Consider the following 72,089-nt stretch of genomic DNA (forward strand, 5'->3'; position numbering starts at 1 on the left):
ATTACAAGTGGTGGCCATGTTGGCCCAGTTACCAATGATAGTACGATAAGAAAGATATGTTACGTTGGTACTCGGTTGAGTAAAGTACCGAGTTGTGACGACCCGACCCGTCGTCTCATGAGTTACTGTCTCGTTCGTCCCATTTTCTGCTTCCTCATGTTTCATTATCAGTATTGGGTCCATTAGAATTTATTTGGAGCGATTTTGATAAGAAATGAGACATTTAGTCTCTTTTAAGAAGGTTTAAGTTGGAAAAGTCAACCGGACGTTGACTTATGAGTTAGAGGGCTCGGATGTGAATTTCGATGGTTCGGTTAGTTCCGGGAGGTGATTTGTGACTTAGGAGCAGGACCGGAAGTAATTTTGGAGGTTCAGTGTTGAATTAGGCTTGAATTGGCGAAGTTAGTATTTTGGCGAATTCCGGTTGATAGGTGAGATTTTGATCCGGGTGTCGGAATGAAATTCCGAGAGTTGTTGTAGCCTCATTGTGTCATTTGGGATATGTGTGCAAAATTTCAGGTCATTCGGACATCGTTTGGTCGGGTTTTTGATCGAATGTGTGTTTTAGAAGTTTTAAAAGAACTTAGGTTTGAATTCGATATAATTTGATGATTTTGGCGTTAGTTGAGGTGTTTTGACGATTGGAGCAAGTTTGGATAATGTTTTAAGACATGTTGGTGCTTTTAGTTGAGGTCTCGGGGGCCTCGGGTGTATTTCGGAAGGTTAACGGATCGATTTAGGCACGAAAAAAATAAAGCTGCTGCATTTTTTTACAGCACTGTGAACAGTAGCTATGAACAGTACCCATGAACAGTGCCTCGTAACAATATCCGTGAATAGTACCCCGTAACAGTACCCATAACGGTATCAGTGAACAGTACACGAGTGAACAGTAACACGGGGTGAACAATAATTCCGAAAAATTCTAGGCAGAATGTTTACATTTCATTCGCGAAAAACACCCCATTTCTCCACCATTTTTAGTCATTTTGAGAGCTTTTGGACGGGGATTGAAGGGAGTTTCAACTAAGATCGATTGGAGGTAAGTTTTATGAGTTAAATACATGATTTTATTGAAGAATCATCCTAGAAATCCATGAAAACATAGCCAAATTATAAGAAATTAGGGCTTGAAATTGAAATTCTAAATTTGGGATTTGAGGGGTCAAATGGACTCCGATTCTTGTGAATTTGGTATGTATAGACTCGTGGCGAGATAAGGAACATTTTGATGTAAAAATTTCTGGATTTCAAGACGTGGGCCCGGGGCTCGGGTTTTGCAAATTTCGTGATTTTTGATATTTTTCGAGTCTTTTTGATTGGGTTATAGTCCCTTAGCCTATTGTGATGTATTCGTTGTGGTTTTGGCCAGATTCGACGCGCGAGGAGGTCGATACGAAAGGAAAGGGCATCGCGGAGTAGTATTTGGCCGGCTAGAGGTGAGTAATAGATGTAAATGTTGTTCTGAGGGTTTGAAACCCCGGAATTTCACATCGTAACGCTATATTGAGGTGACTTGCACTCCATGACGAGTGCGGGGTCAGTTACTATTGGGGATCGTGACTTGGTCCATCCCGCGTGATATTTATACTATACTGGTGATTGATACACATACTTTATTGATATTTACTGGGCTGGATGCCATGTTTGGGACCTTGTGCCGACTTGTAGAATCCTTCGGGGATTGATATTACTGCTTTAGCATGATTTGCATATCATTTGGTTTCAGTCCAAGGTTTTAAATACTGTTTTGCAAACTCAGCCATATTTCTAAGTTTTGAAAACTCAAATGATATTTTAAATGTTATTTCGGACTGAGAACTACTGTTTTTATAAACGCCCATAGGGCTTATGATGTTTTCTGGACTGATTATGGGTGGCTCGGGCTGCGCGCCGCAGCAGTGACTTAAAACAGTGGTAACAATGGCACTGTGTGATGTGACTTGAAACATTATGGGTGGCTCGGGCTGCGCGCCGCAGCAGGAACTTGAAACAATGGTAACAATGGCACTATATGATGTAAATGGGTCAGGTAACAATGACTGACCAGGATTTGATTGATGCCACGAGATGACTTGATATTGCGCTTGGGCTGTAGGAGCCCCTCCAGAGTCTGTACATACCCCCAGTGAGCGCCGTCGACGATAAATAAATATGGATGGCTCGGGCTGCACGCCGCAGTGGGTACCAGAGGGTACCGTCATATGCATTGCATTGCACTCATGCATTTATTCTTTATCTGCATTATCTACCATAATAATTATGTGCTCTTATTTCATTGATTGGTTGCTTTATACTGTTCTGAGCCTGAGGGGCTGATACTGTTCTGAGATACTGAGCCCGAGGGGCAGATTTCTACTTATTATTTTGATACTGAGCCCGAGGGGCAGATTTCTAATTATTATTTTGATACTGAGCCCGAGGGGCAAAATTCTACTTGTTATTTTGATACTGAGCTCGAGGGGCAGATTTCTAGTTATTATTTTGATACTGAGCCCGAGGGGCAGATTTCTACTTATTGTTTTGATATTGAGCCCGAGGGGCAGATTTCTACTTGTCATTTTACTGCTAAATTACCTGTTTTACTGGTTTAAAAGAAATTTCACATGATATTTCACTGAATTGTTATTTTAAATGATTTCACTACTTCTGTATAGAATGTTGTGTGTCTTAACGTGTTTTCTTACCTTCAGTCATTATTTATATTTATTACTCACTGAGTTGGAGTACTCACTTTACTCCGTGCACCTCGTGTGCAGTTGCAGGTATTTATTCACCCGGTAGCTGGTATTGGCTGCGTGAAGGTAGCGTTGTAGAGGTTTTAGCGAGGTGACTGTCAGCGTTCGCAGCACCACTGTCTCTCTATATTATTCATTATTCTTGTTCAGTGTATTTCTAGACCGTAATGTGGAAATTTCATTCTTATAGATGCTCGTGACTTGTGACACCCCGGTTAGGGCTGAGTTGGGTTAGATTTCCGTATTTTATCTATACTTTCCGCTATTGGATATTATTAAACCATGTTTATACTATAATTGTGTTAATTAATTGTCTTAAAAGGATGAATTGGGTTGAATGGCTGGCCTTGTCTTCATGAGAGGCGCCATCACGACCAGGTTCGGGAATTGGGTCGTGACACGAGTTCCCGTCGCGGCCCATCGATTTGGGTCGTGACAAGACCTCTCTTCACCCACATCCACTGTTTTCCCGCTATAACAAGTATTTAGGGATTTCACCAAGAGATGGACCATTTCTTGATCCACATAAAGACAAGTAATAAGAAAATCAAAATAGAACAGTGGTAAAGGAAATTCATATCATGATTCATGAAGACCATTATTCGTAATACAAATAATAAGCATAAGGTAGTACTAGCACACATAGGCAGATCTATGTGTAATATTGAGGGATAACCGGACCCCGTAAACTTCGGCAGAAATCTTGTATATGTATATCTGTGAATCTTGAAAATGGTTAATTTAAATCACTTGGCACCCTAAACACTAAAAGCAATTAAGGGGCACTGGTTGAGTAGAATATTGTGCCCCCGTTGCGTTATGATCCTGATCCTGGGTCCGCCTTAGAGCACATTTGCTGGTCTCTAAGCTTTCATTTGGATATTGGCCATTCTATCATCTCTTTTTCCCTTCATATTTAAGAATTAGATTTGAAGCCAAATGAAAATGCAATAGTGTGTGATGCCACTATCATATGCTCATTCGGCAACAACTTCGGCAGACAAGAACAGAGTTTGATCATGAATTAATGCTCCTGGAAGGAAACTGGAGTAAACGCATGGAAGCCATGACACAGTCTAAGTGCTTGGGACAATAAATTCCCATTGCTCATCCACCTCATCGTTTTTAGAAGGGTGGAGATGAGCATACTATATATACACTAGTTTAAGATATTGATTGCACATTTATAGCGCCATTATTCCATTCAAAATGGTAGCCTGAACAAGTTTAGTTCAGTAGAGAAATATCATGAAATGCATTGGTTTGCCTTACTTTTACCTGTCAGGCCAAGGGCATTTCTCTGACAGTAACCTTTGGTTTCAAAAGCACTTGTATACAAGCATTTGATACTACAAAGACAACAAACAAAGTTTTTTCAGCATCAAAGGAGTATCTGCGTTACGTTGAAGGGCATGTAAGAATGACAGTACTGAAGGATTTCGAGCATCAATAAGCTAACTAATTTCAATGAGAGCAGAAAGATCAAACCTGTGACTATTTGAAGTTCCATTAGCACTTACTATTGTCTTCTACCGTCTTCATCGGTAGCTTTCCATGCAAAATTCTGAACCTACCACAAGCATTTTAAAACATGATAATCACACACTCCGTTCCGTTATGGGTTTGTGATGGTAATACAGCATAGCCTTGACAAAAAATTAAATAACCAAAATGTGCAATAAGGAAGACGTTAAGACAATCTCTCATAGTAGCCCACCACTTCCCTGAAGTAGTTTAGGATAGAAATTACGATCAAAGATATGTAGATTAACTGCAGCACTCCAACCAAATTGGCGTACCGCCATAAATTATAGGTACCAGAGGGGACCATGGCCAAAGAACTAACATAATCTACGATATGCTTTGGGTTCGTTCCTTTTCTGACGCTCATACAAGCTGCATGCTCTTTTTAGTTTTTAACAATACACATCTCAAAAAGAACATATATTTATACACATAAGCACGTGTCTGTTCATCCAAGCTCGAAAAGCAACCACAGAAAGTGCAGGGAGTTCTAGGTTTATTTCGAAGGTTACTGTGCTGTAATTTTCATTCCACCAGAAGCCAATGCTATATTTAGGTGAAGTGAACACCCAGAAATCCGCGAAAATAAAGCAAAAACAAAATTCTTTTTTCTTCTCTCGGAAATAAAGCTGCCAGGACTTGCCCCGTCAGATCAGATCTAGTATAGAAAGATAAAGTTTAGACATCAAGAATGATGAGACCTTGTCCCACTATCTGATTTTGCTTTGGCTACAGTTACAATGTTAAATAGAAGGGTATCATTATTATGGCTTTACGAGGTGATTAAAACATCAAAGTCGCTCAGAGTCCATTCTGCCACTTCATCTTTGTTGCTAACAAAAATTTCAGTCCCCACATCCAGAGATGTCCATATTCTTCTAGCAGGAGGTGTACCTGGATCCTGCAGCCAAAAAGAGCAAGGACTGAATCATAAAGGTTGGTCTGGCCACTTGTTATTTAATCTTGAGCATTAAATGCCTCGTGCATTTCTGTCTGATTTAAACATGGTTTTTGCACCGTATTTTGAGTAAAGTACCTGATAGAAGTAAAGTCTGCTGGAAAGGGCACCAACGTCAAGCTCCCATGTTCTTCCATCCCCAACCCAGCCGTCTCCTTGTTTGGTTGGATAGCCGTAGTCTGCCCATATTGGATGAGGCAGCAACTGAACTAGCTCCTGTGCTTGGGGATTACTGTAAGGATCACATGTACTATATGGCTTTTCCAAGTGCTCGGCGTTCCCAGGAGCACAATAATAGTGATAAGCTGAGTAAGGGAAGTGAGAGGTGTCATTCCTGTAGATTTTAGTATTGTTCGGTGTGATGTGAAAAGGTGGGCAGTTGCCAATATTTGTGGGGCTGCACCAAGCTGGAGTTTCTGGATTAATGATCATCTCGCTGTATCTGGTAATATCAGTGAGCACATCTCCATCACATGGAGCACCATTGTTCTTCCAGCAGCTGCCAATATCTATCAAGTAAAACTGGCTCTTCGGTCCTCCCCCTCGCTTCACATCCAAGGTCAATTTGACCTTAAAATTAGGTGACTCCGGGAGCTGAAATAACAATAATTGTGCTGTTATCAGGAATAGCATTGAAAAAACATGAAATTCTTCAAACATTAGAAGAAAATAAAATATCTTTTTTCTTCTTCGTATTTCATTTGTAACACTTGGTTTAGAAAGATTCTTAATAATCTTGCCACCGGATTTCCTCGATAGCCATATGTATATCAATAGTATTCTCAATTCTCTGCTAATACTACCAGATAGACCATTTATATAACGAATTCGTGTCAGGCCCAACACTCCCCATGCTCTCTACAGCCTACTCATCTCTTTATGGTAAACCCACCCCCTTAATCCTAATAAAGTATTAGCTTAGGGTCTCCAAGTTCCATCGTACTAACTTCAAAACTGACAGCAAAAAATGCAACCCCAGTAATGGCATTAATTTTTAAATGTACCCGTCAGAGGCCTGGTGACAAACCAGGGAGGTTCACAATTAAATCACCTGCAGTTGTGCTCGGAATTTTAGTGGTAGAATAAGACATACGACTAATTGATCATGGTGTCAACAGCCATTCAGGGCAGGCCTATTTGCTCTAATGTGGACAGCATGTGGCTGGGTGACTTCTACTAATTCGGCTTTCAATTAATTTCCTCTTGAAATGGATTTTTTCTCTTTTGATTTCTTATTTCCTCTTTCACGTAGGCAGCCAGAATTGACATTAAGTTGATGATGAATCAAGTTTGCCCCTAATTGTAAGTAGATTTTTAATGTCAGGCATCAAACGTTCCCTGATGCATCAAAAAAAAAAAAGAATCTTCCTGCAGAGCTTCATGCTCTATTGTTTAACAATAATGCTAGTAAAGGCAAACATAACTTGGAACCAATAGATATTTATAAGGCCTTTTTTTTTATCAATTTTCACAATCAAAGTGGTGAAGTTATCAAAGCAAGCAACCACAAATCAGTTTTTCGATTAATTTGAATGGAGGGTATAAAAACATATTCTAAGGACAAGAACAGTGAGCTTACAGTTTTTAACATTCCTCTGGTATCGTAGTGGTAGCCTCCAGAGAACCCTTTGGTCGCGTCCGCCCTAAGATACAACATCAGCCATGGATACAATTTGGAGGTTCTGAGTTTGTGCTGAAATACCCAACCCCCTGTGCCAACTTTCTTTTCCCAGAGCACCTCAAAGAAGGAACTACTGCCACCCGTTGAAGAACCCAAATCATAGGTACCATTAAAACCTCCCCGCATAATATCATCGGCTAATAATGAAGTGGGCTGGTGATACAAGATAGGTTGATTCATACATCCTTTCCCAAAACAAGGAAATCTTCCAGGATTAAAAGGGGGCACTTTTTTCCCATTTTCTGGGCAAAGACCAGATTTTGTGTCATAATTTCCGTTCTTCAACATTATCATCCAAAATTGCCATGGCCTCGGCGTGTCATCAACTTCACACAATGAACCAAGATAGAGTTCCTTTTCAACAGCATATAAGTCCGGATTATTCTTAGCCTTAGGACTCAGGCCAGGGAATGTCTTGCCAACTCCTAGCTTATTATCCGACTCGGTTACCTTGTGAGTCAGAGAACTGTCTACACATCACACAATCATTGCAAAACATAACAAAAATAGATCAGATTATAGGGTCAGGGTCTACAAAAATACAACCTTAGTAGCTTAGATAATCAAATCCAATACTCCCTATATCCCAATTTATGTCACTTCCTTCTTTAGCATGTCCTATATTTAGAAATAATATAACTTTAAACTTCACATTTTATGCTCTTTTTTTACTTTAATCCTTGCAAAAAATGGGTTAAATTAAATTACCAGAAAGATGAAAGCAATCAGCAGCTCTAGGGCTACCCATTCCAGGAGCTTCTTCACCAACTTCATTACAAAAGTTCCAAGCTTCTAAAGCTATCCTTAAGCCATCTGTTATCATTCCTGGATCTCCAACAGCTGAGGAATGACCACTCTCTACTCCTTTACAAATTACAAGCACTAGCCAAATCGTCGTTAATAGCAACGGTGAGAAATTCGCCATGGCGGCAGCCTGTACTTGCATTGCATGTACAAGGCAAGGGCAGTAGCTGGACTATTTAAGGCTACTGTTTTTGTAACCAAGTCCAAGTATCTATCTCTACTCCCCCACTGTTTCGGTATTTTTGCTTTATTGAAAAAGAGAGAGAGAGAGAGAGAGAGAGAGAGAGAGAGAGAGAGAGAGAGAGAGCGCGGGATCCAAATAAAGGAAAAGAAACGCGTTTTAAGGGCTTTTTGCGTTTGGCAGCTGAAAGTGATAGTGACCGGAATGCCAGTAGAGCCGGTAATTACTTTCGCGCTTGTTTGGCTCTACTTTCCAAATTTACTTATTGTATTTTAAAAAGCTTTTTCGTAAATAAGAAAATTGTATTTTCGTTAAGTGATATGATATAGTATTTTAAAAAAGTACTTCTGGATAGTGGCAATTTATATTTCTCCAAAATCTTTTAAAAAGGATTTCATTAGTTTTATAAAAGCATTTTACATTAGCTACCAAGAAAAAAGCAATTTACATTTGGCATTTTTTCTAAAAGTGCTTTGGGAATTAGTATCATTTAGATAAATAAATGATTTGGAATATTTGTTAATCAATGATTTTAATTGAATTTTCTAATTTTATTTAATTTAAATGTACAAAAATAAAATTATAAAATAGAGAGGGAGCATGTGTTATGAGATTTTGATCCTAAACGAGTTGTCGACAATGCATCATGATATGTGTTTTTTTCTCACATAATTTGGACTGTTCGGAAATAAATAAATATATATATATTTAATGATATTATTGTTATTCTGAAAAGATTTAAAACAACTTTTCTTAGCAAAAGTTATTTTCTTCGGATTCTTCCCAAAAAAAAAAACAACTCAAAGGCACTCATTTTGTACCCAGAAGCTTGGCCAATAAAAAATTTAACTCTCCAAAATCAACACAACACGTACAAACACTCCTAGATTCCTAAAAATCTTTATGTGCTAGTTATGTCAATATTATAATAGAATTCATGTGCGCAATAAATAAATAATATATGTATTATTTTACGATAAATAGTAATGGTGAAAAATAATACATAAAAATTATGAAAGGATTGTTTAATCTAAATACAGTTTATTTATATATATTTCATGTTTTATCTTCCATAAAATTAATACTTACATAACTTCTCGCCTAAATTATGCGAATTTTAAAATTAATAATGCTGATTGAACGTTACATGCCAACCTAACGACCTTTTATTCTTTAGCTTGTTTATATTATATGCTCCATCTTACTCCAAGAGGGGTTGCTCTGATGGTAAGCAACCTCCACTTCCAACCAAGAGGTTGTGAGTTCGACTCTTCCCAAGAGCAAGGTGGGAAGTTCTTGGAGGGAAGGATGTCGGGTTTCTATTTGAAAACAGCCTATCTACCTCAGGGTAGGGGTAAGATCTGCGTACACACTACCCTCCTCAGACCCCACTAAGTGGGATTATATTGGGTTGTTATTGTTATTGTTGTTGCTCCATCTTACTCCACCTTGACTCGTTTTGCCTCCTCTCAATATCTTAAATTTCTTATTATTGAAATTAAAAGTTTCTTTTAAAATTTTATGCAATTATAATTATGAGAAGTAAATATTTTTTCCATACAACAAATTATTAATATTAAAATAATGATTATAAAGTTTTTGTAATGTTGATCGAACTAATTAAGGATTATAAGTAATTGTCTGGTTGATATAATCATTTGCAGTTCCTATCAAAGCGGATTATTTTTGGAAAGAACACATATTAGGAAGATGGGAATGGGGCAATCCAAAGGTGGCATAATAAGTATATAGGGTAATAACTTACTCTCGACAGGGACATTTTGAAGCAATTATAGAACCTGGAAGATGATTTTGAGTGGTCAACAAAGATCGTTTCCAATGCTTTATTTAGTTAGAGCCAATTTATCGTGAAAAGTAGAAAGAAATAAAACATATTTTGTGGACGTCCTAAAGCACTCACAATATCATTATAAATATACAAATCAAAACTGTAAAAGTCTAGAAATATATATATAGAAAGAGATCTGATGTGGTTGCACCACAACGTTTAATTAAGAAGACGGTCTACATTTTGATGTACAAGAAGGTTCTAGAGATTGATCTCCATTTGAGAGAAATCTGAATTATATTATGATATAATCTGAAGAGTACAATGAGCTAATCCTGTATATATACACTTTACAATTAGTACTTAATCTATAGTTATTTGATCAACTACACTGACCAATCCTGTAATTAGTTAAGGCTTCAGTCAACTTTAAATTCCACGGTCTTGAAGCTTACTTCAATCCATGAAGGGATTTATGTAGCCTACAGACTTTCTTCCCCTGGCTGGGAAATCCATGTGGCAAAGACATGTACACTTCTCCCGTGATTATACATCCATTTGATGGAAATTCCAATTTTGTGTTGCTACTAAGGCAAGAACTACTCTGATTGTTACCATTTTAACTACAGGAGAGAAGGTCTCTTGGTAGTCAACTACTTCAATCTGATTATAACCTTTTGCAACCAAACGAGTTTTGCATCTCTCAACTTCCCCGTTGGCTCTGTATTTTATTTTGAATACCCATTTGCAGCCAGTAGGAACTTTTCATGTTGGAAAGTCTACTAAGGACCATGTTCCATTTTCTTTGACGACAGTCAACTCTTGGGCCATGGCTTCTACCCATTTAGTGTCTGTTGTTGCTTCTTCATAGCTCATAGGCTCCTTCAAGCTGGTGATCTTAGAAAGGTAAGATTTGTACTTGGTTAAGACACCATTATGGCTTTAGTAGTCTTGCATTGGATACTTGCAAGAAGGTTTGGAAGTCGAGCTTGTAAATGGTCCATTACACACATAGTCCTGCATCTAGACAGATTCTTTCACATTCCTGCTTGATTTTCTGGGTTGATCTTCTGGATAGGAAGGGTGAACTACTTCTGAGGGTATTTCTCTTTGTTATTGTGGTTGTTGTGTATCTTCAAGCACTTGTAAGGATAAAGAAGATGGTGTTTCTGCGGCAGGTGTTGTCTTATGAGGGAATACATCTACAGATGGAGGACTTGTAACTTCAGATGGAGGATTTTCATCTTCAGATGATGGACATGGTGTTGGTATATCATTACTGGTATTAGGTTCAATCACTCCATTAGAAAAACCTGCAACTTTCCTTCCTTCAAAAGCTGAGGAAATATGTTCTCCATGAACTTCACATCCCTGCTCACAAACTTCACATCCCTGCTCACAAAAAAGGTGTTAGTTAAGAGATTATATAGCCTATAGCCTTTCTGAGATGAAGAATATACCATGAGAACATCTCCACTAGCCCTTGCTGCAAATTTATCTCATTCTACTAGAAATTTAGCAAAACATAGACATCTTATGGTCCTCATATGCTGTAAAGATGGTGCTCTCCCATATATCATCTCAAATGAGGACTTTACTGATAGCACTGATAAAGGGAGTCTATTGATAATATAGACTGTTGCATGTACACATTCTCCCCAGAACTTGAAAGGTAAATGACCTTGCAATCTAATTGCCCTAGCCACCTCTAGTATATGTCTATGTTTCCTCTCCACCACCCCATTCTGTTGTGGAGTGTGGACATAAGAACTTTGGTGAATCATTCCATATAATTGAAATAAGTTGTTGCATTCAAAATTGAAAAATTCAGTTCCATTGTCACTTCTCAGAATTCTGACTGTTCCACCAAATTGAATTTTTATTAAGGCAAAAAACTATTTTAAGCATACAATCACATCACTCTTGAGCCTTAACAAATAAACTCATATCATCCTACTGTAATCATCTGCTATAGTAAGAAAAGATTTGTATCCATTATGACTTGTCACTCTATATGGACCCCATACATCTATATGAATCATCTCAAAAGATTTACTTGATCTACTTGTACTCTTTGGGAAGGGTAATCTTCCTTGTTAATCTAGAGGATAGATTGTGCAATCCCTTCTTCTATCATTATTGATCTTGAACTTTATGTTTGGAATTTGTTTCACCGCTTTATCTGGAGCATGCTCAAGTCTCCCATGCCATATTCTTAGATCCTCTTCCTTTTTAGAATCATCATGTGCTTGCACAGCTGCAAGCTTGATCTTATCCTTCTGATGCTAGAGATTGTACAAGCCATAAAGTTCCTTACCAATCCCCTTCACTTTCCCATTATGAAGGTCTTTCATGATCCAAAACACAGGATAGAAAGACAGAAAGCATTGTAAGTCCCTTGTAAGCTTAGAGACAGACAATAAGTTGTATTTAAAATCTGGAATATAGAGCACATTTCTAATGACACCACATTCATCAATTTTACTTTCTCCAGTACAAGCAATATCTAATGAAGTATCATCAGGTAAATGAACTTTAGATGCAGACTTTAGACTATCAGTGTTTATCTTGTCAAGTAATTCTCTGGTGTGAACCATATGATTGGTTGCACTAGAGTCTACTATCCACTTTTTATTATTTATTTTGTCATGTGTTGTAGTGTCCTTAGTTATACCTGCAAAATGTTTTGAATTATCGCCTGCTTCTTTGCTAATCATTTTTAAAATTTGATCATACTATTCCTGAGTGAACATAATTGGCTGAGGCAGTGTAGGATTCCCAACTGGAGAGTTTAGTATCTGTTGTCCCTCCTGAGATACCGCATTTGTTGCTACTTTGCCCATCAACTATTGTGCTTCATGTGTTGTGGTGTTGACCATTGGGTTGAGGGAAATTGTTGGTTTTCTTCCTCATTTTAAAGTCAGTTGGATAGACATGTATCTTGTAACATGTTTCTCTTGTGTGGCCTTTGTAGTTGCAGAAATCACAAAATAGATTGTTCCTTCTAGGTTTATAATTGTTGCCTGTGGTCATACCCCCTTTATTAGTAAACAATATTGTACTGTCTCCCGTGTCTAATGCTTGTGCAAACTTTCCCAGGATTCTTTGGATTTCTTCGGAGATTACCATGGAATATGCCTTGTTGAAAGAAGGCACTGGGCTCATCATTAGAATTTGGCTTCTAGGCTGCGCATATGTCTCATTTAGGCCCATCAGGAACTGCAACAACCTTTGATATTCAAAATGCTCCGAATAACTTTTAAATTCTGGACAATCACACCCAGGACAGGGCATCAAGGCATCATATTCTTCCCATAGATCTGTTAACTTCGAAAAATAGGCGGACACAGTAGAAATTCCTTGCGACAGAGTTGCAATTTCTTTATGCAGAAAGAAAATACGAAATCCATCCACTTTATCATATTATTCCTTCAAATCTGTCCAAACTTTATGTGCACTTGATTTGTACACAATTCCACTGAGCAATTCATTTCTCACAACATTCATAATCCAAGACAAAACTATTGCATTACATTTCTCCCAAAGTCCATGCAATGACGGATCAAACTTATCCTTAGTACATCGTCCATCAACACAAACCCTAGTTTACTCTTACCTATCAATCCTATTTCCATAGACCTACTCCTTAATGCATAGTTCTCAGATCCAATCAGCTGAATTGAAATCAAGGAAATACCTGGAGTATCCCTTGGCTGTAAGAACAGAGGGTGATGATGATCGATAGTTGTTGTAGTTGTTCCTGTGCTGGTTCCAGATGGAACTTCTTCTCCAATTGCCATAATTGTCAATTCAAGTGATTTAAGTTCTGAATTTCACAATTAATAGAATCTCCAGTCGCAAATTTCGAAAATTGGTAAACCCTAGCTTAATCAATCGCGAAAATCACAATCAATCTACAACAAAAAACTTTGTCAGAGGAAACGAGGAATGATAATTGCAGCGAACAGGAATCTATCATCCCTGCTTTGATACCATAATGAAGATTTGAGAGAGTTTCAGTGAGGATGAAGATGATGAAATGAACAAGAAGGTTCTAGAGATTGTTCTCCATTTGAGAGAAATCTGAATTGTATTATGATAAAATCTGAAGAGTACAGTGAGCTAATCCTGTATATATACACTCTACAATTAGTGCCTAATATACAATTATTTCATCAACTACACTGACCAATCCTATAATTAGTTATAACTAACTAATTATCTTCTTAACCGACTAACACATTGATGGCATTTTGCTTGTAATGTATGTGGACTTGTATGTCCTAAAGATTTATCCGTTATTAATTAGAAGTTGAAGATTCATAATCGAAAGAAACAGCTACTTTAACTGCATGTTTAAATATAAAAGAATTTCTCCCTTAATTATGGTAAATTAAAAACTACTTATGTTTTGTTATCAATAATTAATAAGCATTTAGGGCAAATAAGTCCAGAAATTAGTTAATTAATTCCACTGATTTCGGTAACTGACCTGTTTCCTCTAGCTACCAAATAAGTTAGCTTCAACAACTTATGGAACTTTGCTCTATGGACAAACTATTCTACTCGTGTATCTTGCATTCCCATTTTGTCGTCTGACCAAAGTGGATGCTTTAAATTAGTTACTGCAAACCGACAGAGCTGAAGAAACTTTAGAGATATCATCGTCCATGAGTCAGATATCATCGTCGCTCATCAGACAAGACAATCTTAGATATTTTTAGCGCAAGAATCATGAACGATAAAGCCGCCAAAATCATCACCGTCCCTAATGGCAGAAACAAGATTTTTATCAAGGAAATTCAGAAAATAAAAATTTAAATAAGCAAAAAAGTTATCAGCCTGATTCTACTTAAAGAGAGGAGGGGCATAAGTTCTACAAAATGTGTATGTTAAGTTAAGCATGACGATTGGTTCCTTACTTCAAACATGACTAGATTGAAGGCATTCTGCCACCGCCTGACCGTCCTAGGGGCGGAGCCGGAGCTAGCATAGAGAATATTGTTCGATGATATCAGTAAGTTTGATTCAAATTTTTTATACGTATATATTGTGAATCCATAAAAGTTAAATTTTAAATTCACTTTTGGTTGTCGTTATCGCCACAGAAGTCATCGTCGGTGACTCACGTAGCCCTCGGTCCCAATCTCATTGCCATTTCTACATATGGCTAATTGCCGTGCTGACGCGTTACTTCCACTACGATTGTAGTTTTCTCTACCGCAGGGAGCTCCGTCGAGTTTCTTTTATTTAATTTTATCATTTACAATTCGATCCCGACTATTTTCTTGATGCCAAATGATAACAGATCTGACGACTTTAAACTAAAATTTCCCTGAGTTAAGAAATTTTTAAATTGGTTAAAATTTAAGTATCATTTATTGATAATTGAAATATTTGAAATTTCTATTTAATTATTTTTTATTTAATATTTATGCATAGTTGTAATCAGACTACAAAATTTTAATTCACATTTGGTCAGAAAGTTGGCACAGTATTGCTCTGTAGTATTGTCTAACTACAGTTGATGGAACCAAAATACAAGGTGCTCTCAGAACAGACAATATATTGTTGAAGGCTGGGTCGTGTACAACAAGAGAAGTGTGTATTGGGCAGACTCTTTTGTCGTGGCTGATGTTTCAATGCCACCTCATTAATCTCCTGTTAAACCAACTTCAACGAATCCTGCCTACTCCACTGATCTGATTATTGAATTTTTAAGTTTGAATTTAGGATTACTTAGTCATTTCGGTGAGATTTGTTTAAAAGAAAATTTTCAAACTCAAATTTAAAAAAAAAAAAAATTAACACGGAAAAGTTATTAAAACATGTCAATTGTCGGCAGCTTTGCGATTCAAAAAATAAAATCAAAGACAATAAAAACGACAATAAAAGAAAGAAAGACCGAGACAGTAAAGAATTGATGCATTTCGACAAGTTTGACCAATTTTTTTTCGTCACTCTTAGTTACAACATTACTTCAGAAAGAAGCAGTGCAGGATTAGCTGAAGAGCAAGCATTGGGTTGGGCACGAGACATTTATGACAATTTTACTCCAAGTTTGTTAAAAGATAAGAGTATTCACATTATATTGAGAGAGAAAAATTATATTGAATAATCTGATTAATTGAATGCGGCACTGATATATAAAATGCTAGTCCAACTAGGACCAACAACAACAACAACAACAACAACCCAGTGTAATCCCACAAGTGGGGTCTGGGGAGGGTAATATGTACGCAGACCTTACCTCTACCCCGAGGGGCAGAGAGGCTGTTTCCAGGAGACCCTCGGCTCAAAGAGGCAACAAGAGACACTATATTAGTACTATCAATAGACTCATAATAAAACAACATAAAGTACCATAAAATCCATAACATAACATAAATACCATAAAAACAAAGTAACAGCAATATAAGAGATATAGGAAATACGAGAAAGATGTAAGGTATTAATACACAGGAGATAAAGCCCATCATCAGTAGTTGATCAATAGCATCCTAAGACTACTTCCTAACTGGCTAGTCTCACTCTAGTGCGTTGTAACAAAGACATCACAATTTCCCTAACCTACCACCTTAATGCTCGATCTCCACAATTCCCTGTTTAGGGTCATGTCCTCAGTAACCCTAAGTCGCGTCATATCCTGCCTGATCACCTCTCCCCAATACTTCTTAGGTCTCCCCCTACCTCTCCTCGTACCCACCACCGCCAGTCGTTCACACCTTCTCACCGGTGCATCAGTGTTCCTCCTCTGAATGTGCCCGAACCATCTGAGTCTTGCTTCCCGCATCTTGTCCTCCATGGGGGCCACACCCACCTTCTCTCGAATATCTTCATTTCTAATCTTATCCTTCCTTGTATGCCCGCACATCCACCTCAACATCCTCATCTCTGCAACTTTCATCCTCTGGATGTGTGAGATCTTCACCGGCCAACACTCGGTCCCATACAACATAGCAGGCCTAACCACTGCCCTATAAAATTTACCTTTCAGTAACAGTGGCACTTTCTTGTCACACAGGACTCCCGTCGCTAACCTCCATTTCATCCACCCCACCCCTATACGGTGTGTGACATCCTCGTCGATCTCCCCGGACCCCTGAATAAACGACCCCAGGTACTTGAAACTACCCCTCTTAGGGATGACTTGAGAATCAAGACTCACTTCCACTCCCGCTTCCGTCGGCTCTGCCCCAAATTTGCACTCAAGGTATTCCGTCTTCGTCCTGCTCAACCTGAAACCTTTGGACTCAAGGGTGTGTCTCCAAACCTCTAACCTCTCGCTGACGCCGCGTCGTGTCTCGTCGATTAGGACTATGTCATCAGCAAATAGCATGCACCATGGCACCTCCCCCTGAATATGATGTGTTACAGCATCCATCACCAGGGCAAATAGGAAAGGGCTGAACGCAGACCCTTGATGCAATCCCGTAATAATCGGAAAATAATCTGAATCTCCTCCTGCTATCCTAATCCGAGTCTTAGCTCCATCATACATGTCCTTAATCGCCCTAATGTAGGCAATCGGGACCCCTTTATCCTCTAAGCATCTCCATAAGACCTCCCTAGGAACCTTGTCGTACGCTTTCTCTAGATCGATAAACACCATGTGGAGATCCTTCTTCTTATCCCTGTATTGTTCCATCGTCCTCCTAATAAGGTGGATAGCTTCTGTGGTAGATCGCCCCGGCATGAACCCGAACTGGTTGTCTGAAATAGACACCGTCCTTCGCACTCTCATTTCTACCACTCTCTCCCAGACTTTCATGGTATGACTTAGTAATTTAATACCCCTATAGTTGTTACAGATCTGGATATCGCCTTTGTTCTTATACAACGGGACCATAGTACTCCACCTCCACTCTTCGGGCATCCTATTAGTCTTGGATATCACATTAAGCAACTTAGTAAGCCATTCCACGCCTGCTCTACCCACACACCTCCAAAGCTCAACCGGAATTTCATCTGGTCCGGTAGCTCTGCCCCTTCTCATCTTACGCATTGCCTCCATGACCTCATCGACCTCAATGTCCCGATAATCACTTAGTTCATGGGGGCTGTCGGCGTTCCTCAATTCACCTAGTACAATATCCTGATCCCCTTCCTCATTTAGAAGCTTATGAAAGTAGGTCTGCCATCTCCTCTTTATCTGGTCATCCCCCAACAAAACTTTGCCGTCCTCATCTTTTATGCACCTCACTTGGTCCAAATCCCGAGCCGTCCTCTCTCTCACCTTAGCGAGTCGGAGTAACTTCTTCTCCCCGCCTTTGTTCCCTAGTTCCTCATACAAACGAGCAAAAGCTGCCGTTTTTGCCTCCGTCACTGCCATCTTTGCCTCCTTCCTAGCTACCTTATATCTCGCAATGTTCGCTCTCTTCTCCTCCTCTCCAGTGCTCCCCACTAACCGCAGGTAAGCCACCTTCTTCGCTTCCACTTTACCTTGTACAACTGCATTCCACCACCAGTCTCCTTTGTGGCCACAAGTGCGACCTGAAGATACCCCTAACACCTCTCTTGCCGCCTTCCTTATATAGTCCGCCGTCGTCGACCACATAGTGTTTGCGTCCCCACTACTTCTCCAAGCTCCCATTGCCGACAACCTTCCTTCCAACTCCTGGGCTTTAACCTTAGTCAAGGCGCCCCACCTAATCCTCGGGCGGCCTCGTACTGACCTCTGTTTCCTTCTTATCATAATACTAACGTCCATCACCAAGAGCCTATGTTGCGTTGCAAGGGTCTCACCTGGGATAACTTTGCAATCCTCGCACAACCTTCTGTCGCATCTCCTAAGGAGGAGATAGTCAATTTGAGTCTTCGCCACCGAACTTTGGTAAGTAACCAAATGCTCCTCTCGCTTCGGAAAACTCGAGTTTGCAATAACTAGATCGAATGCCTTGGCAAAATCCAGCAGTGAGATGCCCCCTCCGTTTCGTTCCCCGAAACCAAAGCCGCCATGCACCTCAGTATAACCACCTGCAGACGACCCAATATGACCATTGAAATCCCCTCCTATGAATAACCTCTCGGAAGGCGGAATACTACGAACAATGTCATCTAACCCTTCCCAAAAACGCCTTTTAATCTCCTCATCACAACCTACTTGCGGTGCGTACGCGCTAATGATGTTTAAAGTACACTCACCCACCACCAATTTAATAGTCATTAGTCTATCATTCACACGCCTGACCTCTACCACCGACTCCCTAAGATGGCTATCTACTAGGATACCCACTCCATTCTTACCCCTCACGACTCCGGAGTACCACAACTTATACCCATTCGCGTTTCTCGCCCTCGATCCGACCCACCTAGTCTCCTGGACACACGCTATATTAATCTTCCTCTTCTGAAGGATCTTCGCCAACTCTATAGACTTACTCGTTAGCGAACCTATGTTCCATGACCCGATTCTCAACCTATAGGCTCCCTTGCCCACTCTACCTCCCCTGCCTCCCGACCCACCCCCTGACCCCGAGCCCACTCTTTGCCCCTCCCTCTGCCCCACCTGAGGACATGCCTTTAATCTATCATCCCAGACTGCCGCCACTACACCTACGACAGATCTACAAAAGACTCGCTAGTGCACCACGGACAACGAATCAAACTAGAAGGAAAGAAGTGACTACCTGTACACCTATTGAATGATTCAACTATTGTGAACTAAAGTAACATCAATTTAGCTAACACCAAAAGGAAAACAGTAGAACGGGAGGTACCAATTCCCGAGAACTAAACCTGTGTTGATTTGCAGCCCTCGATATACTTGCAAGCTCACGCAATGCTTCCCACCGCCCTTTGCTGATGCTCGTCCAGGTTGCTCTCCTTTGCTAGTGCTCGTGCGCCCAACTTGTCTCCAACCACTTTGAGAATTTCCCTGAAAACACAGAAAATACCACGACCCAAAGACCAACAAGGGCTATCACCGCTACCACTGGTGTAGCACCGAAAGTAACTAGCAGCCGAAATTAACTGAAGAAAAACAACAAGCAAGCTTCTGAAATAGGCGAGGAGATTCGGCTATTTCAGAAGTTCTCATATAAAAAATCGGATAGGAGTGGAATTGACCAAATGCTCAGTTCTGAAACTTATGCAATATTAAAAGAAGACGGTTTATGCAAACTTATGGTTTGAACTTAATTAACAAACAAAAATTCCAAAAAACCCAAAATCAGTAATGAACGAGTACCCAAGTAATAAAACCTTCAAAATGAGCAAGAAAACTCGATCCTACTAAACATCCCAGAAAGCTACACGATCTCGATGTGGAAAAACAACTTACAAACCCCTAATTTTTGGAATTAAAAAGCAATTGCGTCATCAGATTCTACTCAAATTATGAATATATAAAGCACAAAAAGCAGAATAAAATGGAAATGGGTGTTACCCGGGGGGGTTAATACCTGGTAGCGGTTCGTGGGTAGAGAAGAAAATTCGGGGGGTCTAAGAAATGGGTGTATCAATATGATACATACAAACAAGTAAATTCTGAATTAAAAATATAATAAATGTAGAATATATTGGATTGATATGTCAAGGACGAATTCAGATCTATATGAAGGAATATACAATGTATAAAATTACCAAGGAAAAATAAATTATAATCGAGTATTTAGCATATTTAGATGTCAGAATTTGAAGTTTATAGTTTCGGGATTCTAACTTTTTTAAATTTATTGAGTTCTAAATAATAATTTATACATATTCAATGAATATAAGATTTAGATCAAAACTATTGGATTCGACGAATCTGTAATAGAAGGGCTGGCTCCGCCCCTGGTAACCAGTACCGGCCACTATGTGGAGTATTAATCAATATAAATACGCGTCATCCAGGCAAAATTAAACCAATTAACTAGGTCATCTAGCACAATATGCTCTAACATTATTCCGTCAATATTAGTTTAATTTCATGGAAAATATAGTTTTACATGGTTAAACAACATCAATTACCATTTCAAAAAGAAGAAGAAGTAGTAGTAATAAACAAAAGAAAAAAACTAATTGTGTGGGGTTAAAACGGGGATAAAGTTATCGCCGATTTTCTAGTAAAGAAACGAGAGGACGGTGCGACTCGATATGGCTGTGGGTAATGCCGAGGGCTTCCACAAACCAGAACCCGAGGAGGACGAATGGTGCGCCCGGAACCGGACACGGTCAAGCATTTAGCTCGAGCAAAATGAAGAACCGGGGCTAAGGGAAAGACGGTTAGACAGAACAAATAAGGGGCCGAAATATCGGTCCACAACCGGATTTTAGGTACAACCATAGCGAACAATGAGCTAGGAAATTTGCCTTTGGGGGAATCGGACGGTGAGGAGGAGCAACCTCATGAGCCACAAGCTAATCGAAGAGGCCGAGTACCTCATGACAATATGCCCGTTCCACCCCCACCTCCACCAAGAGCGGCTCCACACCGGATATTTCCCAACAAAGGTTATGCTAATGTAATAGTCCCTCCCCGTATTAGGGCGGACAACTTCCAAATAACCATATGATGCTCACTTTGCTTGAGCAACGAAGTTTCTTTACCGGTGCTCCAACTCAAAATGCTTACAAATATTTGAAGGGCTTTGTAGATACATATTGGGGGAGCAAGCAAACTAATGTTTCCGATGATGCATTGAGATTAAGTCTTTTTCCCTTCTCTCTACGGGGAAAGCTTTAGATTGGTTGGAATGATTGCCAAACCATTTAATTCACACTTGGGATGAGTTGGCAAAATAATTCATTGCTATATTTTTCTCTCCCGGGCACATGGCTACACTTCGAGATGAGATCTTGGCATTCAAGCAAGAGCCGAATGAACTACTACACGAGATATAGGAACGCTATAGAACAATTGTCAAGGAATGTCCCAACAACGATATGACAAAAACATGATTCAACAAACCTTCTATCATGGGATTAACACAACCAACCAATGTATAGTGAATCAACTAACTGGTGGGATCTTTATGACTACGCCTTATATAGAGGTGTGTGAGATTTTGGATGAGATGGCGAAAATGTCGTCGGCTTGGCAATCCCAAGCCAATGTTCCACAAGGTGACCCGAATATGATCCTCCTTCACAAAGAATTGCATGACCATGGGAAAACCATTGCCGAATTGACCACTACCATGGCTCAACTAGCAAAAGCTAAACTAAACCAAGTGTAAGCTCCTAAGCAAGTCACTGCTATGGAGGGAGTAAACATGATGGTGAACAAGAGGAGGACTAAGGGTCCACAAGTGCAAACTCGAGTGGAGAACTATATGCAAGAAGATGGTGGTTTTGAGCAAGATGAGTCTTACAATGAACAAGAGGAGAAAGTGCAATATGTAAACAATTTTAAAGGGCAAAGAAATAACTTCCAAGGCCCAAGCCAGCAACAATGGCGACCACAAAACAATCATGGCAATTGGAATTCTAACGATCAAGAAAATTGGAGTGGAAACATGTCACGACCCTAAATTCGGACCCGATCGTGATGAAGTCTATCGTAAAACTAGGCCAGCCGACACAACTCCTGAGTTAACCATTTAATCAATAATAATCCGTTTTTAAGCTTTTAATTAATCAATATCTCAAAATGTAAGTCTAAATGAACAGTGCGGAAATAATATACAGTACACCTCTAATACACAATCATCCCACGAGAGGTACTCCTATAATTATTCTGTGCCACCAAGCAAACTCGAATATCAGCAGTCAATCCAACAAGAGAGTGCCGCAATACTAATGAAGTATCATCAACTCAATCGCATTGCCTTTTTTCTAAAACGTATACCATCATCAAGCCACACCAATTAGTAATATCATATCCCTAATCATCTGAAGTTGCCCGTGCTGCCTAAGAATTTTATGACCTTCCTTTCAGAACTGAACCGTGACCTTACACATGCAAATCTCAATCATACACAACATACCGCATATACCATACCATCCTAGGATAAATATAAGGACTTCATAAGCCACTGAATACTCTCTTAAATATTCCCAAAAGTACTATATTCAAAATACTTACCTTGACGAAACTTCCTATGAATCCAAAGTCATTACCTTCGCATTCCTGCTACTGATATATAGAATTCCCTAATTGATATAGAAATACCACTATTCTTGACACCCTCCAATGCAAACCTTAGTTTCTAACCAACTACACTACCTGAAAATCTCCAATTATTACATGTAAAATCTTGAACCCATTAGAACCATTTCCGAGAGCCCTCCACTCTACTCAAACCACAATTAGGTCGATCAAATGGACCGGACGATCTGTGCTCCATTAGCACTCCGACACTGACGAATGTAACCTTACCTTAATGCAACCAAGCAACTTCTTGTTCTATGCACCATACACCCTTTACTCATAACAACTCAAGTCATTATGTGATTCTTATATACCCATAAAGCATAACATAACCTTTATTGAAATTTCCTTTATTCGAGTCATCCTCGGTCTCAACCTCTGTAAGCCATAACTGATTCACCAGTACGCCTCAAACTGGAACCAACATAGCACATAACCGTGCAATAAACTAATCAATAGCAGACTCCCCCAATTGGCTCCAAGTCGTAGATAAAAACACACAATAACTCATAATGCATATACTATATTACTGACATAATACCATAGTGAGATTAAACTCAATCATTCATAAACTCGTGAAACACAGACCATCTAGTACTTTAAATCTTCTGCAATCCTCGCCTTTACCCTCATAACAGTCAAGCCCACTCTCTTAGGTGACCCAAATTCAAGTTGCAGCACATATATTTCCCTGGTAAGAGAGATCTAACAATAAACGACATAAAGGATCACGCAAACTTCAGAACAATCCGTAGGAGATAGCCCAGATATTTTCTTCATCGCGAACGCGACAACACCCCCCATCACGTAGCTATCCCGTTATCACTTCCCTTAATAGGGACACAACAGAACATAAAGATCCAAAAACACACGCTCACGCAATAAACAGCTCAGGGCTCGAGCTATAGGCAAAAAATCTGGCCTCAAGTCTTCCAGACTAGTCCGACCTCAACACACAGAGATCACATCTCGCCCCTCGATCAGGGAATCACAAGCCATTGATGCAGATTTGGTACTGAGCACTCATGCACGCATACGAACACCTAGAAGGGATTCAAAGCCTGGGCCAGAAGGTATAAAAGAATTCCTTCGCGATTTTTGAGTTGTTCTTCACCATTTAAAGTCAGTTTTGGAGCTTTTTGGGAGATTTTGAAGAGGGAATTCAAGGGAGCTTCGTTGAGGTAAGATTGTTGAACCAAAAACTCATATCTATGGTGTTATTTTATGGATTAGGCTTGTAATTAATGGAAATTAAGGGTTAAAAATTGGGGATTAGGGCTTGGTATTGGAGACCTTGACTTGAGGATTTGAGGGGCCATTTGTGGTCGGATTTTGGGAATTTTGATATGTATGAACTCGTGGGGAGATAAAGAATCTATTGATGTAAATTTTATCGAATTTCGAGACGTGGGCCCGGGGGCCGGGTTTAGGTTAATTTCGGGATTTATGTTGTAAATTAATTATTTTCGCATGGGCTTCGTTCCCTTAGCATATTTTGACTTCGTGATTCTGATTTTGGATAGATTCGACGCGAGTTGAGGCAGATTCGAGGGGCAAAGACATCGCGGGCTAGATTTTGGACCGGATTGAGGTGAGTAATGATTGTAAATGTTGTCCTGAGGGTATGAAACCCCGGATTACACATCGTTGTGCTATGTTGAGGTGACGCACATGCTAGATGACGAACGTGGGGTCGTTCACCGTTGGGCATTGTGACTTAGTCCGTCCCGAATGACTGTTTTACTGCGTATCTAATTGAAAACTATTTGTTATCATCATGTTTTGGGCTGAATGCCATATTTGGGTCTCGTGCCAACTGTTTTGGACCCTTAGAGAATTTTTACTACCATTCCTCACCGTTTTGACTTTATACTTGTACTCAATCATGCTATATTCTACTATTTTCATAATTCAGCTATCATTACCTATTTTTGATATTCTAAATGATATTTTGGGTTGTGCATCATGTTTTACTATTGCCCGAGTGGCTTATGAGATTCTGACTGAGTAAGGATGATAACGACAAACTATGCCTTATACAAAGACACACACGGATGTAGCAAACATAATCCGAGTAATTCTGCCCAGAGTCGAACCACAGAGAATTAACCTATCAATTACTTTTGACTGATTTACTAAATTCACAGAATCAATTTTCCCCAAACTTTGTAATGCACAATTGATGATATTTCTAACAACTAAAGCCCGAAAATAATTAACAGCTGAAAATTAACTATGCTTGATGTGTAAACAGTTGGAATAAGGTCTAAGGTAATGGTTTCTCCCGTTGGTGATTTCCTTGATTGTACGTTTCTTATAGCGATGCCTTAGTTGTCTCTATCAATAAAGAACTCTCTGGCTATCATAAATCTCTCTCAAGCAATTATGATAATATACTAGACGCACTCTCTCAAGCTGCGCTAGCTAGATTCACATTACCGTTCTTTTAGATTGCACCCGAGATATCGTTATCTCTAATCCAATCTCTAAACCCTCGGTTATGACTCTCGTCTATACTCCGGGAGTGATGTTGTTCAAATAACTACCTAAATATGCACTCTCTCTCAAGAAGATACATAATAAATAGGAATGGATAATTGAGGGCCCTTTCAACTAACCACAATCAAAACGTAGATGAACAAATAGAGATTAACAACCAATTCAAACTATATTAATATAACAACCAAGTCATCCCTAACGGGTTTCACCAAAACCTTAGATTAAAGTATTTAGCTACTCATGACAACGTAAGAATAAACTACGAAAATATTCATAATGGAAAAATTGCAAGAAATTTAGAAGAGAATAAGAACTATGATGTTTTGGGTGATCTCTCACACTTGTTCTTCTTGCCAAAATAATCTCAAAATAAGCTCTCCCTTCTTGGGCGAGTTTCCTACATCTTATAAGGGTTTTACAAAAGTTTTTCCGAATTGACACTTTGGCCCCTTAAATTCTGGGCTGTGAACATGTCGTCGCGGCCGCGGCGTCGACCGCGGTGCTGACCGCGGAGAACACTGCCTCCAACCGCGGTGGCAACCGCGATGCGTGTGCTGGGCCTTTTTGTCTCCGCGTTCCTTCTCTTTTTGCTCTTTTGTGTTTGGGTACTTCTTGAGTGGGTGCTTTCTTCACGTTATTGCCTCTAAACACTTCTTGTTGCTTCCTCACATCTTATATTCCCTGCGAAACCAAATAGCATTAATTAAAGCATTTTATTGGCAACTTACATTATAAAATAACAACAAAGCATGGGCAATTATGGTGTAAATAACAACTATATAGCCTATTATTAATACCCCACACTTAAATTATTGCTAGTCCTCGAGCAATTCACCACACTCCATAAAAATTCATTTCATATGCTTTTCGCTCAACGACTCACGCCATGAACATTTCACAAGAGTTACACCTAGTAGTGAACAACTTTTACCTCAAGAATCAAGTTTTTCGTACCCTGTAACATTTGCACTTACTCAAACCACTCTACACAATAGTCAAGATGCACCTTTCCTTTGTGAATCACATGCACTCACATCACACAAGAGAGTAGTTCCATATATATAATGATAGTGATAACAATTAGGAACTCAAATAGACAGAATTCGCTCACTCTCCAAAAAGAACATTCACATGCCACAAAGATGCACCATAGGCTTGACCCTAGTGTAGTACTCGACTAATTGAGCCCCACTCAGTCTAAGATCAATAGGACTTTATTTGGTTGTAATGTAGCTAAGGGACGGGTAGGATACATTTGGATATAGTGACTAACCTCCCAAAGCACTTTTAATACAATTACGTTGAATTTAAAAATGATCATTTTGTAAGACAACACTCCCCCACATTTATTTAAACATCCCCATGCATTAGGTGCAATTTGTACAAGCTACCACTTATTAATCACTACAAAATATATATGAACTTTTTTTTTCGTGGTGCTTTTCTTTTTACGCTTCACATTCTACACCTTTTCTCTATTTCCATGGTTCCACTTCAAAAACCAAACCACCACCCCACACTTTTGTTTTCACATAATCTCAATACCAATCTAGTGCTTAATGAGAGGGAGGAAAATTGGTTCAAACAGCAGGCTATTCAAACAAATGGTTAAGGTTCACATTGTGGTTGCCAAAAAAACAGGCTTATAGGCTCAACGGGGTTAACTAAGATGTAATGCATTCAGGTGGGTTCATTTTATATGTCTGGCTCAACAAAGAAATGCCTATATCACTTCTAAAACCGAATGAAGCTACTATTTCGCTTTGCAAACACACATGGCAAGTTCTAGGCATCAAATGTACAGCATGGAATACAATGATACTCACACCCACATGGCACATGACTCACTCCGGATTAGTTTATCAAAACATTCTCTTTTGAGTGTTCAAGTTAGGTACAAACATACAATTTTTAAGGCACTTAAACAAGATTCAACCCTTGAAGCTAAGCACTACACTCTAGCGTCTATCGTGTTCGGGTGTAAGAACGCTAAGGGTTTTTCTTCTTCAATTTTAAGCTCGTCACCCATTAATCCTAACCTAAAACAAAACAAAAATCTACCTATACCCGGTTCAAGCTAAACCCTTGGAAAAGAACCGTAGCCCAAAGAAAAACCAAGGGGGAGTTACTACCTAAGAAATAAAAAATCTTTTTGGTGTTTTCTGTAGACTAGCTTCCCTCAAGAAAATTTATCTAAAGAATCTGTCATTAGGAAGAGTCTTTATATTTCAATTTTTTTTTCTCGACTTAGTCCCTCAAGAACCCCGCCGAAAGAGATCCATCGTCGGGACAAGTCGCTTCTATTTTAACTTCCTAAAAAAACTGTTACTCTATTTCTAAAGCAACTAACACAAAACAAAAATAAACAGATAATATTCATAAGTACAACATACAACGAAGTTTCCCCCACCCCACAATTAAAATTAAGACATGTCCCCATGGCTTGATAATATAAAGAGTAGTGTGGTAAAGAAACTTCCCTGAAGGGTCACTCTTGATCTGAAACTGTGTCTGGGTTAACGTTGCAGGCGCGACCCAGCGCTCTCAACCAACCCATGAATTTCTTTTTCGACTTCACCTGTCGGTCAGCCACAGCATCCATGCGGAACCCCAAGTCAGTGACAGAGGTCCGCAGTCCAGTCATTTCCCGCTCCAAAGCATCCATCCGAGTGCTCCAGTGTGGCTGTGACGATCCTACCTCGTCCCCTATAGGAGGGGCTGTGATCTCAACAGCTTCAGCAGTATCAGAATTATCCTCAGACTCAGACTCATCAGACGAGTCATCATTGCGTCGTACTGGCTCTCGTCCCTCTTGCCCAATTTTTCTCGCCCGGAAAGGGGTTTTTATAGGTAATTTGCCATCAATTCGGGAGTTTTCAGGAACATTAGCAAGGCGGCATATCCGGGTGACAAGCGAAGGAAAGTAGTGACCTTTACTTAGTTCGGGCGATCGGATGAACATTTCTTCAGAGAGGACTCGGGCGACATCAAACCCTTGGTGAGTCATGAAGCAGTAGATCATAGCGGCCCGTGGCCCATTTACATCGGTGGTATTGCTGGATGGTAGCAACTGAGTGGTGATGACAGTGAGCCAACATTTGGCCTCCCAAGTAAGAGACTTGGAATGCAGAGTCGTCGGTTGTGCTACCCATTTGGGCTGTCTGCCAGGTATATAGATGACCTCTAGAATTCTGTCCCAGTCAACCATCGGGCGACTAGCCATGATGTAATGATCATCACCCGTGAATGCGGGGAGGTGATACACTCTGCGGATGACCTCTATAGCAGCATTAACTAGGGTGTTGCGCACAATCACAACCTTGTCCTCGTGTTCTGGCAGGTTTGCATAGAATTCCCTCACTAGCTAAATATTTGCTTCCTCGGGAGTCTCAAAGAAGATGTCCAGCTGACACCTCCATAGCTCATCAAACATATTGGGGCATTCCCTCACCAAAGCCTTCATGTCGATATGGACCTCATGGGGTAACTTCCTAGCAAGTTTCTGATTGTACCTTGCCCCTGCTTCTACAGAGACGAACCGAGTGCTATCAAACCGTGGTGCACTGGTTTGGCCCCTAGCTCGTGAGGAGCCTCCTAGGCCACTAGCAAAGGACCCAGTGTTTCGTCTCTTATGGGCTGAACTCATAATACCTGTCAAAACAGAGAAACACGTATTAGGATGAGCCTAAAATGTGTGACTATGGGTGGTTACTCAGACTTCACCACAACCATGTCACAACATCTCCTTATATCATCATTGAGGCAATTTCTCAAACACATTGTGGGCAAGGCATTATCTTCATATTCATGGCCCCAAGGGAATCAAGAAAACTTTCCCAATTCAACTATCTACTACACCCACACATTCCACACTCTTTGTTAACCATCACCCACCAACAACACCATTCCAAACATTCAAAACACAGCCCCTTCACCAGACATATGCTAAAAATGAAATTATACTAAAAAGAAGAAGAAGAACTAAACAAAACAAAATCCTATTACTAATACTACATTAGAACAACATGAACTAGCATAATGCAACAAAAACAATAGAAGAAAAGGAGAAGGGGGTAGGAAACATACCTTGGGGGGAAGAAGATGAGGGGTGTTGTGAAGGAGGAAGAAGAAGAAGAGAGTATGGATGGGAGGGTTTGGAGGGGAGGGTTAGAGAGAGAGAGAGAAGTGGGGATTTTAGGAAGGGGGATTGTTTATTTTGATATAGGGAAGGGTTTTAAAATTAAAAAGAAGAGTGGGAAAAAAAATTAAAAAAAAAAATAAAAAAAAATTACAATTCAGCAGACGTCGCTGCGGTCTAAGACAGAGTCTCCCGCGGTCGTTGCCGCGGTCCAAGCCGCGTCCATGGTGAAAAACTGAATTGTCCAGTGATTTTTGCGGTCCGCGGTCCTGGCCGCGGTCGCGACTGACAAAAAATTTTGTTTTTGTTTTTGTTTCTTTTACACGAAGTTACATACTACACTTACAACACATTCGTGGGTTGCCTCCCACGCGGGCACAATCCTTGGGGTTTATGTTTGTGTCTGTAGGCAAAGTTCCCTGAGGACGGTTGTTCAAAGCCATGGACAGCTGACCCAGCTGCATTTCAATATTCTTTATGGCTGAATCATGCACTGCCAATTTTTCCTGCACTTTATTATTTGTCCCAATGAGTTGCTGAAGCATACCCTTAATTTCCACCATGTTGTTATCTTGCTGCTGAGGGGGTGGTTGGTATGTCAATTGTTGCTGATTTTGCTGTGGATAGCCCTGTGGTTTCTGATATGGTACTGGCACCAATTGGTTTTGAGGGTGCATACCCCCAGGCTGCTGCATATTAGGCCTGTACTGCTGATTTTGCTGCGGTCTCCACTGCTGTGCTCCTTGCCTCTGACCGCTATAGTTGTTGAAATAATTCATATCTTCCCTTGCCCCTTGATTTTCACCTTCTCCGCTCCATGAACACACATAAGACTGATTAATACAAGGTGTACACAGTCCCCCATTTGTTGTATCAACAATGTGCACCTGTTTTGTACCCATCTCATCAATCATTTTTGTCAATATGCTCATCTGGGTCATGAGTGTGGCCATGTTCTCTGCATGCGAATTATTTGGGTCAAGAGGAACTGAATGTACTATGGGTGCCAGTGTTGTACCTCTAGTCATCCACCCCGAATTTTGTGACATCTTATCGAGAAGGATTTTGCACTCAGTGAATGTTTTACTTAAAAATGCACCTCCAGCTGACGCATCCACTTTTGCTTTCAAATTGTCAGCTAGCCCCATGTAGAATCTCTGGCCAAGCATCTGGTCTGGAATGCCATGGTGAGGACACTTCACTAACATCTCTTTAAACCTTTCCCAAGTTTCTTGCAAGGACTCAGAGGGATGCTATCTATACTGCAATATGTCATCAATCTGTTTTGCAGTCTTGTTAGGCGGATAGAACTTGTTCAGGAACTGCTTGACTAATTCCTCCCAGGTGGTGATAGAGTTGATAGGGAGCGAATTTAGCCAAGTCTGAGCTTCCCCGGTTACCAAGAATGGAAACAGTAGCATCTTGATAGCTTCCGGAGTTGCATTTGGCTGCCTTTGGGTCATACAAATTGACAGAAAATTCTTCAAGTGTTGTTGCGGGTCTTTAATGTGTGATCCGGAGAATAGTCCTTTATTCTGCAGCAGATGCAGCATGTTGTTGGTGATCTGGAATGTCTCCGCTTGAATTGCGGGCACAACTATGGCAGTGGCCAGATTATCAGTTGTGGGTTGTACCCAATCATAAATTGCAGCTTCGGGCACAAGAGGTGCCACCCTTCTGACATTTAAGTCAGCTGGCTCATTCCTGACGTTTCCGTTGACGTTATCTACGTCACCCATGTCAAATTCGAGTTGGTATGATTGTTGAGATTCTTGAAGTCTTTTGTTGGCACAGTTCAATGCCCTGAATGTTTTCTCTGGGTTTGAGAGTCCTTCTAGCAGTTCTCCAGTCCTCAAAGAACTTCTAGGCATACACCTATTTTTCACAAGAGTTGAAACGTTAGAATTTCAATGAAAAGATTGGGTATAGAGAAAACTGACTACACTTAGAATTTTTGTACTTCTCTCAATTGTAATTGATAACACCGTTAATTCCCCGGCAACGGCGCAAAAATTTGATAACGCCAAACTATGACTTATACAAAGACACACACGGACGTAGCAAACATAATCCGAGTAATTCTGCCCAGAGTCGAACCACAGAGAATTAACCTATCAATTACTTTTGACTGATTTACTAAATTCACAGAATCAATTTTCCCCAAACTTTGTAATTCACAATTGATGATATTTCTAACAACTAAAGTCCAAAAATAATTAACAGCTGAAAATTAACTATGCTTGATGTGTAAACAGTTAGAATAAGATCTAAGGTAATGGTTTCTCCTATTGGTGATTTCCTTGGTTGTATGTTTCTTATAGCGATGCCTTAGTTGTCTCTATCAATCAATAACTCTCTGGCTATCATAAATCTCTCTCAAGCAATTATGATAATATACTAGACGCACTCTCTCAAGCTGCGCTAGCTAGATTCACATTACCGTTCTTTTAGATTGCAACCGAGATATCGTTATCTCTAATCCAATCTCTAAACCCTCGGTTATGACTCTCGTCTATACTCCGGGAGTGATGTTGTTCAAATAACTACCTAAATATGCACTCTCTCTCAAGAAGATGCATAATAAATAGGAACGGATAATTGAGGGCCCTTTCAACTAACCACAATCAAAACGTAGATGAACAAATAGAGATTAACAACCAATTCAAACTATATTAATATAACAACCAAGTCATCCCCAACGGGTTTCACCAAAACCTTAGATTAAAGTATTTAGCTACTCATGACAACGTAAGAATAAACTACGAAAATATTCATAATGGAAAAATTGCAAGAAATTTAGAAGAGAATAAGAACTATGATATTTTGGGTGATCTCTCACACTTGTTCTTCTTGCCAAAATAATCTCAAAATAAGCTCTCCCTTCTTGGGCGAGTTTCCTACATCTTATAAAGGTTTTACAAAAGTTTTCCCGAATTGACACTTTGGCACCTTAAATTCTGGGCTGTGAACATGCCGTCGCGGCCGCGGCATCGACCGCGGCGCTGACCGCGGAGAACACTGCCTCGAACCGCGGCGCGAACCACGGTGGCAACCGCGGTGCGTGTGCTAGGACTTTTTGTCTCCGCGTTCCTTCTCTTTTTGCTCTTTTGTATTTGGGTACTTCTTGATTGGGTGCTTTCTTCATGTTATTGCCTCTAAACACTTCATGTTGCTTCCTCACATCTTATATTCTCTGCGAAACCAAATAGCATTAATTAAAGCATTTTATTGGCAACTTACATTATAAAACAACAACAAAACATGGGCAATTATGGTGTAAATAACAACTATATAGCCTATTATCAAAGGCCGATGGCCTGTATTGTGAGGATAATTTGGGTTAGGCTGCACGCCGCAGCAGTGATACACTAATTTATGATTATGAAGCCGAGGGCCTGAGATTGTACGCCATAATGTGGCTTGATACGAGGCCGAGAGCCTATTGATTATGCTACGAGATGGCTTGATATTGCGCTTGGGCCGTAAGGGGTCCCTCCCGGAGTCTTTACACCCCCAGTGAGTGCGGGTACCCATTATGATATGAGATATAGCCCGAGGGGCTGGTGTTGTTCCAAATTATTGCCCGAGGGGTTGATTCTGTTGACATTGTGCCCGAGGGGCGGATTTTATGTGTTTATCTCTTTTAGCTGCCTTTCATTTACTTGTTTAACTATTAAAAAAGTGTTTTAAAGTATCTTATACTGAACTAAGATGTTTTATGAGATTTCACTGTTTGATTGCACTTTATTGGTTTTACTCTGCCTCTTTATAGCATGTTGTTGTGTTTTTACGTGATTTCTTATCGCTCAGTCTTCATTTATTGTTATTACTCACTGAGTTGGAGTACTCACTTTACTCTCTGCACCCTGTGTGCAAATTCAGGAGCTTCAGGTCCCGCCAGTGAGGATTGATTGCTCCCAGCAGGCTATTTGGAGTCTACTAGGTAGCTGTTCGGTGTTCGCAACCCAGTGTTTCTCCCTCCTATCTTACTTTTTGTTTCTAGTTTTGTAATAGACTGTATAAACTCTTTCAAACTCTTAGACATATGTTAAACGCCCATGATTGGTGACACCCCGATGTCAGGCTGTGTTGGTCCGCAAATTGTATTATTCACTTTTATTTTGGGATTATTATCATGTTAATGACTTAAATTATGTTATTATAATTGTTAAAATGAATTAGGAGTTGTGTCGGCTGGCCTTGTCTTCACGAGAGGCGCTATCACGATCGGGTCCGAATTTAGGGTCGAGACAAAACAACAATCAAGGGAATTAGCATAACAACAAACAATCAAGGAAATTGGGGAGGTAACAATCAAGGTGGATGGAGCAACAATCAAAGCAATCAGGGTTCCGATTTTCAAAGGCCCCGATGTACCAACAATTGAGCAACCCACCTCCTTATCCTTCCCATGGTTCAAGTTCTTCAAATAATAAAATGGGACGTATTGAAAGTAAGTTCAAGCAAATGATGGAAAAGAATACTGATTCGGATACCCAACTTGCCTAACACAACACATCAATCTGCACCTAGAAGTTCAAATAAGGCAAATCTCTCAAGCTTTAAATTCTCGTCCTAAGAGAGAACTACCAAGTGATACGGTGGTAAAACCGAAGGGTGATAATAATACGGGACATGCCATGGCGGTTATCACAATAAGTGGAAGAGCCGGGAATGCATCCACCTCAAGTAGAAGGCAACTTGTTGATGATGATCAAGTGATGCAAGGAGAAGAGATCTCGAATAATATGGTGCAACCTAATGACGAAGTTCAGATTGATATTGATGATAGTGCGAAAGAGACTCAAGAGGAGGTGAACCCGTCTAGGGAGCACATTATTGACATGCCGGAGTCGGTAGTGCAAAAGGTTAAGGCACCATTGACTAAGCCTCCACCTCCATACTCTCAAATACTTGCCAAGCAAAATGGTGAGAATCAATTCAAGAAGTTCATTCAAATGATGAAGAGTCTTTCAATCAATGGGCCATTAGTTAAAGCTTTGAAATAAATATTCGGTTATGCAAAGTTTATGAAGGATCTTGTGACAAAGAAGCGGTCAATGAAGTTTGAGACCATCAAAGTCACTCATGAAGTGAGTGCAATTTTGGGGCTACTGCCGGTAGGGTCGCTTCGATATCAGCGGTCGGGGTAGAAGTTGAAGGAGCAATATTTTGGGGCACATACTTCGAGGTTTTTGCCATCTGTATCTGGGAATATGAAGGTTTGAATATGGATATGAAGATTTGAAGGTCTGACTTGAAAATTCAAAGACGAAATAGGAAGATTTGAAGATTGGAGATGAAGAAATGAAGATATGAAGAACAATATATGATGATTTTAAGGAATTATGAGTAAGCAAAAAGTTCGGAGGCAAATTAATAAGATTTGAAATCCGAAAGTAAAATAGTGAAAAAAAGAAATCGGAGCTTTTATAGGAGGAAAATAATTAATGTGTGACGTTTCACATTCGATGCCCACCGAGGATGGTCAACCAGCGGCTGACACATGTCTGTAGTCAGAATGACGCGACTGATGGGATATTTCGCTGACTCGTCAACCCGATTGTAGCGTACGGAGGAAGGAACCGAGGTCAGTTAATCACTTCTCGTCATTTCTATAAATCTTCTCTCCGGAAAGTGAGGGGACTATCCGTGTACAAGTAAGTTCGGGTATACAGTTACCACAGATTTTTCGGTAAAAAAAAATGAGAGGACGTTGCGACCCGATATGGCTTCGGGTAATGCCGTGGGCTTCCACAGACCAGAACCCAGGGCAGATGAATGGTGTCCGAAATCGGTCTTGAGCAAGCATTGCGCTCGAGCAAAGTGAAGAACCGGGGCTAAGGGAAAAACGGTTAGACAGACCAAACAAGGGGCCAGGCCGAAATATTCGCCTATACCCGGATAATACGACCCAAATCTCGCTTGATATCAGCTGCGTAGTTTACTGGAAGAAAAAGATCTTTACCTTACTTAGACTTGTACTAGGATTGAAACTCCCCTACTATATAAAGGGGGGAACTTTTATATTTTAAAACCACTATTGGTACGCATATCAAAGGAATAAAGTTAATTTTTGTTCTCTAGCTATTGTTTAAAGTGTTCTTCAGCTGCTTGTTTATTGAGTTGCAACTGAGCCTGTTCCGGGGGCTTGATCGGAACTGATTTCCAAACGTCCATTGCAAAGCTAGACTTAATCATTCATTGCATTTGGTTTGATCGCTTTGTTTTTCTTTAATTCAATTATTTATTGTTCTTAGTTCATTCGTGTTAAATTAAATTATATATCCTTTAAACCGCGTATAAATTCAATTATTACTCATTTTAAGGGTAAACACTATTCTTTAGGTGTTGTGTATGGTAGGACCTAAATTCGAGTGAAATATGAATATTCAAGAAATTAAAATAGATGGCATATTTGGCGTGCCTGTGTAGTATAATTCATAAAGCTAAGTTACATGTATATAATATAGTACTGTCACCTAACTAGGAAAGAAACCAATACATATAAATAAATGGAGAAAAACCTTAATCTATTACTGCCTTACTCCCCAATGTGAAGCCAAAGTTTCAGTTTCACAGACTTATAAGCCAAGCAAACAGCAACAAGTTTAATCGCAACCAAGCAAGCCCGTTGTTACTTGTTGCTACCACTATAAATCTGTAAATACGCAGTTATGTTAGAATCAATCAAAACATAGAACATAGTACATGAGTTGCTATTGAATTGAGGTGAGACTACCTCCATTTTTCTGATAGGTTTTTTTTATTCGTAGGAACGTATATCCTTTCTTGCTTTGTTTTCTGAACCGTTGTTTGTTTTGGAAAAAACAGGATTTGACTCAGGATCGCCCATCTTTGTTAATCCTAGCATTTATCTGAATTTGAAGAGATCACTTAGTAACATTCCATATATACGATGATCATGGGCTTTTTGGTGACGAGAAGGGGAGGAGGAGGAAATCTAGTAACACCTTCAGGACAAACTCCAAATGATGTGCTTGATCTCTCAGTTATAGACAGTTTAGCAGTACTTCGATGCAATGCACGTACGCTGCACGTGTTTAAAGGAGGAGATGCTACTCTCATTCGGGATGCATTTTCAAAAGCTTTGGTTCCTTACTATCCTCTAGCCGGCCGTCTCAAAATGTCACCGCACAGTAATAACCAGCTTCTTCAAATTGATTGTTCAGCACAAGGCATTTGGTTTGAGGAGGCTTCTGCTGATTGTACTCTTTATGATGTCAACTACTTGGATGAAGCTGCAGCTTTGGAAGATAGTACCTTTGATAAACTTCTACCTCAGCTTCATTCTTCTTCTCCTCATCCTATTGGTCATGATACTTTCATGGACCCATTGGTGCTTGTGCAGGTAAACTACTACCTATATATTTAGTCTCATATATATATCTCAAATTGTTGTTGTTTAATTTTATCTATTGTACCTTGTTTTATTTGTAAGATGACAATTCTCACATTTTAAAAAAGTTTACCTATAGACATCCTTTGAGTGATCTGATCGTATAAAATATTAAGTATTATGTAACTAAACAATAAGTATTCGGTGTAGTAAAAGGAGGTATACCTAAACTTATCCCAAAGAGTATATATCCAAAAGCAGGTTATGAAAATCATTTATTAGGTTTAGGTATACCTCCTCTCCATTTTTTTAGTCCCCAAAAATGTATATCCAAAAGCAGGGAAAAGTCAAATATATACAAGTTTAGGTAATATATACCCTGAACTAATCCAATCCAATTAGTTATTTATGTTTCATTAGGGGACACTCCTTAGAAAACATAGGTGTGGTGGATTCACTATGGAACTAATTACTTTCTTAGGGAAATTAAACAGAGGAATTAGTAGTAATAAAGAACTAGCTAACAACAACAACAACAAACCTCGTATAATTCTACAAGTGGGGTTCTGGGGAGGGTATGTGTACGTAGACCTTACCCCTATCTTGAAGGTAGAAAAGTTGTTTCCGATAGACCCCGGCTCAAGGAAAGATGAAAAGATGAAAAGAAAGCAGTAGTAACAAGGAGTAACTCCTCGAGAAATCTTCAACTTCAATATATATTCAAAAACTAGCTAGATAACGATATTGCAATTATCATCACATGCAGGTAACCGAATTTAAGTGTGGTGGATTCGTTATGGGACTAACTTTCTGCCACATTATATGTGATGGATTGGGAGCTGCACAATTTCTAAAAGCAGTAGGGGAATTCGCTAGGGGTGTCGAGAAACTGAGCGCTACACCAGTGTGGTGCAGGGAATATCTTCTCCCAACTCCATCAGCTCAAAAAGGATTAATTGCATCAGATCATGAGACCAAAGACAACTCTTCAATGTCGCCACCCTTCATTATTCCTGTTCCAGATCAAAGGCTGGAGCATGCCAGTTTCGATATTCCAATAGATGAGATCAATCAGCTCAAACACAAAGTAATGCAAGATCAATTAATGGACCGTCAAAATGCATTTTGTTCCTCTTTTGAAATTATAGCTGCTACTCTGTGGAAACAGCGAACCCGAGCAATTTTAGATCTAACAAACGACGAGAAGAATTCCTCCTCCTCGTCGAATTCAAGCTTTATTACTACAGATAATGCAGGTCAGGGGTGGAGCTATGGTCGGCTGTTTATATAGATCAAATATTACTTTATACATGCTCTTTCATCACAATTTATATGATATAGAGTCAAACTTTGGACATAAAATCATTATTTTTTTTGAAATAAAATTTACATATTTGAATTAAGATTCAAAATGTTTAAAAGGCATATGAAAAAATTAAAAACTCTCGAAATCCGAATTGCATGAGACAAAGGAATATATAGGTCAAATATTACTTTTTATTCATATACAATATTAAATCCTGAATACTCTTAGCAAAATTACTGGAGTCGCCACTAATGATGCAGGTGATGACGAAGTGAAGCTGGTGTTTTTCGCTAATTGTCGGCAACTGGTGCCGCTACCGGATGGATTCTACGGGAACTGTTTCTTCCCAGTGACAGTAAAGGCATCGAACAAAATTGTGGCACAAGCATCTCTTGCTGAGGTGGTGAAGCTGATCAAAGATGCCAAGGCTAAACTACCAGCAGAATTCTCACAATGGCTTAATAACAAGACCTACAAATCTGTGAATGAGGATCAAAATGATCCATTTGCCCCGGGCCCTGGAGTAGGTTACGACACACTGTTTATTTCAGAATGGGGAAGACTGGGATTTAACGAGGTTGACTATGGATGGGGAAAACCTGTACATGTGATACCAGTACAAGGATCTGCTGTTATACCTGTGGGAATTGTTAGCAAACAACCTCTGCCCCAAAATGGCATTCGGCTTATGACCTGGTGCGTCCACGCCCAACATCTCCCTTCCTTTCTTAACATGATGAACAAAGGAAATTGATGATCCTCTAATTAATTTATGTCTCCTGCTATCAAAAGCGTATTAATTAATTTGTATGCTTGTGAGAAATAATATGTGATTATGTTAACTAATTTGTATTTGTGTGCCTTATGATTCGTTTTCCGCTTACAACTGTATCAAAATTATGACTCAATTTTTTGTCAACAAGTATTATCAGTGCCTTGGATATATACAATCACACTATGTTTGTTGGAGAAACGTAACTCAACAGAGGGAGTTCTAGTTAATCAAATTATATTAGATCGAATGAAAGTATTTTCACAAAAAATAAACGGAGTTTAAAGTCTATCCCCAAGAAAAATAGGACAGAGCAACTACGTGGCCGGTGTCCAGCTATTTAATTGGCCATTTCCTACAGCAGCACAGCCTTAACAACCCAAAATTTTGGATAATTACAATGGTACATTTGTTATGTTCTAAGAAGAGTACAAAATCCTAACCTAACTCATTGGCTTCATCCCTACTCCAAAAAAGCAAAAACCTAACCGAGTATGACAACACTATTTAAAACCATACTACTAAACTCATGTTCTCTTTTCTGCATGCTTCTTACTTCTTTTTTGCATTTTAATTATTTCCATTCTTCTTGTACATTTTTTTCAAGAATTCCTCCTTAATAACAAGCTTCGTACCAACATAATCATTCGATTCCCTTAAGAGAGACGAAAGATTGTCTTCTTGCATCTCTTTTACGTTATTGCTAGCTGTTAATTTCAAGCATAGGCTTGACCTGCCAGTTATACCTATTTCTGTTACAACCAGAAAAGGCGCATGATCTTGTAATTACTTCTGAATAAATTTAGAAATACTTCGTGATTCATATACAAATCTACTTTTGATTCTCCATCAACCAATCATGTCAAACTATTAAGACAGAGAGCCAAATCCCCAGCTGTCCTGCAAGGGATTCAATTAGAAAACTGAAGAAAAGGAAAAGAAAAGACAACATTAAGCCATAGGGCTATCAAGGAGAGAATGTTAATGAAACCAATCAACTTGATGGAACGGAAAAGCAAGAACATATCATCCATAGATGATGAGAAACTGGAAATTTGATTAAACTAACGCAAATTATAATTAACATATCAAGATGACACAATCAATCATCATCACTTTCATCACTATAGGAAACCAAACCACCTATTGTAACTGGTTCACGGTTTTCATTATCGGCAATAGGTCCTTTCACAAATCTCTGGGATTCTTCTGTCTCATATTTGGATACATTATGAATATCTGATGAAGGCTGTTTGTTATCATCATTAGACACTTTGATAGCTGTTAAAGAATCACCTGAAGTTTCTGGATCCATCTTTGCTTTCTTTGCTTGTGGCTTGACTTTGATAATCGTTCCCAATGGATTAGGTGGACGACTCTTCCTCCTAATTAATGTCGGTTCCTGCATCAACCAACAATCCAATGAAAACCAAAAGATACCGCGACCAGGGCCAGACACATATACCAAAATAGGGATTTATAAGTTTTATCCTCCATTTTCATTAAGGAAACTAGTAACACGTGACTTGCGTCTTGCCAAATATTGTTTCTTAACGATACTGATATACACCACACAGAATTCAATGCCAATTATCATCCCAAATTGGTCATGTAACAGTAGTCCCCTTTCCCTTGTAGAATGGCACAGTTAGAGAGAGTAGAATGACACAGAAGTCCATTTGTTTATCGTATTAAACAGGAACTTATGTCCAAAAGGAGAATGTGAAATATAGAAATATGCAGCAAAACCAACCATTCATCTAAAATTGATAGAAAAAGGCAACTTTAGGAATTTAGGTAAAGCCTCATTAGAAAAGCAAAAATTCCTGTTTGCAAAAGTTGACAGCTTAACGAAGCTTGCTTTAGCACTAAACAAAAACATTTAATCGAGAAAGAGCTGTAAGCACATAATATGTAAACTGAGAACTAGATGCAGGATTAGATACAAGAGAATGTGAAGGAAGAGATGAACAGAAACATGCAACAAGAGTAAAGAGAATGAGACAGGAGCCCCGAGAAGGTGAATCAAATGTAAATCAACTTTACGCTATCAATAAATGATCTGTTTAGTCCATATATCAGAAAGGTGATGTACAACAAAAGAAGAAAAAAAAGGAAAGGGAAGGAAAAACGGGTTTGATCTCCAATTCATGCCTACCAAGTGCTAACACTGACTCAGTTGGATCATGAAAAGGCTGGAACAAGAGATATTCACTGTGCTCCCTTCCTTTGGTTTCGGTGGTCAATGGCAACTCTTCGTAATACAAGAAATTCTACTAAGACACAGGTGCGGCTCTAAGGTAAGGCAAGTGAAGCCATTGTCTTAGGCCACCAAATATTAAGGCCCCAAAAATAAGCATTGTATTAATATTATGCTATATATAATTTTATGTAATTATTATTAATAATACTTTCAAATTTTAGTATTTTTTTTATTTGATTGAGGTTGATGGGTGAGTGAGTAAATAACGATAAATTCTCTCTCGTTAAATTAAATACTCATAGTGTATTTAGCTTCTTATCAATTCTAGTTTTCTTCCTCTATTTACACTCTTCTTTTATATGTTCATGACGATTTTAATTTTCAACTTCAACTCAGTTTCTCTGAATTAGCTATTTATTTTTGTCATATTTAATTGATCCATACATCACAAAGCAAGTTATCTTGTCTCTCATATTTTTAAACTAATAAATCTTCGAGGGCAAGTCGCGCAAAGTTCGAACCTCGGTATATAATGGACCCATTCATCTATTCTTTTTCACTTAAATACCATGTTTTTATCTTCGGAAAAATTTAAAACTGCGACGAGCGCTTAACCCGCACATAATGTGTTGCGCCCTTACCACTAGACCCAAGTCATATAGATTTTTTTTGTCTCACAAGTTTATGTTTTTATGAAAGAAGTTAAGGGCCTTTTAATATTTTTGGCTTTAGGCCACCAAGTTTGTTGAGTCGCCCCTGCTAAGACGAATAGAAAGAATACTATATAAACAGAGAGCATCAGAAGTCCCTCAATAATTGGATAAGTAAAATTCCATCTTGGAACTTAATAGACCTAAATTACTCTCCAAATATAAGATTGCAGCTTTTCAATTGTTTAGGGATCTTCATTGCCATTTGATATTATGGGTGAGGCCTGATAGGGTTGCATTGCATACGCTTGCTAAAACCTATTGATAGCAAAGCTGCAAAGCTTAAGTTTTAGCTTCTAAATTTAATTAATTGAATCTTGAATAGTTCGTTCACAGGCTTCTCAAGTTTTTGCTAGTAAATTAGCTGTTGCAGCATGTTATTCTTCTTTCCTCCTAGTTCCAAGCCAACAATTCTTCTTCTTTTCACTGATTAACCAGCTTAATCGCCTGCAATTGTTTTGATTTCTTCAACTTTTTTGTTAAGGTGGTTTTGTTGTGTGGTGCAGACGGCATCACTTTATCACTGGTACCAACTAGTATAGTCACAAGATTTCCATCTTTAAAAAGAAATTGCTTGCCTTTCATCCTGGGATTTTGACTTTTTTCCTAAGCCTCTTAACTTTACTATTTTATATTACGAACAAAGGTAATCAGATACTACTTTCTGCATCTGTGCCAGCAAATTAATTTTTTAGCAACATCCTTCCTGAAACCCAATGAATCATTGTTACTTCTTGATTTTGACCATTTAAGCCAAATCATGAACATAAAAACAAGAGAGAGAAAAGAATGAATAAGAAAAAGAAAATAGAATAACCATGGAGGCCAAAAAAAAAAATCAACCAAGTTATAGATGATTGTGGTACAGAAAAGGAGCTGAACAAAGGAGGGGAATTATGGAGTATTAAGAATTTGAAGCACAATTGGACGTTCTCCGTGTTTTCTCTTTAGATACGTAATTGGTACAAATCCGGAAATTTGAAGCACAATTGGACGTTCTCCACCTTTTCTCTTTAGATACGTAATTGGTACAAATCCAGACACCTCCTCTGTTGCCTAAGGGGAAAACATAGGAAAGCCCAAAGGTCTAATGGGGCTGTAAGTGCAGAGCCCAATTAAAGCGGGGACTTCAACAAAGAAAGGCTAATGAATTTTTTTTTTCTTTTAAATATACATGTAATGCATGAAAAAAAAACAAATAAAAACACAAACTAAATGATATCAACATTGGATTAACAAAAACACCACAATTAAGTGAATATAACAAGTAGTACTTTATAATTATACGAAAAAGTGAATATAGAAAGTAAAAAATCACCTCCTTCAAGTTCAAAAACCATTTAAATTTATGATTCAGATGCAAATATGCAGTAACTTTCTAATTAAGATATAGTAACTAGCTTTCTAGTGTAGTAGTAAATCTACAATTTTCTTTTTCTTTTTACCTTGCCAACTATATCTAGTGATGCTCTACAGAACCCATGGATGACGAGACATGCACTGAAGCACCCTTTAAGTGAAACGAAACGCCAGCCTGACTACCTAGCTTTGCAATTTTTCAACGTTTATCTGAAAGTTTAGTGCTATGAAGTACAGGTATTCATTTTAGAGAGACGTGTATGAAATCATTAAAAAGAGGTAACTTGCCAATATATCTTAGACTAAAGGCCAAGAACCATTTTGGTATTAGTGCATCACACATGTAATATCATTTGACCATATAAAGCCATCTCATATAAATATGCGGCCACACAGCAGAAGTAAAGGCAGACAATTTCCAACATCGGGCGAGATGCTGATAAAGCAGTGGCTAAGAAACAAAAAGCCATGAACACCAAAAATACAGTGCTTTTCTCAAGGCAGATCCAGCTATTGAGACTAACCTGGACTTTCGGAACAGGAGGCATCTCCTTGATTTCCTGTACAATGGTTGACTGTGCAGCAACAGCAGCCTAAAAAACCCAAGAGTAAGATCAGCATTCTTCATAGGCCATAAAGCAAACTTCTAGGCAATGACGTTGAACAATGACACTAAATTACTTGAAAACTTCGCAGCTGCTCAGCTTCTTCATCAGCCACTTGCTTCTCATAATCTCTCCTTGACTAAACAATCAAAGAGTTAAGCAAAAAGTATCAAATATATGATGTGTGCATAAATATGTCCATGTTATGTTCATACACAGAGGAGACAGACAGACATCAATTTGTACGCATAAGCAAATGCATTGAGCAGAGAAGAGATCAACGAGTTAGAGAGCATCAAAAGGTTATATCTTTTATCTTCTTCTAATGCAAATTAACTCAGCCCAATACCAACTTCTCGAGAACTGGCCTTTCCATTGCAAAATAAACAGTGGAGCTCACCGTCCATGTATTATCGCACAAGAGCATCAAGAGTACACTAAATAAGGTTTTCCTAAACTAATAAACAAATAAGAGATTGGAATAAATATATTCATATAAGTAAAACCAAATTTCCATATATACTACAGCACATAGAATTGAATAACTTCACAACACTACACTAAATGGCAAATGTCATAAAAAGCAACAAAATAAGAAGCTGAAGAAATCCAAACTCCTGCCATGACGATCTTGTTCAAGTCAAGCCGGGCTGGGTCATCCAGCATTTCATGCCAATCTGAAAGCTGAGGAACCTCACAAGTTGAGCCCCCTCCCCACATAGGGAGGAGGGTCATGCCGCTACGCAAAACATATCTTGAAAGCTTGATTAAAAAGGTATAGTGAAGCATTAAGAACTAAACTATGCTGGAGCCCATTCACACATATATATACTGCTCCATTAGCAGGTATAGACTAATAGAACTGAGAGATTAGACAAAGCACAAATTAACATTTTAATAAAAAATCTAGAGCAATTGTAATATTTATGATATTCCAGCTTGAATAGTTGCATTTAGGCTTCCGAGCAAGAAATACTTTCTAAAAGATTAGGATGCCACATGATTCAACCTTAATGCAGCAGAGGTGATAAGTGCATAATAATAAACTAAAATCATCACCAACTCCATGATATGCCTAAAAGCTCAACGCACACCTAATGTACTTACTGTGAGCATCTTCTACACTAGGATACAGTAAACATGACAGGATATACGCTACTACTACAACAGAAATTACACCTTAATACCGAACTAGTTGTGTTCGTCTATATGAATCATCCATATTCACCCATCCCATTTTGGACTTGTTTCATTCGAATACTCAATAATTTGTAATTTAAGACAGCTTAGGGTCCTTATCACTAGATTTCCTGAACAACTCATGCTGACATTCAAATTTCTAAACAAACTAAAAAGACTCCGAGTAAACACTGGACTTTAGGTATGTGTACCGACAAAACCAGGCTTTAATCCTATCTATTAATATCACCTATAAGAACCTTTTACCTCTGTCATGTTTTGTTCTTCATTAAGTTCGCTTGGGTTCCAAGAGATTCTACATCTTTAAGGACAATTTCCCTCCATGTGATTTCAGGTTCACCTCGTTCCCTTTTAACATATGTAATCATGATAGCATCACAAATAAGGACCGGCGCATTTTGCAGCTCTAGAACATGGCTATGCACTTTTTCAGCAAGCTAGTTGTAATGACCCATATTTAAGTTAGGGTATGTTGGTCTTTTAACATCACTAAAAAAAAAAAGAAACAAAAACAAAAAGAAAAGGAAAACCTAATCAGTTAATAAAAGGGGCAAAAGCCCATTGAACGAAAAGAAGAAAAAAAAGGGGATTTGGTGGAAGGGAAAGCAAGGCTAAGCTGCTGCAACAGAAGCTATAGAAAAAGGGAAAAACAAAAATGCAATGAAGAGAAGAAGAAAGAGGCTGGAACCAAACTTTGAAAAATAGGTAATATAGTATTAATATATTTTGTTTTACTAATATCAGAGTATATAAATTTAATAATTTGAGTTAATATAGTGAGATTGACTAATATAATTAGAAGCAAGAAAAGATTAAGCAATGCTTCTCTTAACTCATAGCACTTTGTGGAAGAATCATGAGTGCCTGAAGACACTTTGTAACGTTGATTTTTTTTTTTGAAACAATTCAAATTCATAATGCCTTTGTATGTAGTAGTATGAATTAAATATGGGAACAGACATAGAAACAAACTTAATTCAAAGGATAAACTTTCTTACTTCAGTTGCTTAAGATTATCATCTGGTTGTATATAATTTTGTTAGGTACGAAAGAAAGTATTGTCGATAGTGATCCTATATTCCTATATGATCTAAGATCTATACACATAGTTGGCATAATTTGGGTAAAAGAAAATTGAAGAACAAATATACGAGTAAGTTGAAATTGATAGATTATAGACTAGTTGAATTACTCAGAGCATGGATAAATATAACTCAGCGAATTGATGATAGAACATAAAAATCTGAGGATTTGGCATCTAAATTTAGCTATGAAATAGCTTAAACAGAGAAATTAAAACGAGATCGATATTGATGTGATTATATATTGATTGAAGAAATTCGTACAGATCGCTCGTGGCGACGAGTTTGGTATTTCGACACGAGTACGATGAGTAGTAATCTTACCGCAATTTGTGTTTACATAACCTGCATGGTTTATACATTATTTTGAAAATAAAATGTGTTACCAAATATTTGAAATTGCATGTGGGACAAGTCCTTTACTTGATATGGTATTGAATAGTTTACTTGAGAGGTTCAGTTATTTGAAATATTCTCACTATTACTAAACATGTTTTACTATTACTTGAGATATGATTATCGTTACCGAAATTGGATTACATGATTTGACAAGAAATTAAATGCCTTGTACTTAAAATGCTTTCATGTAAATATTTATTGTTTTTTTGATAAGGTAAATTGTATTAAACAAAAGGGAGAGAACTTCCGTATACAAAAAGTATACCAAAAAGTAGAGAATTTATTAGAACATGATTCTCTACAAAAGACGCCCAATCTTCTATACAAATAGGGGCTATATGAGTGCACCAAAAAGCGATAAAAGACTATTCTTAAGATGTGAAAAAGGAGACTCAATCCCCTCAAAAGCTCGCCTATTTCTCTCCCCCCAAACTATCCACATGAGAGCTAACGGGGTGAACTTCCACGCCTTTTGCTTTCTTCTTCTACGAAAACCGGCCCAGCTATATAGCATTTCCTTTACAATGCTTGGCATCACCCATTGAACACCAAAAAGGTTCAGGATCGCCCTCCACAAAGCCGAGGACACAGGGCAATGCAACAAAAGATGATCAACTTCTTCCCCTGAGCTTTTACACATATAGCACCAACTAACAAGTGTAATTCCCCTCTTTCGCAAATTCTCAGCAGTCAAAATCACTCCCCTCGCCGCTAGCCATGCAAAAAAGCACACCTTCGTGGGCGCCTTAGGAATCTAGATCGAGGAGTATGGAAAAGAGGCCTCCTCTCTCACCATCATAATCTGGTAAAAGGACTTTACGGTGAACAGACCATCGCCATACAAACCCTATCTCCAAGAATCACAAGATGGCTGAGGCCTGTCTTGCCCATATAGCAGTGTCAATAAATCTTGGAGCTCCGCAATCTCCCAATCTTGCATGTTCCTTCTAAATGAGAGGTCTCATACTACCCCCATACATGCTCCTTACGAATCTGTTGGACCATCAATTCCTTCTGGTTTGAAACTCTGAAGACGTGGGGAAAGGAGACCCTCAGAGTATCCTCTCCACACCACCTATGATTCCAAAAGCTGATTCTCCTTCCATCTCCCTCCATCTCCCACTTATAAGAGATGTTGCCACTGAAGGATTCCCAATTCTTCATGATGCTCCTCCACATGCCACACCCGAAAGATGTTGTGATTGCCTTGGTCCTCCAACCCCCTCCCGTGGACTCGTACTTTTCTACTGTGACCTCCCTCCATAGAGCATGCTCTTCTACCCCGAATCTCCACAGCCATTTCCCCAACAAAGCTCTGTTGAATACCCTAAGATCTTTTACACCAAGTCCACCTCACTTCTTTGGGGAAGTGACTGTTTGCCAATTCACTAGATGATACTTTCTAGTTCCATCCGCTGCATCCCAAAGAAAATTCCTTTGAAGCCGCTCCAGTTTTTCTGTGATGCTCACAGGAGCTTGCAACAGGGACAAGTAATAGGTGGGCATACTCGATAAAGTGCTTTTAATGAGCACTTCCTTTCCGCCTTTTGACAAGTACCGTTTCTGCCAGCCTGCTAATCTTTTTTCAACCCTTTCGATCACTGGATTCCAAATCGTAGTATCTTTATACGAAGCGCCCAATGGGAAACCCAGGTAAGTAATGGGAAGGGAGCCCACCTTACATTTGAGAACATAAGACAAAGTATCGATGTTAACAACCTCACCCACCGAGAAAATCTCACACTTGCCGAGGTTGATTTTGAGACCTAATACTATCTGAAACCACTGCAGGACCTGCTTCAGGTAGGTCAACTAATCCATATCGGCATCACAGAAAACTAGGGTGTCATCCGCAAAAAGCAAATGAGAGACTCTTCGGGCACTAGGCACCCCGATCAGAGCTGAGAATCCTCTCAAGAAGCCTCCGCCCGCCGCTCGATCCATCATTTTACTCAAAGCATCCATCACTAGAATGAATAGCATGGGGGATAAGGGGTCTCCTTGCCTGAGGCCCGCAAGAGCTGCTAAAGAAACCACACGGGCTACCATTAACCAAGACAGAGAATCTGACTGAGGAAATGCAGAACTTGATCCATCCCCTCCATCTTACCCCAAACCCAATTCGCATCATAATAAAATCCAGGAACTCCCAATTGACATGATCGAAAGCCTTCTCAAGGTCTAACTTGCATAGTAAGCCGGGATCTCTATTTTTCCTTCTGGAGTCTACAAGTTCATTTTCCACCAAAGCGGCATCCAGGATCTGCCTACCTTCCACAAACGCATTCTGGGAGGACGAAACAAACACATCAAGAACCTTCTTGAGTCTATTGGAAAGCAGTTTAGAAATAATCTTGTAAATGCTCCCCACAAGACTAATAGGCCTGTAATCACTGATAGAAGATGCACCTTCTTTCTTAGGCACAATAGTAATAAAAGAAGCATTGATACTTCTCTCGAAAATACCATTCACATGAAAGTATTCAATGGCTTCCATCAACTCCCCCTTGATGGTGTCCCAACAGAGCTGGAAGAAGGCCGGGGGCCTTATCACCAGCACAACTCGACACAGCCTTGTGCACCTCCTCCTCCTTGAAAGCCCTTTCTAGCCACTCACTGTCTCCCTCCCTTATGTGGTTGAACTTTATTCCCCCCAAAGTCGGCCTCCAACTAACTTCCTCTTTGTATAAGTTCTCATAAAACCCCATTATTGCCCCTTTTACCTCCTCCTCTCCCTCAATCCTCACCCCATCCGTAACTAAGGACTCTATGAAGTTTCTCCTTCAATTTGCAACCGCCACCCTGTGGGAAAATTTTGGTATTCGAATCCCTTTCCTTTAACCATAGCACCCTCGATTTTTGCCGCCAACTAGTCTCTTGAGCTATTGCTAACTCGACTATTCCCTCTTAACCTCCCCCAATCTCTCTTTCTCAGATTCATCTAACTCCCCCGCCCCTTCCCCTCTCTCTAGATCCCCCAATTCATGCATAAGCTCCCTCATTTTAACCTCTACCCTCCCAAAAACCTCCTTATTCCACCTAATAATATCTTCCTTGAGCAATTTAAGTTTCTTCGAAAGACGGAATGAAGGTGTCCCTGATACCCCGTAGCTTGTCCACCATTCTTTCACCTTGTCACCAAATCCTGGCACCTTCAACCACATGTTCTCGAATCGGAAGGGAGCACGCACCCCTTCCCTCTGCATCCATCGAGCAAGATAGGCAAATGATCCAAAGTCAGCCTAGGTAAAGGAATCTGCATCACATTCGGCACCAGCTCATCCCAGGAGGGCGATATAAGAAATCTATCAAGTCTAGACCTTGAGTTGGAATCCTCCGCCCTGGCCCAAGTAAACCTTTCCCGTGACAGAGGAAGATCAATGAGAAAGTGATTATTGATGAAGTCAGAAAACTCCTCGATGGCCCTCAAAATCATACTACACCATAATCTCTCCTCCGAGAATCTAATAGTGTTAAAGTCTCCCCCCAGAACCCATGGAATATCCCATCCCCCCATCATATTGGCCAGTTCCTCCCAGAAAAACACTCTTGGACCCTTCTCATACCGGTCCGTACACTCCCCCAAATCCCCACTCCACCCCACTCACTCTATCTTTGACAAGAGCTGCTAAAGAAAAAACTCCCTTCTTAATCTCCTTTACCTCCAAACTTCTATCATCCCACATTAGAAGAATGCCCCCGGCACTTCCCACTACTGGAACCCAGTCATATTTTACCCAACTACCACCCCAGACACTCCTCACAATCATATCCGACAAAACTTCCATTTTTGTCTCCTGAAAGCAAACTAGGTTAGCACCCCACTCTCTAACTCCCACTTTGATGATGGCCCTTTTGTTTAGGTCATTCATCCCCCTTGCATTCCATGAAAGAATCTTAACTTCCATAAGAAACAATATCCCCCTTCTCCCCACCCCCTCTAACCGAGCTCCCTTCTTCCCTATCACATACCCGGTCCCTTCTCTGGTACACCACTATATCCCCTAAATTATTTTGCTTAACACCTTGACCCAACTCCCTCCCTGCACCATCATAACAAGATTGTTGTTCAATCTCCCTCAACAGTTCTAACACCCTATCTTCCTTCCCTTCAAAAGAAACACCAAGAAACTTCCCAAAGTTTAATAGTTTATCCTCCATCCAGAAAGACATATCCCCTCCTCCAATCCGTGACGAAATTGGACAGGCGTCTTCTATATGAACCCTTTCCTTGCCCCTACCGGAGGAATACAAGACCATAGCATTGCTAGCAATAGGAACTTTAGGTGCCGAAAGGATCTCGCCATTTCCTTGAGGGGTATCAATCTCTGAAATTAGCACCCCGCTGCTACATGAATGACCAAGAACACCAGTAGGGTAGCAGGAAGGAGGAGAGCATGGAGCCCTTGGCGGCATCTTAACTGGAGATACTGGTCCGGCACTAACATCAGATGGGGCATGCTCAACGATCTTCCCAAAAGAAGAAGAAGAAGCTTGAAGTGTAGCCTCAACACAACTAAGCCCAGGAGCAGGTGAGGGGGTGATGGAGCTGAGTCCATCAGAGGCGGGAGGTCGTGGAATAACAGCACCATCTATAGCCGGTGCCATCCCTGAAGCAGCGGCCATCGAAGAAGGGCGAAGGTCACTAGAGCTCGGTGCAGAAATGCCACTGTGTGTAGCACCATTGGCAGAAGAAGGAAGAACGACTGTTCCCATATGCTTAGGAGCCTTAACAGACGCAGCTTGAAATAATCTGGGCCCCTTAGGATCAATTCTAATAGAATTGGGAAAAGTTATTGGGGCCATGTAAGGAGGCCCGGGCCTATACTTGCTGAAAACTTGCCTAGCCCTAGGATAATTAGAAGATGACAGGCCCATTCTACCTTTCCGGCCCGCATCACTAACCCATTCACGTCTTTCCCTCCTGTTGAAATTTTGTCTTCTTCTCCCAAATTCAAACCTCTCGTCTCTTCTAGATCTAACATCTGATTCTGGCTTAGACCACTGATCCGGTGAGCCCTCCCCTCCCCTCAGAGACTGGTTTCCCATGCCCTCCCTTCTATTTGACCTTCCCTTTTCTTCCGCCACTATCACAGGCATAAAGATAGGGCGAAATTCAGGGTTCAACCACACCCTATAACTCAAGTAGCCATCTTCCATCACAGTGGAGACAGGGATTCTGCCTCATTTCCTCACCACAATCCTCACTCGCAATAGATCATGTAGGCTTCAAATGACATCAAGAAAGCCCCCACAGATTTTCCCAATCTTCTTGAAGAGGTCAAGGCACCAAAGATGCACCGGGAGACCCACCATGTTGACCACCAATGTTTCGCCGGTGAAACAATGGTCAAGACACCCATCATGCTCCACCCATTTGTCTAGATGTAAAAAGTTCCCATCAAACCATATGTTTCCTCTAACAAAAATTTCTGAAGCTTGAGACTCGTCGAGAAATCGAAAGAGATATTGCGTATCCCCCAGTTGCGTTATTTTCAGCTCGTCATTGACATTCCATGCATCTGCTGCCCAATTCCTAACAGCCTCTAGAGAACCAACCCATTTGGAGAAAAATTCAATCAGACAAGATTTCAAGAAACCCTTGCGCCTGAGAGTGTGCTCCTCAGACAGCGAGAAGTGCGGTTTCTGCCCTACGTCGAGCTTTCGATGACATCTTCCCTCAAGTTCTAGGGTTGACCAAGAGACAGCTTTGATAAAAGACACTTTTTCCAGTTTTCCAGATTCTAGAGATAAGTAGGAGTTTCTCTCTGTAGAGTCCATCATTTCTAAAAGGTTGACTGAAGAAGAAGATTTGAAATTTGATCGGAAAAAACCTCCCCCATCGCCGGAAAATAGTGAAAGTCGTCGGATTTTGGAGAAAGTTAGATGGGTAGGCTCGGAATAGCCTCGTGAAGAGGCTGTCTGAAGGCGACCAGACGAGATCTGGCCGGAAATTTCCTCACGTGCCGGCCCGTGGCATAAAGGTCGCCGGAAGTGGGCCACGCGTGTGGGCGCGTGGCAGGCTGTCCGTCAGAGATTTTTCTGGGTTTTGGTCGCGGTGGGGGTGGCTATCTGTGGGTGGTGATAAAATCCTAGGATTCATGGTACAGAGATGCCTCGGGAGTAGTGCCTGAGAGCATCTTAGGTTTTAAGGCACAGGTATTTGGGTCTATTCTATTCAACTGAACTTTCTTTTTCTTACCCTCTGGAAAATGGTAGATGAATATAGATCTCCGCAAAAATAGAGGCTAAGTAGGATAAAAATCAAAATCATAAGTCATAACCTAGCATGTCTCAATGTTGGCATCAAAAAATAGTAAGGAGTCTGAAACTAGGATAAGAGCAACGTCAAGAGGTCTATAGGTGCAAACACTGAATATTTATTGTTTACAAAGAAAAGTATAAATGGGAGAAGACTTTGAAGGATCTCATAGCTAACGGCAGGTTCGTTAGACCTGGTGCACCTTGTATTTACAGATTACTAGTTACAATTATAGCTCTTGCTAGTGGGAAGGTAACTAGCATATAGTAATAGTTTTTCCCTCGAGTAGGGACCTACAGCTATATTTGACTCCTATTACAAAGGAGTCCACATAGTAATACAGATTACATGATCCTTTCTTGCAAACCTCCCAAACATAAAGATTTGCTATGACATACTCCCTCCGTTCCAGTTTATGTGAACCTATTTCCTTTTTGGTCCGTTCCAAAAAGAATGAACTCTTTCTAAATTTGGAAACGATTTAGCTTAAACTTACAATTCTACCCTTAATGAGAAGCTTTTATAACCACACAAATACTCTAGGCCCCTTTTTAACTTGTTTAGGACCACAAATTCCAAAAGTCTTCATTTTTTTCTTAAACTTTGTGCCCAGTCAAACAAGTTCACATAAATTGGAACAGATGGAGTATATGTTATGAGATTATTACCGATTTGTTATATTGATTTTTGTTATAGGAAACCCATGAATAGACTGATTATATTTATAGATTTGAGAGGGCATTTTATTTTTATCATAGTTTTGATTATTATTATACAAGTATGTTTTCTGACTTGTCCCTATTTTTGTTACAAAGACAGCAGTTGACGCTGGCGAGTAATTCGTAAAGTAGAGCGCACAGGTTGATAGTTCTTGGTGATCCCCGCACTCGTTTGCGTGGGCGAATTTGCTATAGTCTTGTCTTTTGAACTCTTAGAGTTGCTCCAGCGTTATCTTATTAGTGTCGTGAGTATTCATTTGTTAATATGGCCTAGTTACTAGTATTACACTTTCTTTCCGTATTTATAGAGTTGGCTTTGGTTTTGTTATGTTGATAATGTTGATAATATTGGTGGAAACTCATTTGTGGTTAGTTGATGAAGATTGTGACTGATTTAGGTGAATATTGATTGGTTGTTATTTATTTATGAGACAAAAAAAATTTTGGATAGTCCAAAAACAGGAGAAACTCTGTTCGTTTGTCTGTAAAATACCGATAAGGCTTACTTGGGAGCACTTGCTCCTAAGCGCCAGTCACGATCCTAAATTGGGTCGTGACACTAGTCCACCCTAGACTACAAGCATGAATGTTATACATCTCAAGCAAACTTGTCTTGTTTTATCCTCTAAGTAGTTCTTGTATCTTCTGTCATATGAAAGTATTTCTAATTTTGTATGACCCGCACATCCATTGTAACATCCATATATACTACTACAATCAACGAATTATAAATCATGAATCATTATGCATAAAATAACTGTAAGTTTAAACTCCGCGATCAGAGGGCTTGTCGCTTGGAAGAGAACAAAGGAACTTTAAGTTGATATAAGAAGCTGAATTTTGAGATAGTCATTCACTAAGCTCCCACTGCTCATATAAGCATCCAATCTCAAATTAGATGAGTCCTTAAAGCAAAAGGTAGAATGTTCCCCATCAAATGTGAAGAAATGACGGCAAAGACTAAGCATAAGTAGCTTAAATAACGTGGACATGGCATCATGGCAATGACAAAGCATGTATAGATTATCTATTAGTTGTATCTCAAACAAACATAAAGACCTTAAGCAACATCTAACCATTTCAAGCTTATCAAGGAACTCGGTCTCGTCATCATCCAAGGCTTTAGGTGGTCCTACAAGAACATTAAAGAGATACATTTCCAAGCAATTGTAAATTAATAGCACAAGCACCAAAATGAGTAACCCACAAGAAACAAAAAAGGAAAAGGGTCCTTAATTACTCACGGTGTTTAAATCGCTCATTAAATTCAGCATCTTTCCTGTCCTTGTTTTCCTTCAAAATCTGCGGTTTCAATGAAAAATATAACTCAAGCTGGAGAGTTTGATATTTGAAGAACATATATACCAGAGAGCATAAACATATGGACCACAGCTACCTTAACACAAAAGATTGAAACTGGAAAGGATAATCAATGAAAGGAAAAATAATGTCACTTAGAATAATAGAAGGTACTAATTTCCAAAATTATTGCTTTGACAACACAATTCCAGTAATGTTCTATTGAATTCCCTTGGTCGAAAAATTATATTGTCGTGTAAAATATAAAATAAAAAAGATTTGATCTTATATGAACTGTCGGATCCCCTTGACATAAGGGAAATTTTTAGTGTAGTGATAAAGTGGGTTCAAAAAGTTGCTTCAGGTCATAAGTTTGAATTCAAACTATGAGATTCTAATATCTTTTCGAATTCCTTTATAGAAATTACTGGCTGCGCCACTAATTGATACTAGGATATTTGATACAAGTGTTTGTAAGTATCCTGAAGGTACATGCACATTGTTGTCAATCTTTATAGTGTATTTTGAAGAATTTACACAAACCGCCCAGTAACTAGATGGGAAGGAGATAGAGAAACAATAAGTGACAAGCAGAAGGGAGTTTATTGAGTTTTGTCGGGCCTCATAAAGTGGGCGATCTCTCTGAGCAGTTCCGTCCTCGACCCGAGCACCCCGAGTTCTCTTGGCTTCTTCCAACTACGAAAAAACGCACGTTTGAAGGAAACAACTAATGGCGGAAGAAACCCGTGTGAAGAGAGGAAATGGGAGCAAGGGTTTACGGTTTACCTGTTCTTCGGAGACAAAACTCATCAACCTTATAGCAGGTGGTAAATCTTCGTCCGCCATTATCAAGTTCAGTTGTCGCACTACAAAGTTACACCGCCAAGTTGGGTGAAGTATTAGCAATATCTGAGCTGCTTCCCCTTTACAGGTAACTGTGTTTTCCCCCTTTCTTTTCCAATTTCAATCTCCCAATATTCTCAATCAATCACTAAATTGATACTTGATGTACAAAAGGAATCAATAATTGTGTCATCGAAAAGTTAGTATGTGTTGTATTTGTATCTTTTTATTTAGTTTTTAAAAATAATTTAATTTTTAATCTTCCTATTTTATTCTTAATGAAATTTAAAATCACATAAATTTCTATAAGTTTCCAAGTATTTCTTTCTTTTTTAAGATTTGTGCCGAGTCAAAGCTTAAGAAATTAAGACGGGGAAGTATATTTTTCATTCCACTTTTTACCATCCAATGTACTTTTATTTAGCTAAAAACAACTAGAACTGTGAAAATATATTTGGATAAATTTTAGAATAAATGTCTTCCATGCTCACTAACAATTTGAACAGAACAACGTACTCTTAAAAAGATCTCATGTCATATTTACTGATATCCGGTGATTTATTTATATTTTTGGTATTAATTTTTTAAATACAACAATAACAATAATAACCCATAGGAATCTCACAAGTGGGAGTGTAAACCTTACGTTACTCCGGGGGAGTAGAGGTATTGACCTTTTAACTATGCCTTTTAATATATTTAATTCTCAAGTGTATTTTATCCCGATAGGATCCATGTCTTTTCCAGACTATTACCAAATAAACTATTATTGAATACCCTTTCTTCTTCTTCCTTTTGATTTTCTATTAATTCAGATTCACGTCGCATAAGTTCTAACCCTCTCTTTTTTCACTGCCTAAGAGAAAGAACAAACAAAGCAATGAAAATATCAAAAAAAGACCGAAAAGCTCTTGAGCTTTTGGGCGTGTTTTTCTTATGTTTGGTTGGCTTAAATGTTGTGGAAAATATTTTTCTCATGAACTAATTTTCCAAAGCTCTTTTTTAACCTTCCCCATCCTATTTTTCATCTCCATCAACCCACCCCCACCCTCACCCCACCCTACCACCCATCCACCCCACCTTTGCCCAACCCCCACCCTCGCCTCAACCCCCCCACCCTAAATAGAAATATTAATATTATTTAATGGTACTTTTTTTTCATGTTATAGATAGAGTATTTTTTTTCATTTCGACAAATGAATATTTTTCTTTTCATGATATAAAAAAAGTATTTTCTTTCCTTTCAACAAAATGATGTAGTAAAGGCATTTTCTTTCATTTCAACAAAAAAAAAAGGTTTTTTATGATGTAGAGAAAGTGTTTTCTTTCATTTCAAAATGTAGAAAAAGTATTTTCTTTCATTTCAACGAAATGAGTATTTTCTTTTCATATTCTAGAAAGAGTACTTTCTCTTTTAACAAAAAGAAAGAGTATTTTCTTTTTAATTATGGAGCACAAATTTCAACGTTATTTTTGGGTAAAAAAATAATGCAACACATTAGTTCATTTGGGTTTGTGCAAATTTTTGAGGGGGGGAGGGAGAGCATAAGAAACATGGGGACTTGGAGGAAGGGGGTGAAGAGAGTAACATAAAAAATTATTTTCCTAAAAAATATTTTCTACTCACTAACCAAACACTAGAAAATATTTTCCGGAAAAAGTTTTTCACTCACCAACCAAACAAGGGAAAATAAGTTATAAAACCACTCATTTTCCATGAAAATGTTTTCCTTCCTACCAAACACACTCTTAGTCTAATGATATAAGCGCGAACGAGGAATTTGAACGTTGCTACATGTAAAAGTTTAATGCCTTAGTAGAGAATAATACAGGACCAAACCATTAATCATCGAAGTATTGACCCTTGGAATCGCTTTCGTTATAAAAAATTGTGAAAAGTAAATGTCACATTCTCGTATTGACATCTTTTCAGTACAATAGAATTGTCGTTTTTGAATTTTCTCTGAAACTCTCTAGTTAGTTCGACAATATTTCAATGTATATTTAAAATTTGAGGCATCTCAACATTCTCTGTTCAGTTAAAGTGAGCAATATAATGTGAATAAAATAAATTTAAAAAAAAAACTCAACATAAAATGTCGCAAAAATGACAAGAAAATGGAATAAAATATTTCCTTCCTCCTTTACCGCCTATTCGTGATTATATCTTTAGCTACAGTATTTACTTTGTTTCTTCACTGTTGAGTCGATGGTGTGAACTAAGTGGTGTTGAACAATATTAAACATGGTAATTTTATAAGCGCTATACCAAATGATTTTATTGATATACGTAAGAAGGGGCAAAGAGCAAAGAAGTCTAGAACTCATTCTTTTACTTGAACCAACCAGACCTCTCCGTCACTTACCTAGTTGTCAAAAGAAGATTAACCGTAGATAAGTATAGGGTTATAGTGCCTCCTTCTGCACCTAGTTTCTTCGTTTAGTTGATAACAAGTGAAAGAGCAATTTCTTCTCCCTCGACTAAGCCTAGAGGGCAAAGTTAACCGGCATTTATACTAGTAGAAGATAGCATGTATTCACTGGACCAATTGAAGTGTGAGCAAACATACCCAAATATCACCGTTATACCCGTCTAACAACAACAGACCCAGCGGGATCCCACAAATGGGGTCTGGGGAGGATAATGTACGCAGACCTTACCCCTATCCTGGGGAGGTAGAGAGGTTGTTTCCTAAAGACCCTCGGCTCGAGAGGAAGGACCAAACATCACCATTATAGCGACAAAGCACAACCCAAGTTGCTGCTTTTAAGTTTTAACCGATACGCAGAGGACACTAAAAGATATTAGTTGTTCATTGGGAGATCTGTGTTGTTCTATTTGAGGACTTGATTCCTAAGATTACCGGATGAGTGCTGATCGCTGAACAATCCCCTTTACAATACTAATATTAGGCTAATGTGGAATCAGTTTTAACAAATGTTTGATCCTCGAACTCAGGTTTCCCAGTAAAGTCAGAGACAGAAATACAACCTAGATGAATATTGGCAAGTACGTACTTAATCCCTCCACTTGCCAAGTATAGTAGACTCGATCCCACAATACTGAACAAGATGTGACTTGGACTAAGCAGTTAGGACAATATTGATAGAAAACACACGCCACGTGATCAAAGTACTAACATATTACACACAACACAGAAGGTGACAAGCACGAAGTTTTACTAAATTGTGAAGAATAGCATAGCAAGGAGCTAACCAATTAGGATGACTGGCACAACAAACTAAGACTAACAGCACATCATTGGGGGGAACTAATGAGATTCAAAAGAATTACAGCGTCCCAGTTGTTTGTCTGAGACTACCATCCAGGAGTAGTATAGTAGTGGCAAACGGGCAGGTCGGGTCGGATATGGTTCGGGTCGAAAACGGGTAATGAAAAACGGGTAAATTATTCGACCCGACCCATATTTAATACGGATAAAAAACGGATTAACTGGCGGATAATATGGGTAACCATATTATCCATGACTTCTTGCATATGATCACTTTTGGGAGAATTCTTAGTCTCCCTAACTTGAGAAACTCCCAATTTGAGGCTTTACAAGTGTAAAAGTTAGACTCATTGGTTACTCATTGGTTATCCATTTTCTAAATGGATAATATGGTTCTTATCCATATTTGATCTGTTTTTAAATAGTTCATTATCCAACCCATTTTTTAATGGATAATATGGATGGTTAACTATTTTCTTTGAACCATTTTGTCACCCCTAGAGTAGCATAACAGGCTCACAAGCGACAAGATAATGTTTTATTTTCTAATTATCAAGTGCAACTAGAAAAGCATCTGACTACTTGATGATAGGCTATAATTACGTATTTTAGTCGATTATTACACTCTAATTTACTGCACTTTAGTTGAGTTTGCGCTTTAATCGCTAGTGTTTTGCACTATTATGTGTTTTATGCCTTGTAGGTGTGATTCCGAGCTATATAGATGTTATGGAATGAATTTAAGTAATTTGAAGCTTTGAAGTCTGAGTAAAAGCTCAAGGAATTAAGCCGGGATCGCGTTCGGGGATCAACGGATGATAAAACAACAAAACGAAAACTCGAAGAGGCATATTGCGCACTGTCTAGTAAAATAGACATAACGTTTTAATCAGAACTCCATTTTGGCTCCATAATATATGGTTGGAAATCTGACTCAAAGGACTACAACTTTCATGTTTTACGTTTTTCCATATTCCAAACGGAACAGGATGAAATACCGCGGTTTTACCGCGACCGCGGCAGAACCGCGGTGAGGGCTGCTCGCAGACAATTGAAGCAGCAGAGGCCATGTTTGACCGCGGTTTGACCACGACCGCGGTAGAACCGCGGCAGGAGGCGGAAATTTCAGAGACTAAAGTGCAAAACACGGGATTTTTAGCCCAAAACCCTATTTTAAACACTAGACTCCGCCCAAGAGAGGCATGTATTGTTTTGGAGAGTAGTTTTGGAAGAAGAACAAGTGTGAGAGATCACCCAAAACATCTTGGTTTCTTCTTCTCTTTATGTTTCTTGCAAGTTTTATGATGAACATTGTTTTAGTTTATTTACCCATTGTTATGAGTAGCTAAATCTTTTGTCTAAGGTTTTGATGGAACCTATTGGGGGATGAACTTCTTGTTTATGTGAATACAAATTGCTAGTTTCAATCTTTATTTATTCAACTATGTTCTTGTTGTAGTTAATTGACAGGATCCTCAATTAGCTGTGCCTATTTAGTGTGCATAACTCGGGAGAGAGTGCATATTTAGGTTATTATTGAATAACACCACTCCTAAAGTATAAGAGGAATCTATAACTGCGGGTTTAAAGGCGAGATTAGGGATAACGAAGCCTTGGGTGCAATCTTAAGTGAACTGTGTTAATTAAAGCTAGCTAGTGTATCTCGGGAGAGTGCAATAGTATATTACTGTGATTACTCGGGAGAGATTTACGGTAAGAAAAGTGTTCATGATTGATAGAGGTGTGTTGGTAAATTTGTATGACGCATAAACAGAAGGGATTCCATCAATAGGGGAAATCTTTACCTTAGTTTTTTCTCACCTTTGTTTACAACCTTAGCATCCTTAGTTTACAGCTGTTTATTTACTTGCAATTTTAGTTACTATAGAAACCATCAACTTGTGATTCAAATATTTGGGAAGCTGGTTCTGAAGAGTTTAGTGGGTCTAAAGATAGTGATTGATAGGTTAACTCTCTGTGGATTCGACCCTGGGCGTAATACTCGGGTTATATTTGCAACGTCCGCATTGTCCTTTTTATAAGGCATAGTTGGGCGTGATCAAATTTTGGCACCGTTGCCGGGGAGTTAACGGAATTATCAATTACCATTGATAGAAATACAAAAATTCTTAGTATGGTCAGTTTTCTCTATACCCAACTTGTGAATATTTGTGTAATTAATTTTTCTTACCTTAGTCTATTTTTATTGTTTGGGTCTTGTTTATTTTCTTAGTTTTGAAAAATGGCATCATATAATAAAAATTGGTGGGATGGTAGTTGTTCATACTGTGATGACCCTTGTCTTTATTGTGGAGGACCATACTCATGGCAAAATTGTTTAAATTTTCCCGGGGGTGGATTGTGCGCACAATCTCAAACCCATGAGTGGAGTATTCGTGATAAGTGTGGTTTTCAAAATGGTCATTGGGATGATTGTGTTGATTGGTCCTTCCCTTCCCCAAGCCCCCGCTATGATGATTCTATTTATGAAAATAATAGGGCTAACGAATTGGAAGAAGTTGAGCATGGCCGAAAGGGAGAGTTCAAGCTCATGTTGGAGTGCTTACTTGAAGGAGGACACAAAGAACAAAGTGCCTTGGAGGAGCTTTTGGAAAATAGTCTCCAAAATTCCTTGGCACTTAATCAAAACCAAGAACTCTCAAATGCCCAAAATGAGAAAATAATGCTCATGTTGGAGACCATTCTTGAAAATGAGGAAGAATGTGAGCTAAAATTTGAAGAGTCAAGAATTGAACCTCCGCCAACCGACCCCATGAGTACCAATGATGCCGAGAAAAACATGGACTTAGAATCAACCGGTGTAAATAAAAATCTGGTTGAGAATGACTCTAGTCCGGGGGAAGAAGAGGATGTCAGAATAGAAAAATTGCAAAATGAAGGTTTGAAGTCACATTCCAAGCATTTTTCAACATTAGAATTGTGTAGTGATATAAAAATTGAACTACATGAGTCCGTGAGGGACTGCGAGGAGGAAAGGCAACAACCATACATTTTACAATTTGAGGAAACAAAAAAACAAAATGACATTCCTCACATGAGAGCCAAGTAGTGCAAAATGAAGAATTTAAGGCTCGGCTCGATAATCAACTTACCACCCCCTATCGCTCGTGGTCACAAGCTTGATTCCAAGCTAGGTGCACAGTTCATATCGTCCAAGTGGCGAGAAAAGTGGTAAAAGTGATTCACGTCGTGCCGCGACGTTAAATCAAGCGCTTGTTGGGAGGCAACCTAACTTTATTGCTTTCTTTTATTTATTTTTTATTTTTTAAAATTGTATTATTTTTGTAGTGTCAATTTTTTATTTTCTAGGAGCATGGAAAGCAAAGGTATTGGAAGGATGCAACAGCAAACCAAATGGTTGAAATTAAGTGTGAGGTACCCGCACAAAGGACCAAACTTGGGAGAAGTCTGAGTACCCCATGAGCTGTTAATGCTTCGGCCTTTGGCCTACCAGAGAGTTTCTTTTACCCTTTTTATTAGTTATGGTGTGCATTGGGGACAATGCACAATTTTAAGTGTGGGGTGAGGAGATTGTCTGGGGGACTTTCTATGCTATTTTAGTTGTATTAGTTTAATTGAACAATTTTTTTTTATAGAAAAGATTGGACTTTTCCCGACGATGGATCTATTAGACAATTTTTTTGAGGGATTTAAGTCTAAAGAAAAAGTACAAAAAGATTTTCTTTTGTTAGGTAGTGTAATAATTACCCCTTGGTTTTTCTTTAAACCAAGGTTCTTTTCCAAGGGTTTTATTTGAACCGGGTGTTGTTGTTGTTGTTGGGAGTAGGAGCCATTGTGTTGTGTTTTGAAGTGAAACAATATCTCTTGACTTTGTTATGCCTTGAGAATAGTGAGTACTTTGGTTGTGACGCTTAGGCTCAGTTTTTGACTCTTGTAGAAGTACCTTAAATTGTATGATCTTAACTTTGCTTAACTGCTTTGACTAGAGTGTCTTGATGATCCAATCTTGAGTGAGTCATGTGCCATGTGTGCGTGAGGGTTGTTGTATTCTGTGCATTGCATTTGATGTCTAGAACTTGCCCTGTGTGTTTGCAAAGCGAAATAGTAGTTTTGTTCAGTCTTGGAAGTGATATAGGCGTTTCTTTATTGAGCCAGATATGTATATTTTACCCGCCTAATTGTTATGTATCGTAGTTAACCCCTTTGAGCCTATAATCTAGTTTCTTTGGCAACCACATTACAAGCCTTACCCATTTGTTTGAATTAACCATCTATTTGAACCATTGTAACCTCTCATGAGCACTTGAATTGTTATGAACTTTCTAAAAGTTAAAGTGTGGGGTGGTTGGTTTGGCTTTTGAGTGGAACCAATGAAATAAGGAGAAATGTGCACTGATTTGAAAAGACAAGAGCCACTTGAATTGGAAAAAAAAAGGAAAAGAAAAAAAAATTCTTTGATAGTGGTGACTCTTGATATAATTGAGCTTAAATAATGTGGGAGTTGATGTATATTGATGTGAAGGTGGAGTTTGGTTTGACATAAGTATGGGGTTTGAATGTTAAATTATATGTGTTAAAGTGCTTAGGGAGGTGTAGTCACTCTTATATCTAAATGTATCCTACCCGTCCCGTAACCTACATTACAACCAAATAAAGTCCTAATTGATCCTAGATTGAATGAGCTCCATTAGTAGAGTAGTACACTACGGGCAAGCTTATGGTGCATCTTTTGTGGCATATGAATGTTATTTCTGAGAGTGAGTGAATTCTTTCTATCTTGAGTTCCTAAGTGTTCTTAAATTTTATTGTGTGGAACTACCCTCTTTTGTTGTGTGAGGGCACTTGATTCACGAAGGAAAGGTAAATGTCAGTGACCTCTATGTTATAGTAAGTAGGTGAATTGTGAATAATGCGTGGTACTTATGAGTCAAATCTTGAGGTGAAGATGTTACGCTTTTGTGCTTAGTCTATTTTAAATACTCTTGGTATGATGAGTTAGGAGAATTGTTTAAAAAGGTCGTGTCTATAAAAAAAAGTGTAGTTTGATTGCTCGAGGACGAGCAATAGTTTAAGTGTCATGTATTGATGATAGGCTATAATTACGTATTTTAGTCGATTATTACACTCTAATTTACTGCACTTTAGTTGAGTTTGCGCTTTAATCGCTAGTGTTTTGCACTAATTATGTGTTTTATGCCTTGTAGGTGTGATTCCGAGCTATATAGATGTTATGGAATGAATTTAAGTAATTTGAAGCTTTGAAGTCTGAGTAAAAGCTCAAGGAATTAAGCCGGGATCGCGTTCGGGGATCAACGGATGATAAAACAACAAAACGAAAACTCGAAGAGGCATATTGCGCACTGTCTAGTAAAATAGACATAACTTTTTACTCAGGACTTCATTTTGGCTCCATAATATATGGTTGGAAAGCTGACTCAAAGGAATACAACTTTCATGTTTTACGTTTTTCCATATTCCAAACGTAACAGGATGAAATACTGCGGTTTTACCGCGACCGCGGCAGAACCGCGGTGAGGGCTGCTCGCAGACAATTGAAGCAGCAGAGGCCATGTTTGACCGCGGTAGAACCGCCGCAGGAGGCGGAAATTTCAGGGACTAAAGTGCAAAACACGGGATTTTTAGCCCAAAACCCTATTTTAAACACTAGACTCCGCCCAAGAGAGGCATGTATTGTTTTGGAGAGTAGTTTTGGAAGAAGAACAAGTGTGAGAGATCACCCAAAACATCTTGGTTTCTTCTTCTCTTTATGTTTCTTGCAAGTTTTATGATGAACATTGTTTTAGTATATTTACCCATTGTTATGAGTAGCTAAATCTTTTGTCTAAGGTTTTGATGGAACCTATTGAGGGATGAACTTCTTGTTTATGTGAATACAAATTGCTAGTTTCAATCTTTATTTATTCAACTATGTTCTTGTTGTAGTTAATTGACAGGATCCTCAATTAGCTGTGCCTATTTAGTGTGCATAACTCGGGAGAGAGTGCATATTTAGGTTATTGTTGAATAACACCACTCCTAAAGTATAAGAGGAATCTATAACTGCGGGTTTAAAGGCGAGATTAGGGATAACGAAGCCTTGAGTGCAATCTTAAGTGAACTGTGTTAATTAAAGCTAGCTAGTGTATCTCGGGAGAGTGCAATAATATATTACTGTGATTACTCGGGAGAGATTTACGGTAAGAAAAGTGTTCATGATTGATAGAGGTGTGTTGATAAATTTATATGACGCATAAACAGAAGGGATTCCATCAATAGGGGAAATCTTTACCTTAGCTTTTTCTCACCTTTGTTTACAACCTTAGCATCCTTAGTTTACAGCTGTTTATTTACTTGCAATTTTAGTTACTATAGAAACCATCAACTTGTGATTCAAATATTTGGGAAGCTGGTTCTGAAGAGTTTAGTGGGTCTAAAGATAGTGATTGATAGGTTAACTCTCTGTGGATTCGACCCTGGGCGTAATACTCGGGTTATATTTGCAACGTCCGCATTGTCCTTTTTATAAGGCATAGTTGGGCGTGATCACTACTTACCAGCAGAACTAATAGTGTGTTCTTTTTGGAGGCCATATAATGCCAATGCAGAAAATCTCCAGACACCAGAAAGAAGGAAAAAATCTCGACTCCACATGATTTGGCAGCCAGCGGAACAATGCCATCTTGGCATAACTTGCATATTATCAAAAGCAACATGACCTTATCTACCAATTCCTTATCAATCTCAGAGAAAAGCCAATGGTGGAGGAGTCCAGATTCATTCTCTTGAATAATGTGCAGGCAAAGCAAGGAGATAACAGTAACAACTATAGCATATTCACAAAAAGAAGAAAGAAAAAAGGTATATATGTACATGGGCATCTTCGTCTAACATAAGACACAAGGAATTAACTGGAGAAAATAGCCTACTATCACAACAATAAATTACAGTCACGTAGCAAAAATCGGCACTTGATCTTAGATTCAATAACATTTCACGATGTAACCAGAGAGGCGCAAAATTATCTGCAGATCAGTACATACGCACGTGTTATTTGCAAAACCTTGCTTTTTACTACATTAGAATCCAAGGTTCTCTTGCACTCGATCTGATCTTATACTTTATTGCGTATCACAATATGAAAAAAAAGGGGGGGTGCACATGTTATTTGTGAAACATTGTACTTTTAGAATTATGGATTCTCAAGTTATTTTGCAGGTGTTGTATATTAGAAGTTCTATATAACTTATAAGCAGATCAGTACAATGGGCACATCTTATTTTGTGAAACATAGTTTTTCTAGAAATACGGATTCTTACATTATTTTGAAAAACCTTCCACTTTCTATTTGTTTTGGTATTTTAAAGCGCTAAAAGATTTCAAAAAATCAGGACCAGAAAATGCGAACAGATTATACCAAATGGACATCTACTAGCTCCTTCCTTTTCTTATCCTTTCTTTGTTTATCACCTGTTCTTGATTTGTGTATTATTAAATAAATGGGTTCATTCAGCAGTTGAAAACAAGGACTAATGCAACAAACTGATACAGATAAAATAAGATAAGAATCAAGTTCCAATATCTCGGTGGCAGAGACTCTCTTAAAAAGTTCTCCAGGGATAAACATAAAAGTCGCCATCAAGGCTTTGGTCTGGTGATAAGAATGCAATTCATGATATGTGAGTTAGGTGCACGTCATGGGTTCAAACTCAAGCCATAGACAAACCATGCACCACTGCCTCTCGGGGATTTCTCAGTTATCAAAAATATAAACATAAAAGTCAAAAAAGCACATACAAGCTCTGTTCAGAGTCCACCCACACAGACCTATAATTTGCTTCTCAAAGTGCATCAGTTGAGTACTGCTCCATCTGAACACTGCTTTGACTAAACCATTCGTGGCCTCCTGCTAGCATTCTTTCATATGACAGATATGATAGATAACCCTTGGTAAAGATGTAGGTATATGTTTATTATTTAAGTAAATTCTAGAGAAGGCATAACAATGTCAAGCTATCCCTGCAAGGGGGCTCACTACTGCTTTAGCCTTTAGTAGCCACCTTCCTACTTGCCCATACAATATTACCATAAGAAAGACAAAGGCCAAAAAGACTTTCCTTACATTTCAAAGACTAATTTGGCATGGGATGTGAAACAAAGAGATTAACAACAAATAAGAAACCAAAACTCAAGCAACACTAAACAAGAGAGAGAGAGAGAGAGAAGAGAGAAGAGAGATAAATTAAGACCCCAATCAGTCGTTTAAAAGAAGATATATGAGCTACTAGAGAAGGATAAAGATTTCCACTAAGTATTCCTTCTTTAAAGATTGCAAACATAAAGGCATAGCAGGAAAAGAGCAGTAAATAAGATCACTGCCTTTGAAGAATTAAAAGAAAAATGGGAAGGAAGAAAACTATTTCAAACAAGAACTCTAATCTCTATATCCTTCCACTTTTATCCAGTGTCCTCGAAGGGATAACAATGACTCTGATTTCTACCCACATCTTCAATGATTTATTCTGGTGCTTCATTCCCCTGACTAAGGAGAAAATGTCTGTTCTTCAGGTCTGTTTGGTTTTCTCCAACCAAAGTGACAATCTGTCTGCATCCTCTACTTGACTATCTGAGACGCATACTAAAGTTGGATAGTTTGACATCAATCTATACTTGAAAGGGTGGCAAAAGGGTTGGTTGGATCAAACTGTTCATGAAAAAAGGAGGCGCACAAACAAAACCCATTTCGCTGGGCATAAAATTGACTGGTTCCATTTCCCTTCTTCCACATAGATCGCTTCTTCTCTATTGCTTAAATAGCACTATTAATTAGCACTCCTTGCTCATTCAATCATTAAGATTACCTGAATCCTCAATTTTCTGGGTATGTTAAGAACACCATGTAACACTTCTAGTTGAATTTACAGAGGAGACTGGTTACATGTAATAGGTGAAGCTTGACGATAGTAATCATTATTTGTCCCTACAAAGCAATGTGGATGCCCGGTTATGAAACATGTTTTTGAACTTTTTGGTTTCGCTGAACAATATCTAACATGGTGAAAGGTACTCTTCTTCATCATATGGTAAACCCCACTATTGGCATGAAATGTCCAAATGGAGAGAAACATCTGGTGAGAATTAATATAGTCGACCCCAACAAGCTTGAAATTGAGGTGTGGAGGCAATACCTTTCCCACTTTGCTCCCTTGGAGACTCAAACCCCTTACCTCTAGGTTGGAAATGTAATTCTCTTTCCACTGAAGCAACCTCACTTGTCACAGTGAAAGGTATTGGATTGAACCTGAATAGCTAGAGAAATGGATATAGAAAAGACTCTTCCAGCATGTACATTGGTGGTGGTGTGGATAGAAAGGAATCGTAGGATATTTTTTAATAAAAGTAGAAGCTATCATTGGACTACTACAGAAGTGTATTTTTCAACTAGTTTTCTGGAGTATCTTGAAAAATGTATATGATATAGGTATTTCAGTGGAGTTCCTCATGTCCCTAAATGACTAAAGAGAGACTAATGCTTGTAATCTTCTGTACATTTCCAGCGCTTTCATGGTGCTTTTTATGAGGATAAAGTCTCACACCACTTATCAAAAGAAACATACTTAGAACAAGAGAGGCAAAAATCTTCAGGTGGAAGAATTGCCAGTTAGGGGCTGATTAAAGGATGAAAATGATTTAAAGTTGATGGACCTAAAGGAAGGGAGTTTAGAGCTAAGTTGCTCGGACTCGGTATAGGTGTCCGATACAGGTGCAGATCTAGAGGTCGGATCCTTCATGACCTAAATTTTAAGAATCGAGGATATGGATCTAGGTACGGATATCGTGCATGGATTCGGCTAAAAATAATTCAAATATCTAAAATTAGAGTTATAAAAATATGTCTTTCTAAGACATTGAAAAACGTACGAGATAGTCTGAGAAGGAGAAGATATTGATCAAAAGGAGAATCTGAGAAGGAGATAAAAGGAAAAGGACTAACATAGATATTTCTATATACAAGGTATTCCATTTATTTTATTTCACCCTAACTTTTGTTTTGATTTCAGAAACTATTGTATCTATCCCGAATTTCTCAGGCGATTTTGGTCAAAGTACCCAAAATAGGATGACCAGATCCGATACGGATCCCACACCCACACTCACGTCATGCCAATACGGGTGTGGCACCGAAAGTGAAGAGTCCGAGCAGCCTAGGTTTAGAGCCCCATGGATAGTGACTAATTGGGAGAGAAGAAAGCATCTAGGAAATCTAGGCACCAAAAAGAAGCGATAAAGTCTTCAGGGTAACAGAGAAATACAATCATAATTCTAACTCCAAACTGAAAACAATAATAGGCATTTATTAGCTTACAATTCTTCTCGTACAAGGATTATTCTCGATAACAGGAAAACGTCTACAATTTGTTTTTCCAGAGAACAAAACTTGAACCAAACTAGAGAAACAACCTATCAAGGAACTCTCTGCAGAATTCCTGCAAAATAGAAAACAAAGAAGAATAAACAAGATTACCTCCTTAGCTTTCACTGTAGAAACTGACCAAATATCTAATAAACTAAAAGCAGGTTATACAACTGAAAATAAACATGAAACAAAGATGCTTCAATGCCTGGCTATATGAACTAAAGATTTCATCCTCTTCTTTAATTTGAATTGTGCATGGAAACACTTTGTTCAGAAAGTATCTTCTTGTTTTATCTAATGAAGATGTTGCCAACAGGGTTAACAAGCCATTCTCTCAAACAATGTGTGACATTCTAATACCCATCGGTGTTATCAAAGGCGAAATGCGCAAAAAAGCTCTAAGGCCCGTTGGGGCTTTAAGTGCAAAGCGCAAATAAAGCGTGCGCTTTAATGAAAAAAGGCGCATCGGAAGAAAAAGTAAAAATATGCATGTAGTCCAAGACCAATCATGATAAGCATGAATAACAAATATATGGACAAAGAAATTGAAAAAATTCACAATAAAGTGAAATATCAATTGTTTAAGCTCGCCTTTTCAGGATTACACTCGTTGGCAAGAAAAAGTATGTCTTAGAGCTTTGATGCAACACTAAAGCGCCCACAAAGCGAGGCGAAGCGCTCAACGTGTTTTGAGCATCGCTTTAGGGCTTAAGCGCGCCTTTGACAACACTGATACCCATACACCCAGCGCTTAACATCTAAAGCATGGACTATATGACATGAGGCTCAGCATGGGATAAATCAATAATAGGAATTCCGCCTACTCTGATACCATGCCAAAGACCTAATTCAACCTCAAAAGCTAGCTCATGAGATGATGATTGTCCATTTCTATGTAAGGAGACAACAGCTCATTTATGTGTAAACACTCGGGAGAGGACGTGGATCATCTCTTACTACATTGCTCAATAGCATTGCTCCTGTGGTGGGAATTTTTAAGCTTGTTTGTGATACAATGGACCAGTCCACGTACTATGGAGATCTGAAGGATGCAATATGTAGTTGGATCTTTAGAGGACGGAAGAAAAGATGAGGAGCATATGATATTACTTCATTAGCACTAATACAGATAATATATGGAGGAATAGAAGAGCTTTTGACAGGAAAGAGCTTGGTTTTTGTAGCTGTAAGAATAGCCTCCTGCTTCCAAGTCTTTTTGGTGCACCCATGCTAACCCTATTGATACAGAAGATTGGGTGTTTTTGTAAAGAATCACACATCCATGTAGATTCTCTATTTTTTGGTATACCTCTTGTATACCGGAGTCTGCTCGATCTCAAGAAAACTACACTTGATCAAATAAACGGACACAACAGCCCATTCCTCACAACCAATGTGGTACTTTAAAAAAGCAAGCACTAAGGAGACAACAGCCTATTTTGTTTACATTTCCAGTCAAATCTCCATGCAAGATATCATTGAAATATAGAAACAAGAAGCTGTCTTCATTTGCTTATCACCAAATAGCTCCATCATTATAAACACTGCCTTATTTAAGTGAGTAGAAAAGATATGACACAATGCACATGGAAATAAACTGAAGTACAGCACAATAAACTTGTGAGATATCTGACTGTGCCTTTTTTTTTTTTGATGAAGTAAGAGATATAGATATCTGACTGCATTTAAATTAACGATCATGTGCTGAAGAAAAAAATTGTACAAGCACAATGATACCTCTTATTCTGGGCTAAGCATCTTACAAGTAACTCCTTCGTGCACAAGCTGAAGAATAGCATCCTTCAACTTTAGATAGTCATCAACTGTATTGTAAACCTGATGAGAAATCCGTACATATCCTGTAACACAGCCATCACCATCCTGGAAGTCTTTTATTTCCTGGTAGTGAATTGGGACTTCTATCCCAAAATGGCCGCGCAGACGAGTTCTCAAATTTAAAGCATCATTATCACTGAGAATCCTAAGGCTAGCAGGCAAACCAACCATTGCCATACTTGGACACATGTCAGGAGGGCAACCAAGCGCTGTTCCCCACGCAGTGGCCAACATTTGCCCCATTTCAACCACAGCATTATGATTCCTCATCCTAATTCCCTCAATCCCACCCTCAAACCTATTTATAAATTCTAACACCTCAGGTATAACTAGCTGCGAGCTGTAGTCTCGCGTCCCTATCCATGCACTTTCAATGGCTAGTCCATTACCATATTCATGTGACACCACAGGATGATGTAGATCAGGGGATACAGGCGATTTACGACAGTACAAAAAGGCAACTGATGGAGGGCAAAAGAACCACTTGTGCAAGTTGCTTACATAAAAATCAGCCCCAATTTCTTCAACATCCACGTGAACATTGCCAATGGCGTGGGCAGCATCGACAAACACCCGCTCTACGCCTTCTTCCCTACAAATCTTAACCAAATCACGCACAGGAACAACAACACACGGCATTGATGTAATGTGATCAATGATGGCCAATCGAACCTTTTTCCCATTGGCTTTTCCCTTGGCCAATGCTTTTCGAAACTCGGCAACAATCTCTTCTTCCGAACGAAGAGGAAACGGCAAATGAACAACGATCACAGAACCACCAGCACGGGTGACGTAAGCCTCAATTGATTTCTTAACGGCCTGAAAAGCGCAATGGAGCATGACGACGGCGTCTCCTTTCTGGAAACGGCCTTCAGCGAAGGCCCAGCCGACGTGTTGAAGGACGATAGCGGCGGCAGTTGTGGCGTTATCAACAAGAGACACCTCATCCACGTGTTCAGCATTTATAAGGTCCTTGATAATCGTCCGGGAGTGAAGAATTCGCTTTTGTAAATGATTGAAGAAGAAGTCGTCGGGTTGCTGGAGAAAATGGAGCTGCCAACGCTTTTGAGCTGCAATGATGGACGACGGACAGCTACCGAAGCTGCCGTTGTTGATAC

The 72,089-nt window shown here is 39.0% G+C and overlaps 4 protein-coding genes across 10 annotated transcripts in view; 1 reads left to right on the forward strand and 3 right to left on the reverse strand.

Annotated features, from left to right (window-relative positions):
* Nucleotides 1-4,848: 4,848 nt before the first annotated feature.
* LOC107763521 (uncharacterized) lies at nt 4,849-8,016 on the reverse strand. 2 transcript variants are annotated; one of them, XM_016582007.2, is made up of 4 exons: nt 7,610-8,016; nt 6,800-7,371; nt 5,299-5,814; nt 4,849-5,163 (listed from the first exon to the last, which is right to left on the reverse strand). In XM_016582007.2, the coding sequence occupies exons 1-4, from the start codon at nt 7,845-7,847 to the stop codon at nt 5,035-5,037; spliced, it is 1,455 nt and encodes a 484-aa protein (XP_016437493.1). In that variant the 5' UTR covers nt 7,848-8,016; the 3' UTR covers nt 4,849-5,034. The 2 variants fall into 2 exon arrangements, with proteins under 2 accessions (XP_016437493.1, XP_016437495.1); XM_016582009.2 differs by having other exon boundaries at nt 4,849-5,185.
* Nucleotides 8,017-35,934: 27,918 nt separating this feature from the next.
* LOC107815242 (acyl transferase 4-like) lies at nt 35,935-38,986 on the forward strand. The gene is made up of 4 exons (XM_016640800.2): nt 35,935-36,119; nt 36,222-36,759; nt 37,514-38,003; nt 38,314-38,986. The coding sequence occupies exons 2-4, from the start codon at nt 36,307-36,309 to the stop codon at nt 38,805-38,807; spliced, it is 1,437 nt and encodes a 478-aa protein (XP_016496286.2). The 5' UTR covers nt 35,935-36,119; nt 36,222-36,306; the 3' UTR covers nt 38,808-38,986.
* A 65-nt stretch (nt 38,987-39,051) lies between these two features.
* LOC107815243 (uncharacterized) lies at nt 39,052-55,698 on the reverse strand. 6 transcript variants are annotated; one of them, XM_075243875.1, is made up of 8 exons: nt 55,450-55,698; nt 55,201-55,359; nt 54,609-54,666; nt 54,441-54,496; nt 43,779-43,841; nt 43,622-43,690; nt 40,122-40,227; nt 39,052-39,720 (listed from the first exon to the last, which is right to left on the reverse strand). In XM_075243875.1, exons 1-8 carry the CDS (start codon nt 55,507-55,509, stop codon nt 39,683-39,685), a joined length of 609 nt encoding a protein of 202 aa, XP_075099976.1. In that variant the 5' UTR covers nt 55,510-55,698; the 3' UTR covers nt 39,052-39,682. The 6 variants fall into 6 exon arrangements, with proteins under 6 accessions (XP_075099976.1, XP_075099977.1, XP_016496287.1 ...); XM_075243876.1 differs by having other exon boundaries at nt 39,052-39,725; XM_016640801.2 differs by lacking the exon at nt 39,052-39,720 and having other exon boundaries at nt 39,866-40,227; nt 55,207-55,359; nt 55,450-55,696.
* Nucleotides 55,699-69,053: 13,355 nt separating this feature from the next.
* LOC107827141 (L-cysteine desulfhydrase-like) overlaps nt 69,054-72,089 on the reverse strand; it is a 3,417-nt gene continuing 381 nt past the window's right edge. Inside the window, exons 1-2 of the mRNA XM_016654214.2 lie at nt 70,873-72,089; nt 69,054-69,205 (exon numbers count right to left, since the gene is read on the reverse strand). The exon at nt 70,873-72,089 is cut by the window's right edge and continues 381 nt beyond it. Of these exons, the coding sequence (XP_016509700.1) occupies nt 70,876-72,089 (1,214 nt within the window). The 3' untranslated portion in view covers nt 69,054-69,205; nt 70,873-70,875. The remainder of the gene's footprint in view (nt 69,206-70,872) is intronic.

The sequence above is a fragment of the Nicotiana tabacum genome, chromosome 22, assembly GCF_000715075.1.
Source record: "Nicotiana tabacum cultivar K326 chromosome 22, ASM71507v2, whole genome shotgun sequence".
NCBI classification, from domain to species: Eukaryota; Viridiplantae; Streptophyta; class Magnoliopsida; order Solanales; family Solanaceae; genus Nicotiana; species Nicotiana tabacum.

Coding starts and splice junctions, on each gene's coding strand:
- LOC107815243 (XM_075243874.1), bottom strand. CDS start 55,509: ATGGCGGACGAAGATTTACCACCTGCTATAAGGTTGATGAGTTTTGTC. Junction 54,667..55,200: donor CTAGTTACTGGGCGGTTTGT/GTAAATTCTTCA, acceptor TTGAAACCGCAG/ATTTTGAAGGAAAACAAGGA. Junction 43,691..43,778: donor AGCAGCTGCGAAGTTTTCAA/GTAATTTAGTGT, acceptor TGGGTTTTTTAG/GCTGCTGTTGCTGCACAGTC.
- LOC107763521 (XM_016582007.2), bottom strand. CDS start 7,847: ATGCAAGTACAGGCTGCCGCCATGGCGAATTTCTCACCGTTGCTATTA. Junction 7,372..7,609: donor TGATTGCTTTCATCTTTCTG/GTAATTTAATTT, acceptor TGTGATGTGTAG/ACAGTTCTCTGACTCACAAG. Junction 5,164..5,298: donor GCAGACTTTACTTCTATCAG/GTACTTTACTCA, acceptor TTTTGGCTGCAG/GATCCAGGTACACCTCCTGC.
- LOC107815242 (XM_016640800.2), top strand. CDS start 36,307: ATGATCATGGGCTTTTTGGTGACGAGAAGGGGAGGAGGAGGAAATCTA. Junction 36,760..37,513: donor ACCCATTGGTGCTTGTGCAG/GTAAACTACTAC, acceptor CATCACATGCAG/GTAACCGAATTTAAGTGTGG. Junction 38,004..38,313: donor TATTACTACAGATAATGCAG/GTCAGGGGTGGA, acceptor CTAATGATGCAG/GTGATGACGAAGTGAAGCTG.